This window comes from Vigna unguiculata, chromosome 2, assembly GCF_037176805.1.
Source record: "Vigna unguiculata cultivar grain cowpea cultivar isolate G323 ecotype 2 chromosome 2, ASM3717680v1, whole genome shotgun sequence".
Taxonomy (NCBI): Eukaryota; Viridiplantae; Streptophyta; class Magnoliopsida; order Fabales; family Fabaceae; genus Vigna; species Vigna unguiculata.
Window position 1 is genome coordinate 23,798,427 of NC_140793.1, and position 72,089 is coordinate 23,870,515.

A 72,089-nucleotide genomic window follows, 5' to 3' on the forward strand; every position below is an offset into this window, starting at 1 on the left:
CTTCGACCCTTCTTGATCAAGACCAAACCTTATGAATTGGACCAAATTAACATCTTTATTTTCTATATACATTATACACATATACATATTGAACAAAAATAAATTATTAAATAAGTAAATAGGATTTCGATTATGTACATATTTTCTACATGATCATATTATTATTTGTATTAATATTAACAATAATATTAGTAACATTATTATTATTATTATTAGTGGTAATGTTAGTACTATTATTATTAGCATTGACCTTAACATTATTATTATTATTATTATTATCATTATTAGCATTAACGTTGATATTAACATTATTATTATTATTATTATTATTAGTTTAAATACTTTTATAAGTCGTCAATCTGAATTGATATGAGAGTTAAACTTTTAATTTAAACTTTGTATTTGACTGTTACGTTCTAACATTAATTTCATGTTGTATTTTTTATGTTTGGTTATTACTTAAAACCGAACTATTATGATTGAAATTTAATTATGAATAAAATTTTGAAAATGTCGAGAACACCCTTCTAAACACATTTTTATGTAATTGTTAAAATTTATTTAAAATATCGAGACCATTTTATATTTTATCTTTTATCTATTATTATTTATTCAATATTAAAAACAAAATTAATTACTATAATACTTTTATATTTAGTGTATTATATTTAACTTTTATTATAAATTCAATGTCTGTGTTGATAACAACACCTGTATGTATTTTAAAATTTTAGCATCAATTTGAGGTTACTCTAACTTTTTTTAATAGGAACCATATCATCTTACAATATGTTTGCATTTTTTCATTTTTCTTTAAGTTGATTATTCATATGTGGATAATACTTTTGCACAGAATCAAAGTTCACAATATATCTACATTTTATTTTAACAACGATATATACATATTCAAGTTATTTTAATATAATATATAACAACTAACTCTATACATTGAACAATTAACTCACAATGTCTACATTGATAACAATATCTTATATATTTTTTAAAAACTTGAATTCATGTTAAATTTTTAATAAAATTACATTTCACAGCACTTTATTCATATTTATATGTTACTTTTTATTTAAAATAATTTAAGTTTAACTTTTTTTTCTTATTTCATAAGTCAATATTTTTCGATATTATTTCTCTTTTAATCTTACTAGATGTACTTCTATTTAAAATTTTAACATTAACTTCTATATACTCTTAATTAATTTTATTTTATTATTTAAATATCATATATATATATATATAATTATAATTATAAAATATAACAATATAAATAAATAATTTACTCCACTATAACAATAAAAATATTAGTTTTCTTAATCTAAATTATAAAAAAATAAAAAGAACCCGTGCGTAGACACGGGTCTCATAATAGTTTTAATAAAATCAACAAACTCAGAAGTCCAAAACTTGAATTAAGATAACATTTCTTTATAAGTGAAATTAAAATAAAATAAAATAAAAGAAAGAATGAAACATGTACCTGTTCCACATCTCAAGAAGATAAATATTCCGCATGGGCATGGCACATCAAATCATCAAACTTTACAGCGGTCAGCACGGTCAGAACGGTTAGCCTACCCCCTGCCCGAAACCTCAGATTCCAAAATTTCCCTTCCCACCACTCAAACCTCACTCCCTCAAACATCACCTACGTCCCCAAACCACGTTATCCAAACACAAACAATGTCCAGCTTCACCCACGCCACCACACTCCTCCACGCCCACATCAAAACCCACCGCAAAAAGTCCTCCTCCACCGCCGCCACCACCACCACCACAACCACCGCCACTTCCACCCCTCTCCCCCACACCGGCACCAACAGAAGGAACCTCATCTCCACATTCCTCGCCACTTCAACAGCCGTGGTAGCAGTGCATGGCGGCACCGAACAACAAGCCCTGGCCCAGAACTGGGGCACCCGCTCCTTCCTCTGGGAGCACTTCTTCGGGCCCGGGCTTTCCCCGGAAGACGCGGTGGCCCGCATAAAGCAGACCGCTGAAGGCCTCCACGACATGAGGGAGCCTCTGGAGACTCTGTCTTGGAGGTATATCATGTTCTACATACGCATCAAACAGGCCTACCTTGACCAGGATTTGAGAACTGCTTTCTCCACCTGTCCTCAGAATCGTCGCAAAGACTATGTCAGAACTGCTAATGAGTTGATCGACAACTTTGAAGAGGTACACTCTTGTTACTGTGTTACTGTGTCACTGTCAATGACTTGAAGAACTATGTCACTGTTAATGTTTTCTGTTTGAATTTTGTTCAGTTTGATCGCTATGTTCGGACGCCAAAGGTGTATGAATCGTACGTATACTACGAGAAGACATTGAAGTCAATAGATGAACTTGTGGCCATACTAACATAGCACAAGGACGAAGCTGCAGGGTATATATCAGTATTCGAAATTCTGATTTTTCTGGTATAAAACCTCTTGTTACTCTTTTTTTTTTTTTCTTTTTTAATATATATATTTTATGTACATGTTTCATTAAGAATAAATATGCAACTTCCAAGTATTTCAAATTTAACACAAAGGCAATGTCAATCATACTCTGCTGTTACACATATTACACCCAGAAACCACAACTTCAACAACATTTTCACACTTGGATATCAAACCACAAATGCACACTAGAAAATTGTTCATGAAGACGAATTTTCTTTCTTTCCTTCGAACTAAGTTATATGAAAAAAAGGGCATAAAACAATCAGTTTCGAGAAATTGCAACAACTGATAGGATGATTAGTATTGTGAAGAGAGCAACAGCAATGTAAGAGCCAATGAGAGAACCCGAAATGCGTTGACAGAAGTTGTTGTATTGTTGGCAGATCGCAAACCAATTGGCACCTGTGTTTCCATTGTGTGCTATGTACACTATCGATGTTGCTGCAGAGGCTGCGGCTGTGATCAGACCCAGCATTACCTTTTTACAACATTAACCAAAACATCATCAACAATGTTAAAGATAAGGACCAAGGAGCTATAACATCATTAAAAATGAAGCATCATAGGTTCGTGTAGCTAAGTTATCAGACATTATTTACTTTAACTAAGTGGAAAATGATCGATGACACTAGTTTATACATTAACTCGTTTTCTTGCAACGTGATGCAGACCAATTGCAAATACAAAAATATTACTTTTGGCAATTAACCACCATTTAATAAATATATATATCAGATAATATTGATACAGCATCAAGTGTCTTTGTTTTAAGGTTCTAATTATAGGATATGTTTTTATTGAGTTTAACTTTCACACGAGAAAATATATAACTTATAACTTGTATACTATAAAACCCATTTATAGTATGTTTAATACTATTTATTGGCTTTTTACCATAATCATTTTAAAAGCTATACTCATAATGATTTCTTGATGGTGTAAAACTTAGAGTAATGCATAATAACAAAATTAGGATATGTGTATAATACAAAAACTTTATACCATTAATCAATTAAAATTCAAGATAAGTATGATTTTTTCAGGATTTTTATTATAGATTAAAAATATGTTACATGTGAATTCGTGTTTGAATAATATTGTAAAAACTCTTTACACGGTTGACAATATATTAAAACTATTTTATATTTTAATTTGCCTTATTTTTTTAATCTACTTTAGAAACAAAATATAAAATAAAAAAGTATTTTAAATTTTAAATTTTATCATAAATTTAAGTATTTTAAATTATTTTTATTCAAGTATTCATTTTTTTAATATTTTTTAATTAAACTTTTATTATTTTTTCAGAATGACATAATTGTAATATTGTTTTCGTTATTTTTTTTTTACATCTCTTAACATGTAGAGAGAAGAAATACGATGATAAAATAAAATAATGTCACTTAGTTAACGAAAAAAATAAAAGTAAAAATTTATTTAAAAAATATAAAATTTTAAGTATTTAGTATAAAAGATATTAACAAAAATTTAATTAAAATACTAAAATTTATGAAACTTAAAATTTAATGAAACTAAAAAAATATCATAAACTTTGGATGATTATAAAGAAAAGATTTCCCTTGAAAAGAAAAAGTGAATTCAAACTAAACATGATGTATTAATTATGAAAAACTTCCAGCTATCACATCCAAAAATTTGCCTTGGTATTATAGGGAGAATCTGTTTGTTTACCGTGTCAAAAGCAACAAGGAGAATTCTACTTTTCACTGCAGTGCTCCTCACTATGTGGAAGATAGATGGAACAAGTGAAAGCACAAGATAGCCACAAACAACAGAGTTGCCCATCACAAAAAACCTGGATTTGCATGTTCACAAACATCCAATTTATTAGACACCCTTTTTCTAACAACTCAATCACATCATTTCAGATACACAAAAATCACTTCTGAAGATGAACATATAAAAAAGTAGTGATTTTAATTTAAAAGTAGTTTATATTATGGCCTAGTGACAGAAGATAAACTGATTTTATAAGATTAAATTTAAAGTTTATTTTTTAATATAATATTAAAGTTATGAGTTAAAGTTTATCATATTAAGATTGTTATTTTGTTTAACTTATTGTATCATCCATTATCGAAAAATTTGTTGTTTGTCAAGTATAACATGTCATCTGCTATCAAATTGTTATTGAACTATTCATTAATGTTTAGTTTCACGTTCTGTGTTGGAGATTCCACATGGAATAAAAATAAAACAGTTTCATAGTATATAACTGGATACAAATTCTACCTCATAAATCGATTTTGTGAAATTAAGTTAGGTTTAAAATTTATTTATTAAATTAAAAAAGGTAAAACATGTAAAGATTTGCTTAATATGTTATACAAGTTTCTTCAACTTGATTTAAATTAGTTGAAACTAAACACAAACTTACACAAGTGAGGGAAGGTCATCAAATTGAGCTCTGAATTTGATGAATTGTGTGGCAAATGGAAGGGTCTCATTGGTAGTTGCCATGGCCAATGCAGCACCTAGGGTTGCAACAGCTGCAACAATTCTCAAAACAAAGTCCATTATAGATAACCCTCTTCTCACCCCTTTTCTTGGGGATGCACCCTTTATGGCTTCTCCAACTTCAATTGAACTCCCCTTCATTTCTCTTCCAATTTAAAGTTTTCTCTCTTAGCACACACTTTGCCTCAAAACTATGGTGCTCCTTATTGAAACCACAGGTATCTAAAACAGGCATTTATATAGGAGTAGAACAGCCATGTCAAATTTGTATTAGGTTTGGGAAGTACCAGGTGTCGAAAGTATGGTGAATAATGTTGCATACGTGCAGTGGAATGAAATTATCCACTAATTCACCTGCTTCGTACTTGTTCCAAATAATAAAAGCTAAAGATGAACTGCTCCATTTACAAGCATAAAGCACTCATCGACTACAACAGTACGACATTTGATTGGTTATTGTTGATTGATGACATGTGGTTAGTGAGATTTAATTTGCCATCTTTGGGTATAACGAAAAAAGTGAGACAAAAGAAAAAGAGAGTCAAAATAAGAAATAAGTGAGGTTCTTGATTTGTGAAAATATGATGTTACATGATAAAAAGTGAAAATGTGTACAGAGAAGTATAACTTTAGTTGGTATTAATACAATTTTTTTATAATAATAAAAAATAATAAAACCATTGTTATTATTATTATTATTATATTATAATAAAATTAAATATAAATAATTAGTGGCTTGAGATTTACTCAAAGTTGATAAGAACTGAAAATTAAAAAAAAAAACTAGTTTAAAAGGATTAACTAACAAAATCTTCAAAAGTAACAACGGATCTTTAAAAACAATTGAAAATAAAATATGGAAAAAATAAACATTTGGTGGATTCAGTACACTGTGACTCATTCATATTAGTTTCTTCCAACTCTAATTTATAGGCAAATAGCTCGTTAAATAATGCCCTAAATCATTTATTGGGTGTTTACTTAGTAACATGCTATTGGATAGAATTATCATATATAAAACCATCAAGATCTATACTTAGGAATGTTTATATATATATATATATATATATCAACAACTCTAGCTTCATTAGACAAAGCTCTTAAACGGTTCATTTCATGTTTTGTTTCATAGTACTACATGTTGGATGTTTAAATAATATCATGTTATTGATGAAATTATTATACTCCATGTTGCTATCAACCAATACTTGCCTAATCTAAATTTATAACCAAACAATGCTTAAATGATCAATTTGTGTCATGCATTGCATGGTGACATGAAAAGGTTATAAATTGTAATGGCATTTTTCAACTGCTATTACTTAATTGTCATCTACAAATTTTTAACCCTACTTTATCCATATGAATAACCAAGAGTGATCCACAAAATTAATACATAAGAAAAAAAAATGGATGATATATATACATGATATTCAATGTACAAGACAGAAGAGGGAAACAATGTTTTGGGAGGTTTAATTTTGTTATATGTTGACACTCTCTCCTTTCTTTTTATCTGTCTTAATTTTAAGAAAAAAAATTATATGTTCCTTTAGAATTTCAGTAACAAATTAATTTTTTATTATTATGTTTATCATATTTTTAAATAATTTAGGTATATTTACTATATATCATATACATAAAAAAAAAGATAAAATAAAGGTTTGATTAGTGATTTAATTCTTTTGTTGGTTTGGTTCACTTTGGTCCTCTAATTATTTTCTAGTTCAATTTGGTCCTCTAATCTTTTAAAAATGTTTAATTTGATTTTTTTCGTTGAGTTCACATTAGCACTGTGTTCGTATATGTCACGTGTCATTTTGTGAAATTTTTAATTTTTTTTTCTATTTGTTTTTCTTTTTTTTTAATTTAAAAAAACATAAATAGTCAAGTTTTAAAAAAATATTTTAATATGTACACATAAGTTGTAATTAAGCTTTATTACTATAATTTGGTCTCAAATTAAATAGAATTGGATCGTTTTAAATAATATGGACACTAAAATGAATCAAAATTTTAAATAGAAAGATTAAACTGAAAATTATCATTGTTATGCTGACACATGACACGATCATGACTTGACATGTAACTGTTTATGTTTTTTAAAAAAATTAAAAAATTAAAAGTTCACTAATTGACATGTGGTCGATCAAGATCTGACACGTGGTAGCTTATGTTTTTTCTTAAATTAAAAATAAATTTAAAAATAAAAAAAATAAAAAAATGAAAATTCCACAAAAATGACATATGGCATGTATAGACATGATGTTAACGTCAACTTAACGAAAATAACTAAATTGAATCTTTTTAAAAATTGGAGGACCAAATTGAACCTAAGAATAATAAGAGGACAAAAATAAACCAAATTTACAAATTAGAGGACTAAATTACAGATTAAGCCTAAAATAAAAGACTATTCAACTATTTTATATTATATATATATATATATATATATATATATATATATATATATATATATATATATATGGTTTTGGAATAAATAAATATTCAAATTTTGGTAGTTTAATATTTTTTTATGAGCAAATTGAATTAAGAAGTCTCCAAAGTGACCTCTCTTGAGTAGATAGTTTGTGAAAATAATGTTAAGTGCTCGTGTTTGTGTTTATCCATGCGAGTATTCTTCGATCCAAAGGAAGATTAATATTTGATCGGATTGCATACACACCTGTGATGGTAAACATGTGATAATTGTAAGGTTTTACTTTGTCAATGATAAATCAATCCAAAGATGAATTTATTGTTGGACATGCTTTATTATCAAGATACCCCTAACAATTAATATTATTGTCCAAATACTTGATATTAATGGTGCATTAGGTGTCTTGAGATGGGTGAGACCATTATTTGAATTTTTTTTTATGATATGAGCTTAATGATATTTCTCTTGTTCTAATTCGGCTATAATTGCTTCTATATCTACCAATCTGAACATTTTTTAAAGGACTCAAATGAGAAATTGAAAATTGTTCTTGGCTGTAATTTTGTGTTTACACTAAAGATTGAGAATCCACTTTTCCTACATACTCTAGTATCTTTGAAGAGAGAAAAGAATATCAGAAGGGAGATCGCTCAAATCGCATGAGTCATTCTTTGGTTTGTTCTTTGGTCAATTTAGCTTCAGTACCTACAAACACTTAGTGGTTAGATTTTGGTGCAACTACTAACATCAGTGTTTCAATGAAGGGTTTCATAAGCTACCGAAAGCCAATTGATTCTGAAAGTGAATTTATGTTGGAGATGGCAAATCGGTAGAGGTGGAAGCTATATGAGATTTTAGATTATTAATGTGCACCGATTTTTTAATTTGGATTTGAAAGACACTTTTGTTGTGTCGTCATTTAGACAAAATTAGGTTTCAGTTTCCTATTTAAACAAATTAGGTTATTTGTGTTCGATTGGAAACAATGAATTTAGATTGCCTATAAATTCAAATGTTGTTGGAACTAGTTCACTTTTGACTAATGATAATCTATATATGCTTGATACGAGGCTTCCAATAGTGAATCCTTAAATACAAAGTCACATGGTACGACTTGTGTCAAATGAGATCTTGAATTCCATTGACTTCATAAACTTTGATGTTTGTGTTGAACGCGTTAAAGGTAAACAGACCAAGGGCTATAAATTCTATCATCCCAAATTAAATAATATTTTTAGATGAGAACTGCCACATTCTTTTATGATATTGAGTTTGGGGGAAGAATAAGGTGTGAAACTTCATCTCCGAGAAAGAATTTGTGACAATTCCATATATGAATCATATCGTTACTTTTTGGTGAAGCTAGTTAAGAACTATGAGAACAAACTCAAGATTCTCAAGAACCTATGCTTCATGATTTAATAACTTTGCAGAGATCCATGAGAGAAAGGAGAAGTGTTATTCAAGATGATTATGTGGTATTTCTCCAAGAAACTAAGGAAATTAATGGTATGATGGAAGATATCCTAGTCAACTTCCATCAAGCCATAGAAAATCCTAATTCTAAGAAATGGATTGAAGCAATGAATGAGTAGTATAAGTCCATGCTAGCTAATAAGGTTTAGGAACTTGTCCCATTACCATAAGGTGTGAAACCCATTGGTTGTAAGTGGATACTTAAGACCAAGATGGATTTCAAAGGTAATGTGGAAAGGTATTAGGTTTGTCTTGTGGCAAAGGGTTATACTCAAAAGGAAGGAATTGACTTTAAAGAAATTTTCTCTCCAGTTTCATTGAAAGACTCTTTTAGGACAAACATGATTTGTTTTGCACATTATGATTGGGAGCTTCATCAAATGGATGTCAAAACGACATTTCTCAATGACAACATTGATGAGACGAATTATATGGTGCAACCATAAAACTTTGTGTTAGGGGACTCAAAGAATATGTTTGCAATTTGAAAAAAATCCATTTATGGGCTAAAACAATTTGAAAAAATTCCACAAATTTCATCAAGTAATTCTCTCATTTGGTTTCGAGATGAATGTTATTGATGATTGTGTGTATCTTCAGTTTAGTCTCGATCAGTGCCCAAAAGGAAATTTGGAAATTCAGGAAATGTAGTTGTAAGGAGTTTGTTGTATGCCCAAGTATGTACATATCAGGATATCATATACATAGTTGGGGTATTAGGCAGATATTTAAGTTGTATCATTTGGAAAGCAACCAAAAGAGTTATGAGGTATTTACATAGAACAAGAGATTATATGCTCACATACAAGAAGTCAGATTAGTTAGAGATCATTGGGTATTTTGATTCGGATTTTGCAGGATGCTATGAGGCATTAAATCAAGGGATATGACTGAGGAATATTGCCACAGGGCAGCGCATTGTGAAGGAATTGAAAGACCACTTAAGTTATATTGTGACAACAAATTAGTTGTATTGTATTCTAACAACAATAGGGTACAAAGTAGACTATTTTCAATTGAACAATAAGGGACAAACTCCATGATGGCAGATCCTCTCACTAAGGTACTTTCACCCAAGGTCTTGCAAGAGCATGTTGCTTATAAAGGTGCTTTATATTTTTAGGAATCTTTGGTTTAGTAGGAGTTAGTCACTTTTATGTGTTTTGTGTTCTATGTTTGATTTTATGCATGGATGCATTGTCTTTGGACATAGTTTGGATATTATTTAGAAATTACACTCTGTATATTAAGGTTATTATATTGATCTCATTGGGAGAAAGTAAGAACCAATTGAAAATAGATGTGTATGGGTCACTTTCATGTAATTTTCATGCTACATATTTCATGTTGAGTTCATGTCATTTGGTTCTGTCAGTATTAATGATCATTGTCAAGTTTAGTTGTGATTAATGCAATTAAAATTGTTTTGGTTTTATATGTAGATGTAATCAATGAATGAGATCTTTTTAGTATGCACAAGGTATATAATGACAATTTTGAGCTTATAAAGTTTAACACATTTATAAGAATATATATATATATATGTTAAAATATTTTTTTATAATTTATACATTAAATCACTTCCCCAAAATACTCAAATTATTTTATACTTAGGCGGAATGATTTGATGTATAAATTTTTTAAAATTATTTTAACATGTATATATAAGTTGTAATTAAGCTTAATTACTAATTTAGTTTCAAATTGGAGAGAAAAAAAATTGAATCATTTTAAAAAAAAGGAGTACTAAATTGAATAAAAAATAATAAGAGGACTAGATTGATTCTTTTTAAAAAATTGGAGAACTAAATTAAACTAAAAAATAATAAGAGAAATAAAATAAACTAAAATAAAAAATTAGAGGATTAAATTAATAATTAAACCTAAATATGTATTTATATATATATATATATATATATATATATATTATGTGATAAATAATTATATGTGTTTATTAAAGCGATCTAATTAATTATATCTATTATTAAGGGTATATAAATGTCATAATGTCTTGAAAATATTAATGGTATAGATATCTGCGATATTCTGATTTGTTAAATAGGGCAAATTAAAAATATTGAATTTTAGAAAAAGTGACATAGGTTACATAAACAAATTATAATCCATATATCGAATTTCATCTATTGTTCAGTTCCCAATTATCACTCCAAGTACACTTCTGTATTCGGTGATTTGGCTATTAGGAACGGATCAATTCATTGTAGGTTTATTACTATCTTATCTTATGTTTTCATAATATAACAAATGTATCTTAGTCGGTATTAATATTCTTGCAATAATATATTTTTTTATTATTTTTTTAAGAAGCAAACTAAAAAGTAAATTAAAAGTATGATTTGATTTTTGTTTATAACAACCAATTTATGTGCTATTAAAAAAATATAAGAATCAATTTATGATATTTCACGTATTAATATTTTTTCACTGACTTTATTCTTAATTATGAGTCATTAGTGATGTCAAAGAACATTAAGTGAAATATATTAACATTTTAAACTTTTGAAAATCTTACTTTATTTTGAGAAAGAATATTTTGAAAATCTTATTTATATTATTCATATACACAATCAACGAAATTAAATATAAAAATATAAATGATTATAATGTTTTTAAAATAAACTGTTTCTCTTTAGTGGTGGAATAATTGAGAAAAAAAACATATAAGTTTATCATAAAATTAATTTTATAAATTTAATGAATTGATTAAATGTTATAAAATTTAAAAAACGCAGAATAAATTATTACAACAGTGTCCATTTCTAATGTGTGAATATACATATACAAAACAAACAAGTGTTCGTTAAAAACTTGTTTATATTTAATTGGATTAATAATTAAAACCGAATTAATATTACTACATCAATTAAATGAAAAAATATATATAATATGAAATGTTGGGAACGCAACCAAAGATGCTTGTGTTTGTATTGCGCAACTATTGCTAATTGTTTTGTTTCAGAGTTGCAGTTTGGCAGTTAAACGTCTTTTCTTCTCTTCTCTGCATCGATTTTCAGATCCAAAGTTTCTCGCGATACGGTACGATATGTTACGATATCTCGTTCCTTCCTTAGCGCTTCGCAATAATCTAATCGCTTTCCATGCTAATTTTGTTTGATTCGTTGCTGAATTGGGACTGGGGGTATTGATCCATGTTATTTGTATTGGAATCATCGGGATTCTTATGATTTTCTGCGAATAATAATCGGAAATTGTTGGTGTTTCGCTTTAGTGACAATATTGCAATTGTGTGTGGTGTGTAGAGGAAGCAATGTCAGAGGCTGAGGTTGGCGATGTGAAGCAAAAGGAGGAGGTTGGTGATGATTCTTCTAAGAACGAAGTTGACTGTGAAAAATCTGTGGATAATCAGAACGCTGACAACCCCATGCCCTCGTCCGAGGAGGAGGTAATTGTTATTCACTGAAATGGATTTGTAAGAAAAAAGTTAGCATTTGATAGAAGAAGGTTTTAGTTTGGGGATGTTAGTTTTGGGTAATTGGTGCGGAGTGGAGATACTGAAATAAATAAAATTGGAACACCCAATTAATTTGGGTCTGGCAGCCAAACATGATAACAATGTCTGAAAGGCTAAAATATATCTTTGTTTTATGATGATGCTGTGTTTTCCGATTCATGTAAAGTTTCATTGATATAGAAGTGTAAGGTTGTATTCTTCTATGCTCACAATCTTATCCTTGTCTCGTGATCTTTTCTTTCTGTTTTTGTGGACGAAATGATCAGTATATGTATGAGAAATTTTTTAGACCTATAGTGGGTTTTGTTATTATTGAATGTTGAAATCACTTGAGCATTTGAACATATATTATAATGCATTAATGATAGAGAGCTTATTAAATTTATTCCAATTTTTAAATCTTATAATATGGGCTTGTGTTGCTGTGTTCGGGTATCATTTGCTGTAAATTTGTTTTTGCAGGAACAAGCTATTAAGAAAAAGTATGGGGGGATGCTGCCAAAGAAGCCTCCACTAATATCCAAGGTTGCTAACCATTTCTTATCAGATCTTGCTTCTCCAATGCTTTTGTTCCTCCTGCCATCCGATCATCTGTGTGTTTGTTTGAAATGTTCTTTTGAAACTGATTTTTCTTCATGACCAATCTTCATTTTGCAGGACCATGAACGTGCTTACTTTGATTCTGCTGATTGGGCTTTGGGGAAGGTATTTTCGGACCTTAAGCATAATTAATCATCATTATAACATGAACACTTATAATTTACCATCAGTACATTTTTAAACGTCTGATGCCTAATATCTCTCTGTCTTTTCTTCTTGATTTTTCAAATAGCAAGGAGCACAAAAGCCTAAAGGACCACTTGAAGCACTCCGCCCAAAGTTGCAGGTAAAATGCGTTGTGAATGTTTTCTGTTCTCCGTTTATATGAACAGTTAGTGACTTTAGTTTTCTATATTGAGGGTGCTTTACATAACTAAGGTAATTTCATCTTTGTTTAACGCCTCTCTTTATGTCATTTTTAAGTTCTTTTCCAATGATTATTCAAACCTCCAAATAGATTCAGATTAAATTGCAGAACCATTATGTTGAAGAATCAGTTTTGCTGTTCGGAGTACATCTTTACAATGCTGCAAATGTGCTAAGTGCTTGTGCAATTAACTTCGATGGGAGATAGTGTAATAGTCATTCTAGTTCCTTGTATTTGCCGTGAAGGTTTTTGTCGAAAATTTTGGGCTGAACAGGGATCAGGATTCATTATTCTTACATGTTTATAAAATAATCATTGATCCTCTACATGACTACGTATGCATTGCAGTAAATGTGTTCCTATTTTTATAGTTGAAATTTTAATGAATTTTATTGACATTGTTTTTACTGTTTTCTTATCTTGTTGGGGTCGTACCTGTACTGGTAATCAGCCAACACAACAGCACGCTCGTTCAAGACGCTCAGCTTATGCTCCAGCAGATGATAGTGAAGGTACTTTCTTTTTGTTCCAAAAGTTCAAATCTGTGTTAAAACTTGAAAATGCTTTAAGGTATCTCTGTTTTGACAGGTGAGGGCGGCCACAGTAATGCATCAGCTGAAGAAGAGAGTGCCACTGAAGATGGTGGTGCTGATACTCCTCAGGACCAAAGCCGCCGTTAGTAGCATAGGTTTGACCTATAATTTTCCATTTTGACACAGTGATTAGAGTTGCTTGTGCTAAAAAACTAGAAGTTGAGGTTTTGAAGAAGTCGTAATTATGAATTAGATATAACTCTTCGCAAGTATGGGATTATATTATATGCCGTGCTAGAATTGCACTGAGAGATCTTGATCTCTACATTCATTTGCGAAGGCACGATTGTGCCATTTGTAACATTTGACATCTTACAACATCTGCAATAAGATTGGATGTGAAACTTGACAATAATTAGTTTGTTAACTATCAACATGTAATATCCAAGACATATATTAGTAACTAATAAACAGGCCAGTAAAGTTATGTTGAAATCAACAGTAAACTGCTAATTATGTTGGTTTCGTGTCAGAAGGATTACCAAAAGACAACAGTGTCATTTCTATAACACCTACTTACACCCCCATGTTCTCCATGATCTCTGATTCATACTGATGCACTCATGCTTCAATTTCTCATTGCGTTGTTTTTAATGGTCCATCTTCACACGCTGACACTGTGTTGTTGCGACTGACATGTGTAGGTAGTAGTTAAAAGTAGTCAAGAGACCTTGGTTTATGATTAGGTATCATGAGTGAGCTGCACCTGCATTTTATAAATGCATTGCATGGGTTCGTTTACCCAACAATATTTTGCTAGGTTTAGTTTACGACAAAGGCTAAGAGGTGGAAAAACATGGTATCTTCTTTACCGTGAATCCCTTTCTTACTTATACTTAGATTCATCTTATGAATATGCAATTATCGTACACCATTTTCAAAAGAGTTTTTTTTTTTTTTTGTTCTCCTTCTCCCTTTTCCCTCCTTTCTCTTCCTTCCTTCCTTCCGAACCATCCTCCTTGCTTCTCCCACTGCTGTTGGAGGTTATTTGTAGCAAGGGTGAACTTCCCTTTCTCATATTTTGCATTCATTTTATCTCTTTTTTGTTGGTTGTAGTAAGATATGATACATTGGGTAGGGTGTCTCTAGAATCTTACCCTCAAATCATGCTACAGGAGTCGATGATGAGAAGAATGCCTTCGTGGATGAGGAAAGAGCATTCAATGATGATAACCTAATAGCTTTTTGAGTTTCTTACTACATTTGGTTTCTTTATTTCGGTTTTGGAAGTAGAGCTTCTTCCTTTTTTTTTCGTTATTGCTATTTTTGAAAATACATATCAACCATTATGTCAAACATAAAAAGAAAAGGTTAAAATACTCGATTGGTTCTCGTTTTTGTAGCAAAATCTCAATTTGGTCCTCATATTTTTATTAGTCTCAATTAGGTCCTCATTTTTGTAAATTAGTATCAATTAGGTCATTTCCGTTAGTAGAGAACTAACACCGTTAAGTAGGTGTCACGACGTGTCAGCTCTTCATTTTTTTGAATTTTTTGAATTTTTAATTTTTTTTAAAAAAAATATTTATGCCATGTGTTAGGTTTGTTAGTGCGCCACGTGTCAATCTAATATGGTGACATATGTCAAATTATTGTATGAATCTCAATTTGGTCCTGATTTATAAAAATATATAAAGGAATTCTCTTTTTTGTGTCCACTTTTTAAAATACCGATTTTACCCTTTAAATATAATAATTTATTAAATTTTTAAAAATTGACTGTTATTTTTACAAATTTTTTATAAAATCAGATGTTTCTGCTTCTTCTCTTTTTCTTTATTTATCAATGGTTATTCTTTTATCTGTTCTGATATATTTCACTTTATTTTTAATAAATGTAATTTTAATATATATATATATATATATTAACTTAATAATATCATAATATTATCACCTACTAATATAATATCATGCATATTTAAAAAATGCATACACACATCGCACCTGTGTTACGCTAATATTTGTTAATTTGATTTAATTGCAGTCCCAAATTTTTTTAAAAATTTTTAATTTCATGTGCTCCAAATTTAGAACAAATTTAATTTTTTTTATAAATGTAATGATGATACTTTTATTACAAGTGATATTTCTATTACATATTTTTAACAATATTTAATTTATATTTTACATTAAATTTTATTTAAATTTTATTTTAAAATTATAAATATATAGATTCATAAATTTATATTTGAAATATTTGTATAATATTCAATATCAACAATATTTTAGAGTTGACTTAAAAATAACAATTTTATAAGTTCAAATGTAAAATTTTAAAATAATTTTATAACAAATTAAAATAAATTTATTTAAAATTTTAATATTAAATACAATTAATATTATTAAAATATTTAATAAAAATATCAATTTTAATAAAAATAATCATAACAATATATAAAAGTAAAATTTGGTCTAAATTTGGAGTGTCTGAAATTGAAAATTTAAAAAAAAATTGGGACTCAAATCAAATCAAATTAACAAATATGAGGATCAAATTACAATAATTTGACACATGTCACCATATTAGATTGACACATGTCACCATATTAGATTGACACGTGGCACACTACAGACGTGATACGTGACATAAATATTTAAAAAAAATTCAAAAAATTCAAAAAAATTCAAAAAATCGAGGAATTGATACGTGGCATCTACTTAACTGTGTTAGTTCTCTATAACCTAATTGATACTAATTTACAAAAATGAGGACCTAATTGAGATAAAAATACGATGACCAAATTAAAATTTTGCGACAAAAACGAGAACCAACATAGTATTTTAACCAAAAGAAAATATATGAATGTGTCGGTAGAGTAGGTGAAAGATAGATTTTGAGGATATGTTTTCTCCATATTAAACCTAATTTGAAAAAATATCAAAAAGAACCTATTTTTACATGATTATAACATTTTATGTATGAGAATAAAATCATGTTATTAAAACCCCATTTGAATTCAAATATTTTTTTTTATCTCCATTAATATATTGTACTAAATAATTGCTTAAATAATATAAGTTAATTTAATAATTTAATAATTTAGAATTTGATTTTTGAAAAATTGAATTTTAAACTTTGATCGAGTGTAATTTTTATATAAAAAAAGTTTAGAATTTGGTTTCAAGAAAATGTAATTTATAAAATTTAAATTTTTAAAAAGTAATTATTTTAAAAAATGGTTTGAAAATTATTTTTATTATAACATTATTTAAAAAATAATTATATAGAATATAATAATTAAAAAAAAACAATTTGAAAAAATGGATTATATAGAAAAAAAATATATTTTAAGAAACCTTTATTTTGAAAAGCGTATAAATAAGAAAAATTTATTAACAAAATTAACATCTATAAGGTTTTGAAATAATTTACTTTTAATTTGCAAATTTTCATAAAAGAATATTTCATAAACTAAATCTGAGGTTTTACATTGTCTTTATGCATGTGGTGTTGCTACTGTTACACAATTTGTAAGTAAAAAACTTTTCTCAAGATGTTTCCCTTTTTGTGATGTCTTTCTCTTTAGGTTATTAATTCACCATGGATCAATGTTAATCAAAGGTGGTTAATGTATTCACCATATTTAACATGCAAATAAGGTGTCAAAGGCATTGTAGTTTAATTCTCGCCCGTCCGTTTCGATTTGATCCGTTTTTTACCTAGATCAGAACGGATAAGTTCATTTACAAAATACGAGCCAAAAATTTTAACCGTCCCGTTCTGTGACGGGTTAACAGATTTTAAAAATGATTTCTCTTTTACACAGTTTGGATTATATTATTTTGTTATCAAGTGAGATAGATGTCCCTTTATAATATGTTATAAATAATTTTGTATAATTTTTAATTCCAAATGTATAAATTTAAAAGATTTCAAAATATATAAAATAAGAAAAAATCATTCATAATTAAAAAATTAATAAAATTAATTAGTCAATTAATAAAAAAAATTAAAAACAAATCATATAATTATTGATCGTTTAAATTAATTACAGTTTACACCTACATACCCAAGTCAATACTAAATTGAATTTTGTATTTATTTAGATTTGAATATTTATCATTAAAAAAGTATTTTTTATAAGTCTTTTTATAAAAATATTATTTAAACTAACAGTATTTAATATATTTATCTATATAAATTTAAGAATAATCATGATATCTTTTATGAGATATAAATTATAAAATTATGTTAACATGAATATTATTTAATAATAATATATATAAACATGAAATTTAGATTTAGTAGTTAAATATATCAATTTAAGACAATAATTGTAATATGAACTTATGATGGTGAGTATCTTTTAGATTGTAAATATATATTATATTTATTTGATTTTTATAATTATAAACAACCTTTCAGTCTTGTATTAAACTTTTTAGTTTACAAAATGAATATTAAAAAATTTAATTTTTTAATATACGTGTGGCGGTTATTTTACTCTTTTTAATTTACTCTACAAATACCAAAAATGTCTATAGAAACTAAAAAAAGAATTTAAATACAAATTTTAAAATGTATATAAATATACAATTATTTTTTATTTGAATATGTTTTTTATTATTATCTAAAACAAATTTTCGTTTAATATTTAATTAATAAATACAAATTCTGACAATTAAAATACTTTCCTCTTCGGTAAAAATAAATATATGAATTAACTTTTCTAATTTATTATATTATATATGAATTAAATTTCAGTGTTTTTAGTATTGAAGTACGAAAAATGAGTGCTCATTGTGCTGCAATATCCTTGCTTTCCCTCTCACTCAAAGCTTCCATTTGCTCCATCAATGAAACCACCAATAAGCCTAAGCTTCAGAAACGGGTCAACTCGGGCGCACCAAGCAAACTCAACACCGAGTTTCTCTCCCATGACTCGCCGGAACCCACCAACAAACCATGCTTTTGTGGAAGAAGACACCTCATTGAAGCTGCAACATTGGGAACTACCTTGTTTCCAATTCAACCTTCCGTAGCCACCGGCCCATTTTCTGATTACACGGTATGTGGTCTTTTGCCACCTACCCAGATAACAGAAAAGAGAAAAAGATTACAACTTGTGTTCAAATTCCAGCAAAGACTACGCTTTTCTTGACGTAATTTGAAAAAAAAAAACTTTTCTTCTTTTTTAATTTTCCTTTGTTTTTTGTGTTTGTAGGCTGTACTTAAAAAGTTTCACCCACCAAGACCTGATTGGTACGAGGAGTTCTATGCTGGGGTTATGAATTCAGCCACCGAGTCTTATGAAGCTGAGGTGTTTTGTTCATTCTTCATTTTTATAGGATTTGTTTGGAGTTTTATTCATATAGTTTTGTTTTGGGGGTGCTATGATTTTTGTTGTTGTTGTTATTGTTATTGCTATTGCATTGAGTTTAAGTTTGAGGCGATTGGTTGTAAGGTTGCAACATACAAGTCTGAAATCTTCAGTAACTTGAAGGGGAAGGGTCTAAGAATCTTGGAGATTGGCATTGGAACTGGTCCCAACCTCAGTTATTACGCAAGTGGTTCTGATGTAGAAGTCGTTGGCATTGATCCAAACCCAAAGATGGAAAAGTATGCTCGATCCTCTGCTTCCTCAGCTGGACTGCCTCCTTCAAATTTTGAGTTTATACAAGCTGTATGTATGATATTCTCACTAGTTTGAAGCCTCCCTTTTAAATGGGAATAGAAACCATGCCATGCTTATACTAGTCAAAACCTTTAATTTGTAGAATCCAGTGCAGAGGAACGTTCTTAGAGATGTTTTCATTGCTTGTGGTGAATAGGGTCTATTTGGTTTAAGCTAAATGTTGATGATGATGTAATATCATTATTCTGTGTCAGAATATTGTAATTTCAAAATCCTAGTAGATACTTGCATTTGCTTTGTGTATCTGATCACAGATACATATCAGTATACATATCTAAGAAGTATCTAAGCCTTTAAAAAAGTTTTGAAAATCTAATACAATTTTATGAGACATATGAGCATGTACAAATAGAAACGTAGAAGCCTTATCTCTAGATCAACTAGAAATGGAATTTATACCTTTATGGATTGTGCTGAAGAAGGGCTTGAGAATGATACTATTTCTGTTTGTAGGTATTTGGGCAGTAATGTATGATAGTAATTTTTATTTGGTTTCAGTACTTTGAAAAGTAGGCGCTTAATTTACATTTACAGAATTGTAATTAGATTTACATATTTTAATATATTCTGCATGTATTGAATCTCATATTTTAAAACTGGCCGTATGGTTATTATTAGATATGACTATTGTATCTGTGCATCATAAACCTAATGTAATAATCAGTAGAATATGCACTGTGCCAATTTGAAGTTATTCTTAGAAGCATCACCTTTCACTAGTTTGTTGTTTTATTCAATCTAGTGTCTGTTTCTGCTTGTGTTAATTGATCTTCAAGTTTTAAAGTTTGTTATGTTTAGGTGGGGGAGGCCATACCTTTGAGTGATGCTTCTGTTGATGCAGTTGTTGGAACACTGGTATTGTGTTCTGTAAAAGATGTTGATATGACACTGAAAGGTAATGAAACTTTTAGAGTCTTTAGTGCTTTTCGTTCATATATTTTTTTCTTCCCTTGGGATTTGGTACTGCAGTGTAGTTTGTTTCCATATTGAAACACTTTACTCTTTGATAATTGAATGCTTTGTTAGAAAGTTGGAATTACAAATCATGCAGTTTCTGAATGTAAAAGGTGATTAGAATCGTAATTTCTACATTCCTTCACATTTGAAGATACTCATTCATCATCCTGTAGTCTATAATCAATCCCAGAAACCTACAATTATGCTGACTGATAAAGATATTGACATTGTTCACTACGTAGGTATATTATAGTACTTCTAATGCTATATAGATAACTACAAAATGAATGTCCATCACTTTCTAGTTAAATGTATATTAATCCGTATGATGAAATATTATGTTCATTTTATTATAATTAATAGGGTAAATAATTGGTTCAATACAACAAATATTGACATATTTCTTTTTTAGTATAATATGAAAAAAATTACAATCATAGTACAAAAACTTTAATTTTGTTTGAACTCTGTTAATATTTAAGGTAATTGAATAGATGTCTGATCCTTACTAATTGTCACTTGTGTTTATTAAATAGAAAATTATGCAACTAACCTTGAAGGAACGTTTGTTGTTGTTTGGCTTGTAAATTTAAAATTCGTAATAGTTCTTTCAAGGTTAATTGTCTATCACTAACTAAGTTCAAACAAAGTTAACAAAATTAAAGTTTTTTACCAAGACTGTAATCTTTTTTATTGTACTAAAAAGAAAATATCTCAATAGTTGTTGAATTCAAAATATTCTAAAACAATCCTCTATTAACCAAAAACTCAAATAACATTCTCATTCAATTTCAACATTAAAATTGTGTTCAAACAAACTACAATCCTTGCATAGAAATCAATATATTTTGACCAAGTCACCACCCTAAAATCATCTATCCTAAGGTGCTATAAAAAACATAAATAACTTCTGGTACTTGTAATTCCTTGCTCTCAATTAATTTTTAGTTCAAGCAAAAGAATCACTCAAAATCTAGAGACCTAGAGCACAGTATTCAAACATTACAAAAATTTCAATATAAGCTTAACTAAATTTAGAAGATCACTTTTCTTAACTAATCCCATCGTAATCCTTGCATAGAAATCAATATATTGTGACCAAGTCACTACCTCCAAATAATCTACCCTAACGTGCTATAAAAAACATAAATAACTTCTCTTGTAATTCTTTGCTCTCAAGTAATTTTCAATTTTAGCAAGAGAATCACTCAAAATCTAGAGACATAGAACAAAGTATCCAAACATAATAAAAATTCAATATAAGCTTAACCAAATTTAGATCACTTTTGTCAACTAACTACCATCAAGATTGATGACAATTCCAAAAGAAAAGAAAAAAAAACCTTTAGAACAAACAAATACTTTAATTGAAAAACTAATCGATTGAAAATGACCCTCAGCTCCTCAGCTACTGTAAGGTGTGATCAGATTTTGAAAAGATGAGATTTGGAGGAAAAAGAGCAGAAGTTAGAGGAGAACTTGGAAAGAGGAAGGAAAGTTTGTTTTGTTCCATGCATGAGAGAGAAGAATGAAAAAAAAAAGGGAGTGCGTTTTACGTGATGGTGATAGTACATGATGGTTTTAATTAACATCTTTAAGAACTCTTTAGGCATGAAGCATGGTAAATTTGCAGGTCCACCCATCCTATTCTGTAATTCAACCTTTTTTTATCATAAGAATGTGGACGATGAGGATCAAAACTCTAGATCACTTGGTTGTAGAGTAATACCATATGCCAGAGCTTAAGCTATTAGGTAAAGAACCATGGATGGTTGTATATGTTGCAAATAACAGTTATAAATATCATGAAAACTTTAGTTACATGATAAAACAGTCATAATACGTAGATTACAAAATTATACTGTACGATGGGAAATTCATCTTGTCAACTCAACAAGATCTAGAATTTTCACATTAAACCTGTCTATCATGTTGCTTTCAGTTTTTTAACTAGTCTTTACAGGGCATACAGAGAGATTCCAAATGTGCTACTGTTTTTATGATTCCATATGTACATACCTGTTGGAAATAGTCTAAGTGTGAGTCAAAAGTCTCACATTGGATAGAATAGACAAAATTAAACACTATATAAGAATAAAGACCCATAACGCCATTGCCTTAAGGTTTTGGGATAAAATTGGGGTCAAATACCTTATATGTGTAAGACTAATGTCATATAACCATATGAAACCACAATCTCTTAATGATGGGTCACCATATACCTGAGGGAAAATTTCTAGTTCATTTTAGTTTTAATTGTAATAATTTGTTAAGAAGTGGCTTAACCTTACAAAATCAGCTTGTAAGGTGAGATTTGCATCCTCATATATACTGTAAATTAGTCTTATCTCTAGTCGATGTTGGACTTTCAAAACACTCCCCTCACCGATACACACACATTTCGAGTGTGCGACTAGATATGACTGGATGGTTCGATAATGGCCTGATAGCGGGTGAAATAATAAACTTAACAAAAAACAAATTTTGTTAGAATAGACTCTAATCCATGACTTTGATACCTTGTTAAGAAGTGAACTTTAAGTCTAACTCAATCTTATAAAACTGACTTGTAAGGTGAAATTTGCACCCATTAATTATAAAGTAGTCTTATCTTTAGTCGATGTAAGACTTAAACATAAGATTAATTTTTGTAAAGAACTTTTAAAATTCAAGTTTGTCATCTAAATCATTGGCACTTTTGCATGCAGAAGTAGTGAGGGTGCTGCGACCTGGTGGTCTTTATGTGTTTGTGGAACATGTGGCTGCGAAAGGTGTAAACATAACTTTTAAATGGACTAATAAACTTAGTATATAGCTTAATTTTGGTTAATTTTTATGTTCCCATGGACATATGCAGATGGAACTTTTCTCAAATTTATACAGAGAGTTCTTGATCCTCTGCAACAGACACTTGCAGATGGGTGTCACCTTTCTAGGAACACCGGAAACAATATATCCAGGGCTGGATTTTCAGATGTTGAGCTTAACATGACATTCTTGTCTAGTGCTACATTCATAAATCCCCATGCATATGGAGTAGCTTACAAGTAGAATCAATCGCAGTGTGTCTTTGATCCTCTTAGCCTACTAACTGTGAAGCTTTGCTGTGTAGAATCTATCTACAGACATGTGTGTCCTTACCAAATCAGTGTGAAGTTCAACCTGCATTGATCATCTGTATTGCAAAAATGGTTGAGTTGGAGGCTATGCATGCTTTGATCATCATGTAAAGTGTCCTTTATATTCTCGAAGCTTACATTGAAACAGGTAATTCTGATATTCGAATTTGTTTATAACTTAAATTAAACAACTGTTCCTAAAGGTTGTCTTTTACTTTTATACTCATTATCCTGTTTCTGAATTAGTGTATTAATATATATGACGTTTAAGGATTAGTTTCACAAACCAATAAAAGCATTAGCTTACATAATGTGTTTAAACAGAAAATCACGTACTATAACGACGTCTTCTCTATCTGCAACAAAAGTGTCAATTTTAAACTTTTCTTCTATTTTTGCAATAAAATATCAATTGTTTCTCTCTGTATCAAAGAGCAGTCTTTGTGAAATTGAGTATCCAAAAGCTTTTTTTTTTCTTTCGATGAAAATAAGTTTCTGTTAAGAGTTTTTAATCTTAAAATTTTTATCACTAATCATTTTTGTGTGCTACCAAAAAGTCTTCATCTATCTGTGATCCAAGTGCCACCATTTTTTTTTTGTGAGACACTATCACAGTTTTTTAGTTGATTTATTTTAGAGTACTTACATTTTTTTTTTCTTTTTTCTTTGAAATTTTACTTTAGCATATTTTTCTTTAATTAAACTTAATGCTATTATGATACATTTTATTTTTTGAGAATAAAGTAAATGAGAAGTTAAATGAAAAGGTGAAAAACAATAAATTATCCACCAAATAATTAGTAGATAAAACTATACTACTATTGTATTAATGAACTCAGATGCAAATTCTAATTCATCTACTCTCCATTCTACTTCTGTATGGTACAATTGATCAAGGGAGAATTTATATGGTCTTGAACTTCCAAACTGTTAAATATAAACAAAATTTGAAGCAACGATGAACAGTTAAAAAGGAAAAGAGAGGATTGGCATCTAAAAGAAAGAAAAGGAAAGAAAAAGGACTTTCTTGTATAATGTGCTCATTTGATGTGAACATGACTGAACAAGAACTTGGTTAGTTTGGTGTTGCACTCATTTGTTTTTATATATCTGAATGGTGTGTTGGAGTCTCAGATAATTGGTTTACCTTGTTACCTTTCCCTTTGTTATGATCCGTGTCTCTGCTTGTCTTCATGTGTACAAGTACCAACTGCTATAAACATTATCATCAAATAATCACTGGCACGATCATTTTGCACTCATGGTTAACCAACTTGTATCAAATAAACATCACCAAATAATTGCACACTCATCAACCTATACATCTATAATTTGTATTTAATGTATGCTTCTATGATTAACCAGCTAATGGGGTTTTGCTGTGGTTTGATCACACATTGGACCCACCTTATGGTGTGGTAGGTGAAATTTCTATTTCGTTGGGTGCTAATTATAAGATGCTAATTATAAGAACAATTGCTTAATGTTTATGACTAATTATAATAGAAAACGACAAAAAAGCCAAATGTTGGTTGCTTTTGCTTACTTCCTTTAACTAATTTTTTCACACATTTATAAATTTCATAATACAAAGTATATTAATATTCATCCAAATAAGAGAATGGGAATATTTAAAAAATAATTTATCCTTTTATTTAAAATTTACCATTATCAATGAATAAGAAATTACCCTCTCATTACAAAAAATAAATTTAATAATAATTGAAACTCATTGTAGGTGAAAACATGACAGTAAAAAGCATAAGATTCCTTTGGTAAAGTTAAAGCTTTAACCAAAAGTCAAGAGGTCTCTATATATATTATATTATATCAGCAACACCTAACTTTTGATTTAAAAATTATATGTCATGTTTCACTTAAACAAATAAGAGCTTTGACAAGTTTTTTAATTATAAAAAGATGACTTTATTTTTAATTTTTCATAAATTTGGAAAAAATAATTAATTTATGATTTTCATATTTCATAAAAATAATTTCTACATAAAATTAAATATAAATATATTCCTTTTCAAAGTGAACATGTCCTTGAATTTACATAATTGAATTTTTGTTTCATTTTTAGAATTATTGAGTGACATGCTGAGAAACATTTAAAACTAGTGACATTGCACTAAAACAACAAAACTTTGTAATTATAAAAAAAAAATCCATCAATACATATGATCATGGACAAATTAATAATGATTAGAAAAGAGAGTGCAGAAAGAGGAAACGGCGCGTTTAAAGTTCAAACAGTTCATTACAAACAAACACAAAGAGAAGATGCGGTGCCAGCTGTTCAACCAGCTTGCTTTCATATTCTTCTTCTTCCTCTGTTCGGTTAGTTAGGGTTTCTACAATTCCGCTCTCTTCGTTTCGCTTTACAATCAAACTATACAACAATGCAATTCCTCCAAAAATTGAAAACTTAAAACGCAATTTCTCTCACTTAGGACTCGCACGTGCCGTTACTGTCCAGTCACGTGTGCGGTAAGAGGTTCGGTTTGTCCCGTATTTTTTCTTGCTTTTTCACATGCTCTATTGTGTTCTAGTTTCTACTAGTTTTTGTTTCTGTTTTAAAACGAAGTTCACTATATATTTTTTGTTTGCATTAACTCTATATTTGGTAAAGTAGCATTTGAAAATTTTTAGATGTGGTTTATGTGTAGGTGTTAGTTGGTATTCTTTGTGTGAATGTTTGGTTTAACTTTAGTAACCGCGTTTATAATATTTTTAATATTATGTTTCTTTGATTGATGTCAGTTTTTGAATTTATTTGGTTACTGATACACTATATGATGTTTATCGCTGTGCTTGGTTTTTGCTTTAGTGTTTTTTTTAGTATAGTGTTTCTGTGATTAGATGTCATCTTTTGAATTTATTGCATTTTTCCAACTAATTTGATGTTTATGGCTTAATGTGACTTCGGAGACTAGCTTTACTTGTTTACTGTATTTTACCTCTTTCTTTTTGGTGGTTGAAATAATAACTTTCTCTATATTTTATCTAAATGGTTAATGCGGTTCTTTTCTTTTTCTGATTGTAGAGTTTTCAGGGTGATGCTCTTGCTGGAGGTGGAATTTAGTTTCTATTAGACATGTAGGTTGAAGGTGGAAGGTACTGAGTGGTGAATTATTTGGCTCGAGGAGTTGGAACTTATTTTTGGAAGTGTCCCTCTTCTGTTATCGATTACGAAGTTGAGCAGTGACTGAAATAGATTGGATTGGAGGCGTTCAGAATTGGGTTTATTGTGATATTCTGAGAAAATAGCTAAAACGGGGTCTCTTTGTTGTGTGGCTTCAAGGCCACATGGATCAAATGCAGGCAGTAGGGACTGGTCCATGGGTCCAAATGAGCCCTTCTGGCGAACAAATTCAAGTTTTTCACCACCTCCAACAAGGTGGGATTTCAGATTCCAGTCTGAAGGGATGCAGTATACTGTGAATGACAGCATTCAACTCTATGGGTCTTCTACATCATCAAATGATAAAGAGAGTGGGAGCTGGGTCAGAGGCAACCACCTATATGATCTTCACTATTCTGCTTCAGATGGTACTGGTATTCTCCTTAGCAGTCCATCTGACCTTTCTCAGGCTCCTCAATGGACGCCTCCTGCAATACAAGAAATCAGTATTGACAATTATGAAAATTCAGCTAGGAAAGGTAAATCCTTATATATGAATTTTTCAAAGTAGTATAATTTAGATGTATATAAACCACAATAGCAAGATGGTTGTAAAAGATGGCTTGCATATAAGATAATGAAGCCTTAATGCTCTTAGGGTTGTTAGTCTCTAAAGAGGTTGCTTCCAGAAAGGTCTTTTTAATAATCAAAAAGGTAAAAAATTTCATTTACATGGGATCCTATTTGACTACAGCCTAGTGAAACAGAAACGAAGCATAAGTAGTTAATTGTATGAGTGGTAAGTTAACTGTATTGTATTGTCTATATAATAGTTTTTGCGTAGTATAAGTTATTGTATTGTATGAGTGGTAGTTAAATGTTTGTGTTTATTTTCTGTCATCACCATTTAATATGGAAGCCACTTTGTTTTGCACCTTCTTTCATAATTTAAAAAAGTTATAGAATAAAAGGAAAAGCTGAAGTGACACTTTTGTAATCAAAAGTGAAAATAGAAAATGAAAACAGAACATTTTCTTAATCTACCTCTTAAGTTGCTTCTAAGTTCCGTCCTATTGAAAAGTGTTTGGGAAAAAAAGACGTTCTCAACAATCTTGTTGGTTATTATCAAAACAGTTTTGCTCTACTCATTATGTTCTTGCTATGGTTATGCCTTTGACATTTTGTTTGAAGCAATGAAACAGTAAACAGTAAACATGTTTTTGGTCATTTTTTGTTTGTAGAGTTAGGCTTACATCAAATGGTAGAGAGCTGAACTAGTATTTCTATAAATTGTCAGGTCTTCTGTAGCATGACAAGAGGAAACCCATACATTGATAAATCTGGTCTCATTGCATAATTGAGTCATGATTTCTTATAATTCTGCCTCTAAATTATACAGCTTTAACTTTTTCATTTTTTAATTATTGAAACTCAATTTAATAATTTTCCTTTTCTTGTGAATCATGACATCATTCGATTCCTTGAGGATGTTGAGTTTTGGATCATAATTTGTCTGTTTGTTAATGTGTCTCAATAGGGTAGCAATTGATGGTACTGTTAAGTCGTTCTGATATTAGTAACAATAAAACTGAAGCACTCAATTTTGTCTGTGGTTTATTCTTTCAGTATAAACTTGTTTGTTGTTACTTCTGCGTATTGAACTTCTCCCAACTCATTTGTACTTTTGGTAGATCCTCATCCTTCTGCGGGCAGGGTATCTTTTACTCCCACTAAGGAGGTAAGTTTCTGGTTAAGCACTACTAAAAGATACTTTAGTTGGGCAATTATTTCTCATGTGTTTGTCTTAAGAAATAAACTAACAGGTAAGACATATATATGCAGGGAACATCTGTAAATCCCAACAGTGGGGGATCAACATCATCTCTGTCAGAAAGTAGTGAATCTGAGTCTACTACAAAATCACATTTATCCTGTCAGAGGAATTTCTCTAATCTTCGTTCTTTCATCTCTAAACCCATTCATCCTATGTCTTTTAATGACCTAACAACTACTAGAGATGCCTTTGGTCCTGCAGTTACAGATTTTACAGAGTTTGATACTTCTACTCCACTCCGAGACGGCCAGCGTTGGAGTAGCGCCAGCAGCAGTCAGGAGTTTGCTGATGTTACTGAGTCATTTGAATTAGAAACGCCTGGTCAATCACATTTTCCTTCCAATGGATTTAGGTGTGGCTTGTGTGAAAGGTTTCTCTCGCAGAGATCACCTTGGAGTTCCCGTCGCATTGTGAGAAGTGGAGACATGCCTACGATTGGTGTTCTTCCTTGTTGTCACGCATTTCATGCTGAATGCTTGGAGCAAACAACACCAAAGACACGGAAAAGCGATCCTCCTTGTCCTGTTTGTGTAAAAATGGAGGAGGAAAATTCCCCTGATTACCGGGGCTTTTTGAGATTGACGAATGGTTTTCCTAGGCTTAAATCATCTCGTGGCGATGGACCTTCCAGACCTTGGGGCTGTGTACAGGTGGGTGATTGTGTTGAAGGTGCTCTGCATGCACCCCCACGCAATGCTATGTTCATGCTTAATCGAAATCGTGTTAAGAAGAACCTGTCCCTGAAAGGTAGCTTAAGCAAGGAATTTCCAGGTAAGGTTAGGAAAAATGGGACATTTTCTTCGCAGCTGTTAAGTGGAGGAAGTTCAGCTGATGGGAAGGAAGTTGGTTGCTCCAAGGCAACTGCAGGTTCAAGTGTGTGGAGGTAATAGCAAATGTTGGTAGGTTCTAACTTACACCTACAGATTTGCAGAAGCTGATTTTTGCTAAGCAAAATTTGGTGACACTGATCCTAACCTATTCCACATTTTGTATAGATTCATTTGTTGTATGTGTTTTGGAGTTCACGCCTGAAACTTGATCTTATTTTGCCTGATTTTATGTATTTAGTTTGTTTTATCTTATGGTTTTAAAGCATCTACTTTTGTTGATGAAGTGCAGATTGAAAAAGATCCAAGGAGAAAGTTTTATGAAAATTTTCCGTAGAAACTAATATTGCATGTATAACGAACTACGTTGAGCCTTGTTATAGGAATATGCCATGCTGAGAAGTTTTGTTTAGGATAATAATGCTCGGTGGTCGTTTTGTCTGAAAATGATCTGATTTTGTTTTTATTTTATTTTATTTTATTTTCAAGAGTTTCTAAAAGCAGGAAATTTAAGTAGAGAAAGTTTTCTTAAAACAAATATTATTTTTCTGCTGAGAGAAACTACCTAAGTTCAATGTTAAGTTAATTGAGCTATCTCACGAGTTAAATATTCGCGAAGATAAAAACAATAAATTTGGAACTAAAATTATTAAATTTTAGTAGAGATATAACATTTTGAAATATTATAACTCCCTTTGTCCTTTATGTTCTTATTTTCATTCCATTTTAACAATTAATGTTTATCTTGTGGCTCAAATTACAACAAGCCCATTGTTTTCCCCTTTCTGAAGATTTAAACCTCGGGGACTTCTTTCTGCATCTCATAAACTTCTTCTGTACCCTAAACATTTTAAATTCCAATTTTTTTTTTTATTATTTGACGAGTAATGCAGATTTCACCTCTAAGTGAACTTCTGGTAAAGGACATCACTGGATGATAAAGTTTGTGCAATTCTAAATGTAAATATATATATATATATATATATATATATATATTTGTTTTTACGTTTTTAAAATTAAAGTTTAATTATTTTTTAATATATTATACAAAAACAAAATTAAATATATATATATATATATATATTATTTTATTTTTAAAATATATATTAAAAAATATTAAAAATTCTAAAATATATAAACTTAAAAACAATTACATTTAAAAAATAAAAAAAGATAACAAACTAAAAAAATAATTAAAATTCAAAAAATTAAACCTTAAACAAAAATGAAAAAAGTTGAAGCAGAATAAATATATTTTTTAATTTAAAGTTTAATTATTTTTTTAATTTAATTTATTTTTTAACTTTATTTATAGTTTAAAGCATATATATAATTAATCTATATATATATATATATATATATATATATATATATATATATATCCGAAAATTTAAACTTTTCATCGGATATCTACGTCCGAAAACAATTTGAAGATGTGATCTGCGTTATCCTAATTAAATTATCAAAGGGTATTTTTAAAATTTAAAATTTGTTTGAAGGTGTAGAAGAAATCTTTTCTTTTTGAGGTTAAGAAAACCCCTAAATTTCTTTTTGTATAATGTTATTGGACTCCAATATAGAGTAATAGGCCAGACTCGATTATGGGCCACAAATAAGCTATTCGAATGTACATATCCGTGAAAAAGGCCCTCATCGTCGGAGGTTTAAATTTTAGCTTGAAATCCTCTTTTTTAAGTAGGAATTTTATTTTGCACCCTACATATTTCCTTCTGCACAACTACAAATATTGAAATTCTCATTTTTGTCATTTTATCTAAAGTTTTTTTTTTTTTAAGATTGTACAACGTCATAATATCGGATATTGCTTAATCTAAAACTTAGACAACGTATATTAGATTACACAATCTAAAATATTAATTTCGAATTTAATTGTCATTTCTTAATTGTGTAATAAAAATCAATATTGTATTTGGATTACGTAATTCAAAAACAAATTTATAAAAGGAATGATTTTAATTATATATATAAGATTATTATAAGATTTGTATTAAAAATTTACTTCTAAAAAGTAATAATTGATATATAAATTCACATAATAAATCATGCATGTATCCAATATTACTCGTTAATTTTCTTATGAAATACTAAAACAAGTAATTCTTTTCAGGAGCCAATAAATGAAAATAAGATGTGTGTAAAGTGAGAAAGTAAAAATGTATTTTTGGTTAGTTTAAAGTGGGTGAAATAAAATTGAAAAGACATTCTAATATTAAAATGAAGCGTAGGTATATTGTTATTGTTTTACTTGATACATTTGTTGAGTTTGAAAGAATGATTGGCACAAAATGAAAAGAAGAACACTAAGGTACACCGCATGATCCATGGAAATTATCTATTTTTCTATTAATTATGATTTCAATTAACTATTTAGAAGTGTAATTATGTTGTTTTATATTAGTTTTGGTGATTAAAGAGCATTATGTTTGCAAAATCTGGGTTTCGACGTACAATGCTCTCGTCCAGCAAACATCAATTCCCTCAGCAAGAAAAGTCAAATTGTTTGACTCCTCAACAAGACTAAGCTCGCCAAGCGAGAGAAGTTAGTGTGATACTCTTGCCCCACGAGATTAGGCTCGCTGAACGATATAAGCTTTTTGTGTTTGTATGTTTGAATTACAAAATTGAAAAGGAAAGAAAGAATAGTGGATCCAAATTTATATAAACAAATATTTGTTAAAAGAAAGAAAGAAAAGTATACAAAAGAAATATAAAAAGTAAGGATCCAAAAGCAAAAATAAAATTGAAGAGTTCAACAAATTTTTTGCTACATTTTTGTTTAAAGTTGTTTTATATGTGAATTGCATTTAGTCATTTAATTTAAGTCTCCATGATGTTAAGATAACTCTTTTCGGTAGTCCTATTTCTTTCTAGCTTTATTGTTTCTATATCTTTTAAAATTTCTTGAAGTTTTATGTAGATTTTTTTTTTAAACTTTGACCTCTTGAGTCAAGTTTTAGATCTCGTAATGTTTTTCACATTGATTGTTCACTCTATGCTTAAGCTACAGGAGTTCTTTGCCAAGTGCTAAAAGGAATTTGAGTGAAAAGGGGCAAGAGAGTACTTTCGAAAAAGGGCTTACAAGTGTGATACACAAGTGAACTTTTTGAGTGAAATATGAGTGATTAAATAGGATGTTTCATCCTAGTGTTCAAAACAAATAAAACAGTATATAAAGTATATTAATACAGTCTTACAAAAGATAGGACTATAAAAATATAACATTTATACATATCAACTAAAAACTAATTCTAGCTCTATACACAAATTGACCACTTATAAAAGCTCCCAAGCAAAACCTTCCACCAACCTAACTAATGGCTCCTCATCCTCCAGATGTGCCTTTGAAACTGCAACCAATCTGCTCCCACCGAATAGATGATCATCGCAAAAGAAAGACAAACAACACAAGACAGAAACACTAAAGAAGGGTAAGCTAATGTATATAAAAAAAATCTAATAATTCAAGAAACCAAAAACATAAATCATACAAATTAATCATCCTATTTCATGCAAAGACCTAAAGTTATGACTCAATTATCCAGATACTTGCATTGATATCAGATCCTGGTAAGTTGTGCACTTGTAGTGACATTTCATTCTTTGTAGAGCGATAGACAAAGAGTTATACTCTACCATACACAAGGTTAGTTTGTAACGCCTTTGGTCAAGGTAAAACCCTAGGCTAGGACTTCTTGATCCTCTCACCACATACCTCATTCCTCTCTACTTGAGAATTTGAATGGTCAATAGAGCATCGAGATAACTTCCAACTAGATCCTTACATCAATGTATACACTACACAATCCACTACTAATTCTCCTTAAATTAGTATCCACAAATTCTAATTTATCAATTATCTCTCAATCAATCATTCATAAAAGTTACAGAACTTCTAAAATAAATCAGTCAACAACTACTCAAGTCATGAACCATTGCTCAACGAACACATCTTACTGGGTGAAAAGTGCATTTTTGATATACGACCAGAATGCTTGCCCAAAGAGTGTATCACTAGGACTCCAAAGGAAAACATCCTTCAATAAGTCGTCCAACAAATAAATGCTCGCCCAACGACTCCCAAGTCATGAGTCTTTGACTTTGGATTCGTCTAACGAGTAAATGCTCGTCTAGCGACTCCTAAGTCAGAGAGCCTCTGATTTAGAATTCGTCCAACAAGTAAATACTCGCTCAGCAAGTCTGTCGAATTTTGTAGAACATGATTCTACATGATTGTGCATTCCCCAAACAAGTTTAAGTAACCCACGAACCTTCACTTATGTCAAGCACATACCAAACTCAAATTTATCATATACATCAATGCCAATTGATGTCAAATGCAATACTAAAACATCAAACATTTCTAAACAAGCAGAATTAAACATAAATCCCATAGTTTCACATATCACATATCATTCCACAACTCATATGTAACGACAATCACAATATAATCATACAAATAATAATTATAAAATGTTTGTAACTTAAAAACAGTGTAATACCAATTAGCCTATTTATACGACTCTATAAAGGCCAAACACTTCTTACTCCATAGAATGTTCTATCTACACATAGAAACATCACAATAACAATAAGGACATATCATTATGATCACCGATCAGTAGAAATACATATTGATGATTAAAAAGACGCTTACGTGGAATAAGGTTCACATGCAACAGAAAATAGGAATAAACCAAAACGAGAGGTTGAAACTCAACTTACACGACCGGAGAAACTGATTGATCCAAATTGAAGAGTTCGTCGAGACGATCAATCTTACGGTCTCGGTTTTTCAATCAGACGACCAAAAAGAAAAAACTCTTAGATAGAAGTTAGAGAACTTTAGAAAAATAATTTCTAGAGAGATGATATATTTTAAACTAGTAAAACTCTTTTATAACAATTTTATTTATATTAAAACTTTTTAATATTAAAATAATTGAATCTCGATCTTCTTAAACAACTATCACTCCTAAAAAGTCATTTTCTAACTCTTTATATATATATATATATATATATATATATAATCTCAAAATAATTATTACTTTAGTTTTCAAAAAAAAAAATTTATTGAGATTTTTACTTTTTATTAAATAATACTTTTTATTTATAACTTGTATTGTCCTACCAAGCATTTAGAGACAATATTTGCATTTGTTATATATAATAACTTCACCAAACCTTTTCGGCCTTTTGCCTATAGGTTTTTCTGTTTTAAAAAGGGTTGGTTTGCAGAACAAATGCCTCTGAAGGAAGATAAACCGTTTCACCAATTATTCTCCAGTGTTATTAATGGAAACTTCTCTCCACACCGATGCAGTTATGAGAATTTTCAACATTAACATAAGCTTTCCAAACAATTTACTCTATCCCTTTTATTATTTATTTATTTATTTATTTATTTATTTATTATTACTATTATAAACACATTTATCTGCATATTCTTATTAAAATAATATAATTTGAAAATATTCAAGAATAAATATATTTATAAAGAAACTATAAAATTAAATGACTATTTTTTAGTTAATATTACTAACTAGGAATTATACAATTATGTGTCTGATTGTATATTTTTTATTAATAAAGGGTAAGATAATCTTATTAAAAAAAATTACAAAAACATATATCTGGTCTACACAAAGGTGTAAATTACTATCTCATTCCCACATGTAAAAACCATTCTATTATATTTCTAAATTCGCTGGATTAACCTTGCTACATTTTTTACGTGATATTTTTATATTTTTTATTTTAATTAGAGTATTATAAAATTTTAATTTTAATTGATATTTTATTTAGCTATTAATATATATATATATATATATATATATATATATATATATATATATATGTATAATATTTTTATTCGTATGATATAGAAATTTCATTTAAAATTTAATATGTTAAATTTTATATTATAATACCGTAAAATAAAAGTTGTAAAAAAATGTTAGAAAACAACCAACGTTATTAATTGTTATAAATTATTTATTAAAAAATTTCTATCAGATAAAACATATTACCGAAATGAAATTATTTTTTTCATAAAATAAATTAAAAATAATAATTTAGAATTTTTAAAAAATTTCTGCATCATAATTTATACACAAGTGAATTTTAACTTAATTTTTTTTAGAAAACAAAAAAAAATTAATAATACTTTTCTTATCTCAATAAATTTAGTTATGACAATTTCTATTTTCTCACATCTTATTTTAAACATCATACTAAAAAGAGTTTAATTAGTATGATGGTATTCACTTTCCTGATATGTCAATTTGATCTCTGTTCTTGAAAATGTGTAAATTACATACCAAATTTTGAAAAATTGTTGGTCTCAATTAGGTCTCTTTTAAACAAAAATTATTAAATTATTAACCGCGTTTCACTTGTCAATCTCTCATTTTTTTCACTATTTTTAATTTTTTTAATTTAAAAAAAATTTGAATTTTGTTTTGCCACAAGTTAAGTCCTTAGTATGTGTCACATGGCAATACCTTGCCACGTGTCAATGTCACTACCAATATCATTTTCTTGATTTTAATTTAGTTCTCACATATATCTATTTGTTTCAATTTAGTCCTCACATATCTTTATATGTTTCAATTTTGTTTTCAATATGTCCATTTAATTTAATTTAATTTAGTTCCAAATTTTTTTAAATAGAGAGATATTGTCTTTCTTTTAAGATGAAATTTATTATTTATATAAATATTATATTGGTATTTATTATTAAAAATGACTTACAAAATTAAATATTTATATTAAAATTAAAATTTAGTAGTAAAAGTCATGAATAACAAAATATAGATTAATCATTAAAAAAAGTGTAATATTACTTATGTTTTTATTTTCCTGCTCTTTTCATTTCATTTCATGCTACTCTTCAATTTATATTGTTTTTCGACATTATTAAAGCTATAAATTATACAAATATGTATATATATAATTAAAATTAATATAAATATTAAATGTAGACTCATTAAAATAAGATAGCACAAAAAATAAAAACGCCGGTTTAAGCTTTTTAACCATATATTATGCCAGTAGTTTATGATAAGAGCAAATTTGAAACTTCCTCTATTACTAAATTCTTGATTTTTAACCTGTCAAATTTAAGTCATAGCTTCATGCATATTCTGAAGTCTCATGTAATGGATTTGGTCAGAGACACATAATTGTTGTCCGTTTATTTATTCGTTTAAAAAATATTTATGTGTATTTTAAAATTCGTGGATGTCCATTAATAAATAAAATATTTTATAAATTTTTAAAATTAAATAACAACAAAATATAAAAATTTGAATTAAATAGGAATTAAGTAAAATTAATTAATTAATTAATATATCCAGATATATTGTGCATAGAAAGCATTGGTTAAACACTTAATAGGCTATATTGGGTTGATTGGATGAATGGATTGAAGTGGGCTTTTTGAATTTACAATTACTCACTCGAAAGGGAAAGCCCAAATACGAGACATGGACAAATAAATTCCTGGCTGTTTCTTTCTTCCACAATAAAAAAATGTTATTATCCTGTGTACGTTTTGCACATTCTAAAGTCCAATACTTTTTATGTTTATATTTATGCCACTTATTTGTACTTTTTCAATTCTAGAAAATACTTTTTGAAAATAATTTTTCAGAAGAAAAAAAAAATTAGGACGCCAATTTAGAAATTGTTTGAATGAAGAGATGGAAAATTGAGAAAGCAAAAAATTAGAAAAAGAAATGGAGTAAAAAGTGAAATCATTTGTATTTAATGAAAAAAAGAAAAACAAAATAACTTTGTAAAAAATTTGTAATTGAATTGATTAGTTTGAAGAAGTAAAAACGAGTATATGTATTACAACTAAATAATAATAATAAAAAAACATATAAGAGCATTAGAGGACTTTTCTTCTTAACTTAAAAAACACCTTTTAACACTTGTCAAAGGCAAATTCTCATTAAATTAATAGATTCAAAATATTTAAAAAATATATAAAAAATAAAATTTTATTAATTTATTTATGAGATATAAATATCAATCTTCTTTGCTTACAAAATCTAACCGAGAAGCATAAGGCTACAACATTGTATTGTTTGTGTAATGAAACGCAATGTTTCTGAAACTGTGTAAACCTCCAATTGAAATAAGTATCTGTGTCTCGAGATTCAATCTAGATATTTTATAAACAAAAATGAAAAATAATACATAAAAGTCAAGGTTTTCCTTTATTCCCATCCCAGTATTATTTCATTAAAATTAAACTTAGAGTTTTCATGCATGTTTTTATTATATGAATTATTGAAGTAAAACTTCAATTTTAATGGGAGAAAAAATAACAGTATCAAAAAGTAGTTGTATATGCGTTTTGTTCTATATTATTTTCCTTTTTCTTTCCTCTTAATTTTGTGTATTGAAATTATTTGTAAATAAGTTTGGGTGAGAATGTTACTAGACAGAAGTTTCGAACTTTGTAATATTAATATTTATTTAATTAATTAATCAATTGGCACTACGTACTTGTGATAACATATCATATTATTAGTAACACTTTTAGCGTACATATGTTCTTTCAATGATTAAATTTTTGTATGGATCGTGAAATAACGTGGTTCTCATTGATTTTCTTTTAATAGTTCATGCACATACCAAAATGAGTTTCATTAAATTATAAACAATAATGGTCTATAATTAGAATTTTAGTCTCACCGAATAATTTAACAATTATTCAAAATAGAGTGCAAAAAATATCTTTCTAGTTTTTCTTTTTTATAAGAACTTCTTGAGGGCCCAAAAATAATATACAATAAAAAAAAATCCTTTTGGTGATGGATAATTGGTATTACTAGTCTCTTATGTAATTGGTAATAAGCTATTTAAAAAAGAATGGTTTTGCATCTTGGATCCCCATAAGTAATACATCCACTACCATAATTTTTGAAAATGATCATTGTATATCTTGTATGTATATTTAAATAGTGATTTCTAAATTACTTATTCTGAAAATTTTCTGGAACAAGTTGTTTAGGATCAGAGGAACATATGAGATGCATTGAGATCTTCCAAAAAAACTGTTGCGAGTAAAATTTAGTAGGATTATGCTTTAATACGGATGTCTATTATTGGTGGTTAGAGTTAAACTTAGTTTTTGGTGTTTCAAAACTTTAATTCGCATGATTTTTATTTGGTTTCACCTTCAGAGTTAGTTGAACATTTATATAGAAATCTCATTTTAGTTTTCATCTCATGAGTTAGTTTCGGCCCAATAAGGTGTTAAGCCCAATTTTTGTGGCCCACATAATTGGGGGCCTTTTTCAAAGTCTACAATCCCTAAACTCCCAATGAATTGGGTTGGGACCCTTCATCACTTTTTTTCAAAAATTCTACGAATGAGAAATTTTTATTCTCTTCCACTCAACTTCAAACGAAATCTCTACTTTTCCAACTGTCATCATCTTCGGTGAAGCTTCACAGCAACATAGAGTGATACAAGGCGACAATGATAACGAGTAACGACGACGATCGAGAGATAGAAGAGGAGAATCGTCGAGAAGGTTAACCTTTCTTTCAACTACTTTATGCAATATTTGTTTCTATTATCGATTCGACAACAACAATTCTTTGTTTCACATTGAATTTTTTCATTTCTTAGAAGCAATTCAGCTACTTCTACGTAACTCTTTGTCTCAATGCTTGATTTGGTTGATGGGATATATGGATTGGGTTCACTTATGTTTTGGGTCTGATTTTTATTTTTGCGTTTGCGGGGTTATGGTTTTAGGGGAACAAGTATTGTGGTGCACTAGTTTGGGAATTTCTTCCTACACCTTCAAGATTTCTTCTGCATTTTCAAAACTTTTTTAAAACTCAAAACTACTCTTTAAGTATTTGAGAAAAGATACACGGATCGCATCCCCAAATTCAATTCCAAATATTGACTTCCGGTAAAAATGTTTCTGAAAGTCGACGTCCAGTGAAGAATTTGAACTTCTGAATGTAATATATATATATATATATATACATATATATATATATATATATATATATATATATATATATATATACACACCGAAAGTCGACTTCTGAAATATTAGTGAAATATTAAGGATGACAATATGGGCCTGGCCCATCAAGCCGGTCCACAGGACCGTGAAAAAAAATACGGGACGGGTCAAGGTAGTGAATACGCAGGCCCACAGTCGCCCAGCCTGCATAAACCCGCGCAGGCTGGCCCCGACCCACAAGCCCACATAAAAAAACTTCCATTTCTGTATAAAAGTTACTTTTTTATAGACTCTTGCATTCCAAATTCTCGTATAACTGGAAAAAACAAGTATTATGTATTTTTTAATGTGTTAAAATTTAAAGAATACATTGTGTATGTAATAGTATGAATATGAATATGATGAAAATGTAAAATTATCAATTTATCCCCAAAGTCTTTACTTAATTTTGTGAACTTCTTAAGTTTCCCAATTTTTAAATATTGAAAATTTTATCATAAGAATTAAAAAAAATTAAAAAGAAAAAAAAAGGGCCATCCCGCGAGCCCACTAGCCATCCAGCAGGCCAAGTATTGTTCTCTATCGCTAATTGTGCTTAGTTGAGCTACGTGCTTATTTACCTTTCGTATATGTTGTTCACATAGAAGTCTAACCACCTTGGTGTGGGTCAGGAGAAGTTGTAACCATTAACACTCAAACAATCTTTTAGGGTTTTCATATGTACCACTTATCCTTCGTAACCTTGTTGTTCAAAAGCGTCTTAGTCTATACACTCTAGGAACAACACCTTCTCGTATTTCCTTCTACTCAATTTTTTATTAGATTATGATAAATTATTTTTTAATATTATTTAAAAAAGGTACATTGATGAAGAATAAAGAATAAATTCATTGTTTAAAAGTGATAAAAGAAAAACTATTCGTGAAAATGAAAACAAGATAGATTCTACTTCTTCACAGCATTATACTGATGATTCAATTATTCGATTAGGAAAACTAATTTTTGAAACATTATACTAATGATCCAATCTAATGATTAAATAATTATGTTATTTTGGTTAATTTTTTTTATTAAGATATATCATACTAATAATATTGTGTTTCAATGTTATATCTTAAAATTGAAATGTTAATAATTAAATGATTTTATCGTTGTTAAATGAGTTAATTAATAAATAATATAGTATTTGTTTTATTAAATCAATCAATATTAATATAAAAGTGTATTACTATTTATATGTATTTTTTAAATAATTATTTATTATTTATTATTAAAATTTTAATTATTCAACATTTAAAATTAAATTCTTAAATATTATTTAAATATTTAAAGTTGATTAATATATTTTTCTAAATTTTAATTGTTAAAATATTTTTTTAGAGTAAAATCATATCTCACAAAAGAAATTCAATTACGTTACCTCATGAACCGATGACTCCTTAGGAGGATGGAAGGGTTTTTTTCCAAGAGCATTATTAGGAGCATGACTATAAAAGAAAATCTTCTCCTTACTTCTTTTAGTTTGCTTAGCATTTTTCCTTGGCTTTAGTTTCTCTTGGCTCATGTCATTTCCTTCTTTTGTGCATGTTGCTTTTGGGACCCCTAGTTTGATATTGAAACCTTTTGGAGGGATGAGAGTGTTAGGACAAATTTAATTTAGCTCCAGACCTACTTTGTGGTCCTTAAGAAGGTCTTATTGATGATGTCATCACTTTTTTGATAGATTATGCAACACCTTTCAATTTTCACTTTATTTGATAACTGAAGTCCTCAATTGACGATAATTGCACATAAACTTTAAATTTATGTTATACCTAACAAAAGAACTCTTTAAACATATTAGTTTGTTGCATGGACTATCTTCATATTCCACCCACCTAAATGATTCTCACAAAGCACAAGTCTACATCAAGATTTCTTAGGATACAATTTAAAGCTATTTTTATTTCAACAACCATTTTGACACAAACTTAATTTGACTAAACTGTGTTGTACCTTATACGATCCCTACTTTTACTACATTTTAAGTAAAGTTATTTGACCTAACTTTGATAAGTACATTGAAATGTTACTTGAAGAAAAGGATGGTATTTAATGTTGCATGGAATTTTTTAATGTACCTTTAGGTTCACACTAGACAAATGAAGAAGATAAAGCTAGTTGAGTTCAAAAGTTCTTAAGAACTATACAAGAATATGCAACAACTAGTTCTTTCAAATGCTATACAATGCTATTTTGTGAAGAAGAAAAGTGATGTGATCAAGTGAGAAGTGCCAAAACATTGTCAAATTATTTTTATAACCCTAAAAGTTTTGTAAAAAGAACATTGTTGTGTTTGTTTAGAAAACTAGAAAAGAGTACTTACATTTGCATTCGTCATAAGATGTTAACATTCTATACTAAGCACAACTTTGTATCTTTATACTTTCACATTTATACAAACTTTGTTTAATTAAGAGTGTCTAAGCTCCAAAGAATAATCTAGCTTAACCAAGAGCGGCTATTATCTAAACAAAACACAACTTTTAGCCAAAGGTAGTTGTGTTTCAAAGAATACTCTATTGGTTAGTCAAAAGTTCTTGAGGTTCTAATAATTCTTAATTTTTAGTTAAAAGTGTCTATCTTCCAAATGATACTGGAGTTTTTTAGTCAAAGATAATTGTTTTTCAAAGTATACATGATTTGTAACTTGTAAAAGTATGTAGAGTGAAAGTCAAACAGTTATTAATTGATAGATAATTTGATATAATTTGTGTATTATACAAATTAGTATAAAAATTAAAAAATAAATCTTTTGTAATTATCTATTACATATTATTGCATCACATTATTAAAAGAAGAATAGATTTACAAACTATTTCTAGAACATTTGATTTTATAAATTGTGTCAACCTAAAACCATCATTTAATATCAAATGATACCTCGCAAAAATCTTAAAAAAAATTAAAATTGAATTTAACCTTCCCTTCTTACATATTTTGATATGTTATTTACACTTTTTTTCTTCTCTTACAAAGATTTCTACACATGTTCATTGGTTACACACCATTTGGACACTTGTTTGGAATTTGCTTCCTATAAAGATACTATTTAAAAAAGATTTAGTATATAACTTTGGTTTTTACATTTGACACTACCAACCCATGCAATCCAAAAGGAATCATAAGAGACTCATCAATTAATAATAATAATAATAATAATAATAATAATAATAATAATAATAATAATAATAATAATAATAATAATAATAATAATAATAATAATAATAATAATAATAATATCTGTATTTTTCGGTTTGCTTGAATGTTTATTTTTATCAATATGATAATTTGAGACCAATGAATTTTTAAGTGCTAAAATAAAAGGTAAAAGGTAAATATGTACTTAGAATTGACAAAAAAAAAAAACTCAATCTATGTTTTAGTTTAGACTTTGTATGGATGATTTTTAAGTTTATTTAAAAAGGTTATCATTCCTAATTTCTTATTAAGAGTATTTAAAATTATTTGTGATGTCGTTAAAAAAAATAAATGCTGAAAATGAATGGGATAAGTTCTGGAGCCCTTCATCTCTTGTTACGAATAGAGAAAATAAACATTAATTAGATAACAAAAAAATAGTATAAAATTATAAAAGAAATATATAGTGAAATTCTCCTGTTTGATTTGGTATACATAATTTTTTAAAAGTTATTCTTTAGTTTGACTATTTGTTTTATGTATGAATTAGTTAACAACTAATTTTCCTGTGATCACTCTTTACATGGTGGGGAAAAAGATACCTTGAACCACCGAATAGGCTCCAACTTGGAAGACCGAATTTAATCCAGCTTAGTAAGTAAGAAGTGCGAAGACCTTAGACCTCCTGACATATAGGTTAGTCCGAATACACTCCAGCCTAGGAGCCTTTTCATGGTGCACGTAATAGTTAAAAGCAAATGAGCAATGTTGAAACAAGCAAAGATACCCAGTGACAGAAAATGCTACGATGTCGTGATTACTAGGGAGAAAGTCGAAGTGACTTCGACACAGGAGCAGAGAATGTCTCTGCTGATAAATAGTAATGAAGATTATATAAATCTATGCTGGAAGATGGAACGGTAAGAAGAGAATTAAACTAATTAAACACAGTTAAGAAAACCTAAAATCAACCAAACACCGCAAACCCTAGGCTCATAGGGTTAGGTCCATTAAAGTACTATAAAATGCACTATTCACGAGGTAAAGATACTATGCTATATTTTACTATTCTTGTCATTTATTGCTATGACATTGACTTGAGCGTCGAAATGACTTTACAGGCTCCACCACTGATAGGATCCTTCATCGGGAGAGGATATTTCGGCTTATAGACTTAGACCTTGAAGTGAAGGAAGTGGACATGTACATCCAGAGATTCGTTGGGTTCGATAAAACTTGTGTTTGCGAGTATATCTTTACTTTGCAGGAACACACTATTTAATTTTTTTATTTTGTAATATTATATATATTGTTAATTTCTTTACAATTGCACTATTAAAACTTCATTTTCCAATATTTCATATATTGAACAGCAGATAAAGAAGAACAATTAAAATATATTTTAAGATTTTTTTTATTTTATAAATTTTTAATTATACTATTTAATAATCAACCAAAATGTTTTCTAAGATTTTAAATATGCAAATACATGGGTGCGACATAGGTAGTACTAATAATGTCACAAATAAATGGTATTTTTTTTGAAAGTGTGAATTAGTTGAAAGAGTTTTAAACTATATTTTGTTTAAAAAGTAGTATGAATATCAACAAAGTTCATGTTATTCACGATTTCTTTTCAAAGTTATGAATTAGTTAAAAGAAGAGTTTTATACACAAGTATGATTAAACATCTAAACTTGGGCCGAGAAAAAAAACTTCAGCCCAAATAACTTAACCCTTGAACAAGAAAGGCTCTTTCTAATTCCCGCACTTTCCGATTCTTCTTCTGCACTCCTATAAAACGAAAATTTCCACATTGCTCTTGAAAATTAATTTCCAAATTCTGCAAGGCCATAAAACAAAGTTTTAAGTTGGTAGAATTTGTGTTTTTCTAAATTCCGTATTGTACGGTTCAAAAGCTTTTCTGACTTTTAAATTATTTAATTTGACAGTTTTTTTTATTAACCTTTAGATTGTTTAATTTAAAAGTTTTTTTTACATACAAATATCTTAATGTTAATTTTTGCTTGAAAAATAAGTTTTAATTGAGTTTTTTTTTTTCATGAATATGCTTCTAGATTACGTATTCCGTAAGTTTCTTTCCAGATTGTACGATGAGAAAGATTTTTCTAAATTACACAATTCAAAATATTTTCTTTTTCTCGAGTCCATCCAGGGGGAAGAGGGGAAGTTTATTCTTTTAACCAATCCCATGAGGGGTGCACATGGAATGTACGGGACTGCAGAAATAAATGGCTCCCGTTCTAACGAACTAGTTCAACCTAGCCCAGTAACGAAACGACATCGTCTCTTAATAAATAAACGACCAGTGTTTCAGTACGCGTCATGTCACGAACAACATCATCCTCTTCCACGCGACATGTCGATAGTGCAACTCTCTCCAACGGCACACTCCCAATTTTCTTCCCACCCCAATCCTCCGACAACCTCGGACCGCGGCATTTTATTCCACGAAAAGGTGCGCTACCTTAAAGCCCTCAAAGTGAACCCGGAGAAGGCTTTCCACTTGAACCCCACACTCCGCTCCTCCCCTCTGGTCGCCCTGGAATCTGTGACGCGCTGTCTCTACTCTCTCGGAGTTCCACGCGCCGCCTTGGGGCGCATCCTCGACATGCACCCCGTGCTCCTCACGTGCGACCCCTATTCCCAACTCTATCCCCTCCTTGACTTCCTCCTCCATGAGGTCCCAATCCCCTTCCCCGACGTGCACCTCTGCATCCTCCGCTGCCCCAGATTGCTCGTTTCCAGCATCGATGATCAATTGCGTCCCACGCTGTTCTTTCTCAGGGAATTAGGGTTCTGTGGGCCACACTCCCTCACGTGCCAGACCACCCTGCTTCTCGTGTCCAGCTTGGAGGACACCCTTTTGCCCAAGATTGAGTTTTTGAAGAGTTTGGGATTCACCCACATCGAGGTTTCCAACATGGTCGTCAGGTCCCCTGGGTTATTGACTTTAAGCGTGAAGAAGAATTTAATGCCCAAGCTGGAATTTTTCTTGAAGGAGATGAATGGGGATGTTGCTGAGCTCAAGAGGTTTCCTCAGTACTTTTCTTTTAGCTTGGAACGGAGGATTAGGTCCAGATTTGGGATGCTTAGGCAGCTTGGCGTGTCGATGCCGTTGGAAGATATGTTGAAGGTTAGTGATGGCGAGTTTAATGCTAGGTTGCTTGAATTAAGGTTTAAGACTCTCGAGTTTGGAGTAGGACAATAGTTGTATTAGTTTGCTGTTGTTGGGAAGTTTAAACCATTTTAGTCCAAACATCAAGGATTTTAGGATCACCCACATTTGTCTGCGATTTTCCTCAATTTGAGTGTGATGAAACTGAAATCATGATGGTGAACGCAATTTAAAACCTGAATGTTGGTTTTGCTAAAGACTAAGTATAGTGGTTGATACTGATAAACATTTGTGCAAATCTGTTAAACTAATGTAGAGAAAGGGGTGCTTGTGATTCAGAGAAAAGGAGATTTTGGTAATGGAAAATAAGTATAAGAATTTAGGTTCTTGAATTGAGATTTGGAGTTTAGTAAGTGGTTGTTGTTGACAAGATTAAAAACAATGGTCCGGTCCGCTGTCATGATTGCAGCTACAACATCAAGTTTTTTTGGATTACCATGACTGCATAGCACTATTGCAGTCCCGTTTGTCTATGATTTACTAATTTACTAATATAAAGGATCACAACTGCTAGTTAAAACATTAATCGGTTGTAACTGCAGTTGCATTTGTCTGCAATTTCTAACCATGTTTAGGAGAGTGAAGTTGGTTTTGCTGAACTATAGTGACTGATATCCTAAGTGAAATGTATAGTGGTCTGTGTCGTTTAAATAGCCGCCAAAGCTATACTCTAAATATCAAGGATCCGATATTGCGTCCACAGTAATTGTTGTGGTTGCACCTCCCATCCTGCATCTTTCATCTTTGGCTAGCCTCCAACCAATTGAACTTTTAGTTAACATTATGCCAATATTCATGTATATTTTCATACAATTTAACTTTTTATACATATATTATGATATGTTGGTATAATAGTATATTTCAACTGTATTATATGTCTTACTCTATATGATATAACATATTATTGGCTTTCCGCAATATATGATATAGCAGGTTATTGGTTTTCTGACGTGCAATCCTCAATTAATGTCACTGATTGCGGTTGATAAGTATATGTGTGTTTCTTTCTCTGTTTCTCTGTTCCGACTGGGTTTGTACAGTGTTCTATTGGGTGTGCTGTTGATTTTCGTGATTGAAATTGTAGAAGATGTTGTATGATACTGAACTGGGCTATAATCTATGAAGCCCGGATATGAACTCGGATACAGACACGGAGATACGGCTAAATCGAAAAAACACGGAGATACAGCTAAATCGAAAAAACATAACACATTGAACACGACATACATACATATATATGCATATATATATATATATATATATATATATATATATATATATATATATATATATATTAGTTTTAAACTTTTAACTAATTCATTTCATTGTCAACTAATACAAAAATGAATCCAGTCTATCTATCTAATATCCAGAAAAGAGAAAAATAGTGATTATATCAGATTTTTTCTTATTTTTATAATCATAATAGATACAAGTTTTTGATTTTTTAGAAAATCATTAAATTTGTAGTCATTAACATTGTGATGAAGTTATGTCAAAATCATGTCAAAGACAAAAAAAAAATATTTCAAATTGAACATTTTACAGACACGTGTGTTGAACAAATATGTATGTGTGTCGGTGTCCGATACGTGTCAGACACGGGGCACGCCATATTAATATGGCATGTCTGGGCTTCATAGGCTAGAATGATAGGGTGGTGATGAAAATACAACAGGGGCGTGGGTGAAGATGGTGGAAAATGAAGTTGTGAAGCGAAAAAGTGAGTGATAGAAATTGTTAAGGAATGGAGAGAGTGGAATGAGGGGAGAAAACAACAGTCGAAAGAAGAAATGAAGAAGTGTGAAAATGGAGAAGATGCGAGCAGAGGAGAATATGTGTTTAATGATTTTTTGGAGCAGAAAGACTTAACAATTCCCTGAACTAGAAGTGTGCGTGATTTCACTGAGTACTTTTCATTTTATTTTTTTTTTGGCTTTTGGATCTATGTATCAGTACTGTGAGATTGGATTACATAATGAAGATGAGAATATTTTGGTCTTGGACAAGAAAGACTTTGATGGGGTGCACTTTAGTCAGTAAAGTATGAAATTGGGATTGTGGAATTGATTTTGATGATGGAACATGCTTTATGAACTATAGAATTTCCAGAATGCAATCAGTCAACTTTCTAAAGAATTGGCTTCAAAAGGAGGAGTCAAAGACATCAACAATTTGGCTTAGTCTTGTTAATTTCGAAATTTCTTTCAAACCCATAAACAATTTAGGCTCTATTTTTCCACGAGATTATGCATATTTCATGTGGAATCTTCCTACCATTTTTGTGTGCTTGCGTGATAATTTGAGATTTCTGAATGTTACTATGCCCTGTTTAATATGTTTTCAAATTTACCAAGCTTGAATTTCTTTGATGCATATGTGAAATTATATTGATACTAGCTCATGTTCTATCTCATTATTAAGCACTAGATTGTGTCAATGAATGTGTTAGATGAACAAGGTGTTATCAATACCAATGCGCAAGAACAGTCTGCAATTTTTTGAGTATAATTTCCATAGTTGATCTACAACGAGTAGCATTGACGAGCATACAAGGTTGAATCAAGTTTCGTGTTTGAAGTTGTGTAATGAACTATTGTTCAAAGAAGTGAAGAACCAAAAAAGGGGTTGCATAGTCTTTTTATCCCAAAAGAAAAAGAGAATCGATAGTGTATTTGTATACAAACAAAAATCAAGTATATATCCCACAAAATCACAGTATTTTTACAATAAAGATTATAACAGAAGTAACTATTTATTACTTACCTTCACTCTTCAAATAATAGATTCTGCTTTGAGGTAAGAGCATTCTCTCTGAACAAGAGAAAGTAAAAATAAATTTAATTCATGTTCCCCTCTTAAATCACTGAAATGGATATTACCCTGTAATATATCACTGTTATGTTATGAAAGATAAAATATGCTATATTGGGCCTAATTGTAAGAATGAGTTGGGCCGTTTCATTCTCCGTGAAAAGAATAAGGCTGGTACTTCCTGCATGCACCCCTATCAAACTCCTTCCTGCACTCCATCATTTCAGATTTTATTTTCCGGAAGACACTCACCCACTCCTTTTCTGGAAAATTTTTTCCGGAAACGTTGTTGGAGTGTAAGAAAAAATTGATAGGTTGCAGGAAGTAACGCCGAAGAATAATTGTTTTTTTTATTCCATGAAGCCCAGGATTGTATCATGGCCTGATATTGGAAAGAAGTAACCACATTCCCCTCAGCCTTTTTACAAACCAGAATGAAAATGTGATGTAATGTTACATGTGTTGAAACTTAATTTAAAGTAAAGACAAAAGAAAATGCATCCAAATAATAGATATATAATTCAGAAGATTGTCACATAAACTGAGAATAGTTTGACATGGTTTAGAGAAGTTTTTTTTTTTGTTATTATTTTGAGTTATATATTCCAACCTGTATCCATGTGGTCTTGCTTCTCACTATAATCTTCAGGTGTCGGTCATGATTCTTTCTTTAACCATCATCAAAGCAACGGCTTTCATTAATGTGAGGAAGAGAATGTTTTTGTCTTCATTTTTTTGCCTGCCCAGAAGGTTTATTATTATTGCATACTATGAAGTACCTACTACACAAGCTTCTTAATTTCATCTTCCATTAAGTTAGGTGTACTGGGTTGGTCCATTTGTATAACTACTAAAGAGGACTAAGTGGGGAATTGATTGCAATAATATAATTGATGCTTTGTGACAACACAATTAATATAAACAACATAATAGTAGTTTAAGATGTTGTCGTTGATGGAAGCATCTGGGTCACAAGTGGACTAGGTTACTGACAGGTTGGTGCCAAGTTTTAACAACTATTAATGGGTTTGTATCCAGTTAGATGAAATTGCAGGAGTACTATCTCCAAGCAAAGTAGCAATAATTCTCATGCCAGTCCGTAGAGTAAGTTAAATTCAGACCCTGTTTCTTTTTCACCCATGAGATGAAATTTCCGCGCACAAAATCATCTTTCTCCATTTCAAATTAACTTTATGCACCATACAGATAAGGTAAATTATTAATTTTGTTTTCAGTTTCAGTCTCTCTGCATGCAGGGATCCGATCAGATCAGACACCAGTTTTTGTTTTATGACAATTTATCACAGTTTTCAGTTCTCGAAAGCTTATCTCAGTTTTGTACTTTTGTTTAGTTTGATGCATTTCAAAGCATTATCTCACAATAATCACTGTTACATTATACTAATTGGTATGCAGTGATTAGGCTGAGAAATGTATGTGGAACGAACATTATGATAATGATGGGAATTATTATTTACTGTCGGTTCCCTGTTTGGCAGGGAAGACAGAAAAATTGAAGTAGGGTAAAGTATTTTTATGATTGTTCTGATATCTGATGCTATTCTTGAAGCATTTGATGGAAGTTGGCACTAGTAACTGCGAGAAGCCATGGTGCCCCTCATCTCATTACCAATTATAACGACATGTCACATCACTGGCGCGGAATACTGTGCCAAAATGCAGTGTAATTGCTTCAATGATGCAGCTGGATCAACAACTAGCTTTGGACGTACTAGGATTTTTTTTCTTTCATTTTCTGTTCCCACAATTGTATTATATGTTCAGGACCCTTTTTAAGTTGATTGCTAGAACAACTCTCAAGTACCTGAATATTTTCATGAATTACAACATCTATGAATAGTGATTCTTGTTGTGCATGTGTTGTGTTATAGGGTATTGGGGTCCTCTTGGTACTACAAAGAGAATGAGAAAGAAAGATATCAGAAAAGGTGATCGCAGCGCTTACTTAAGCACCATTTTTTCTCTTGTAGCAAAGCAAAAAGCTTTTACACAAATCATAGGGTTCTCAAAGGGTTACAGATACTAGTCGGTGTCAGATCCTCATGCCTTACGAGAATAATAAAATAACATGTTTGTGGCACGTTGGATTATAGCCCAGTTCAGTATCATACAACATCTTCTACAATTTCAATCACGAAAATCAACAGCACACCCAATAGAACACTGTACAAACCCAGTCGGAACAGAGAAACAGAGAAAGAAACACACATATACTTATCAACCGCAATCAGTGACATTAATTGAGGATTGCACGTCAGAAAACCAATAACCTGCTATATCATATATTGCGGAAAGCCAATAATATGTTATATCATATAGAGTAAGACATATAATACAGTTGAAATATACTATTATACCAACATATCATAATATATGTATAAAAAGTTAAATTGTATGAAAATATACATGAACATTGGCATAATGTTAACTAAAAGTTCAATTGGTTGGAGGCTAGCCAAAGATGAAAGATGCAGGATGGGAGGTGCAACCACAACAATTACTGTGGACGCAATATCGGATCCTTAATATTCAGAGTATAGCTTTGGCGGCTATTTAAACGACACAGACCACTATACATTTCACTTAGGATATCAGTCACTATAGTTCAGCAAAACCAACTTCACTCTCCTAAACATGGTTAGAAATTGCAGACAAATGCAACTGCAGTTACAACCGATTAATGTTTTAGCTAGCAGTTGTGATCCTTTATATTAGTAAATTAGTAAATCATAGACAAACGGGACTGCAATAGTGCTATGCAGTCATGGTAATCCAAAAAAACTTGATGTTGTAGCTGCAATCATGACAGCGGACCGGACCATTGTTTTTAATCTTGTCAACAACAACCACTTACTAAACTCCAAATCTCAATTCAAGAACCTAAATTCTTATACTTATTTTCCATTATCAAAATCTCCTTTTCTCTGAATCACAAGCACCCCTTTCTCTACATTAGTATAACAGATTTGCACAAATGTTTATCAGTATCAACCACTATACTTAGTCTTTAGCAAAACCAACATTCAGGTTTTAAATTGCGGTCACCATCATGATTTCAGTTTCATCACACTCAAATTGAGGAAAATCGCAGACAAATGTGGGTGATCCTAAAATCCTTGATGTTTGGACTAAAATGGTTTAAACTTCCCAACAACAGCAAACTAATACAACTATTGTCCTACTCCAAACTCGAGAGTCTTAAACCTTAATTCAAGCAACCTAGCATTAAACTCGCCATCACTAACCTTCAACATATCTTCCAACGGCATCGACACGCCAAGCTGCCTAAGCATCCCAAATCTGGGCCTAATCCTCCGTTCCAAGCTAAAAGAAAAGTACTGAGGAAACCTCTTGAGCTCAGCAACATCCCCATTCATCTCCTTCAAGAAAAATTCCAGCTTGGGCATTAAATTCTTCTTCACGCTTAAAGTCAATAACCCAGGGGACCTGACGACCATGTTGGAAACCTCGATGTGGGTGAATCCCAAACTCTTCAAAAACTCAATCTTGGGCAAAAGGGTGTCCTCCAAGCTGGACACGAGAAGCAGGGTGGTCTGGCACGTGAGGGAGTGTGGCCCACAGAACCCTAATTCCCTGAGAAAGAACAGCGTGGGACGCAATTGATCATCGATGCTGGAAACGAGCAATCTGGGGCAGCGGAGGATGCAGAGGTGCACGTCGGGGAAGGGGATTGGGACCTCATGGAGGAGGAAGTCGAGGAGGGGATAGAGTTGGGAATAGGGGTCGCACGTGAGGAGCACGGGGTGCATGTCGAGGATGCGCCCCAAGGCGGCGCGTGGAACTCCGAGAGAGTAGAGACAGCGCGTCACGGATTCCAGGGCGGCCAGAGGGGAGGAGCGGAGTGTGGGGTTCAAGTGGAAAGCCTTCTCCGGGTTCACTTTGAGGGCTTTAAGGTAGCGCACCTTTTCGTGGAATAAAATGCCGCGGTCCGAGGTTGTCGGAGGATTGGGGTGGGAAGAAAATTGGGAGTGTGCCGTTGGAGAGAGTTGCACTATCGACATGTCGCGTGGAAGAGGATGATGCTGTTCGTGACATGGCGCGTACCGAAACACTGGTCGTTTATTTATTAAGAGACGATGTCGTTTCGTTACTGGGCTAGGTTGGCACCAACCTGTCAGTATGCGGTGCCAGCTGTTCAACCAGCTTGCTTTCATATTCTTCTTCTTCCTCTGTTCGGTTAGTTAGGGTTTCTACAATTCCGCTCTCTTCGCTTCGCTTTACAATCAAACTATACAACAATGCAATTCCTCCAAAAATTGAAAACTTAAAACGCAATTTCTCTCACTTAGGACTCGCACGTGCCGTTACTGTCCAGTCACGTGTGCGGTAAGAGGTTCGGTTTGTCCCGTATTTTTTCTTGCTTTTTCACATGCTCTATTGTGTTCTAGTTTCTACTAGTTTTTGTTTCTGTTTTAAAACGAAGTTCACTATATATTTTTTGTTTGCATTAACTCTATATTTGGTAAAGTAGCATTTGAAAATTTTTAGATGTGGTTTATGTGTAGGTGTTAGTTGGTATTCTTTGTGTGAATGTTTGGTTTAACTTTAGTAACCGCGTTTATAATATTTTTAATATTATGTTTCTTTGATTGATGTCAGTTTTTGAATTTATTTGGTTACTGATACACTATATGATGTTTATCGCTGTGCTTGGTTTTTGCTTTAGTGTTTTTTTTAGTATAGTGTTTCTGTGATTAGATGTCATCTTTTGAATTTATTGCATTTTTCCAACTAATTTGATGTTTATGGCTTAATGTGACTTCGGAGACTAGCTTTACTTGTTTACTGTATTTTACCTCTTTCTTTTTGGTGGTTGAAATAATAACTTTCTCTATATTTTATCTAAATGGTTAATGCGGTTCTTTTCTTTTTCTGATTGTAGAGTTTTCAGGGTGATGCTCTTGCTGGAGGTGGAATTTAGTTTCTATTAGACATGTAGGTTGAAGGTGGAAGGTACTGAGTGGTGAATTATTTGGCTCGAGGAGTTGGAACTTATTTTTGGAAGTGTCCCTCTTCTGTTATCGATTACGAAGTTGAGCAGTGACTGAAATAGATTGGATTGGAGGCGTTCAGAATTGGGTTTATTGTGATATTCTGAGAAAATAGCTAAAACGGGGTCTCTTTGTTGTGTGGCTTCAAGGCCACATGGATCAAATGCAGGCAGTAGGGACTGGTCCATGGGTCCAAATGAGCCCTTCTGGCGAACAAATTCAAGTTTTTCACCACCTCCAACAAGGTGGGATTTCAGATTCCAGTCTGAAGGGATGCAGTATACTGTGAATGACAGCATTCAACTCTATGGGTCTTCTACATCATCAAATGATAAAGAGAGTGGGAGCTGGGTCAGAGGCAACCACCTATATGATCTTCACTATTCTGCTTCAGATGGTACTGGTATTCTCCTTAGCAGTCCATCTGACCTTTCTCAGGCTCCTCAATGGACGCCTCCTGCAATACAAGAAATCAGTATTGACAATTATGAAAATTCAGCTAGGAAAGGTAAATCCTTATATATGAATTTTTCAAAGTAGTATAATTTAGATGTATATAAACCACAATAGCAAGATGGTTGTAAAAGATGGCTTGCATATAAGATAATGAAGCCTTAATGCTCTTAGGGTTGTTAGTCTCTAAAGAGGTTGCTTCCAGAAAGGTCTTTTTAATAATCAAAAAGGTAAAAAATTTCATTTACATGGGATCCTATTTGACTACAGCCTAGTGAAACAGAAACGAAGCATAAGTAGTTAATTGTATGAGTGGTAAGTTAACTGTATTGTATTGTCTATATAATAGTTTTTGCGTAGTATAAGTTATTGTATTGTATGAGTGGTAGTTAAATGTTTGTGTTTATTTTCTGTCATCACCATTTAATATGGAAGCCACTTTGTTTTGCACCTTCTTTCATAATTTAAAAAAGTTATAGAATAAAAGGAAAAGCTGAAGTGACACTTTTGTAATCAAAAGTGAAAATAGAAAATGAAAACAGAACATTTTCTTAATCTACCTCTTAAGTTGCTTCTAAGTTCCGTCCTATTGAAAAGTGTTTGGGAAAAAAAGACGTTCTCAACAATCTTGTTGGTTATTATCAAAACAGTTTTGCTCTACTCATTATGTTCTTGCTATGGTTATGCCTTTGACATTTTGTTTGAAGCAATGAAACAGTAAACAGTAAACATGTTTTTGGTCATTTTTTGTTTGTAGAGTTAGGCTTACATCAAATGGTAGAGAGCTGAACTAGTATTTCTATAAATTGTCAGGTCTTCTGTAGCATGACAAGAGGAAACCCATACATTGATAAATCTGGTCTCATTGCATAATTGAGTCATGATTTCTTATAATTCTGCCTCTAAATTATACAGCTTTAACTTTTTCATTTTTTAATTATTGAAACTCAATTTAATAATTTTCCTTTTCTTGTGAATCATGACATCATTCGATTCCTTGAGGATGTTGAGTTTTGGATCATAATTTGTCTGTTTGTTAATGTGTCTCAATAGGGTAGCAATTGATGGTACTGTTAAGTCGTTCTGATATTAGTAACAATAAAACTGAAGCACTCAATTTTGTCTGTGGTTTATTCTTTCAGTATAAACTTGTTTGTTGTTACTTCTGCGTATTGAACTTCTCCCAACTCATTTGTACTTTTGGTAGATCCTCATCCTTCTGCGGGCAGGGTATCTTTTACTCCCACTAAGGAGGTAAGTTTCTGGTTAAGCACTACTAAAAGATACTTTAGTTGGGCAATTATTTCTCATGTGTTTGTCTTAAGAAATAAACTAACAGGTAAGACATATATATGCAGGGAACATCTGTAAATCCCAACAGTGGGGGATCAACATCATCTCTGTCAGAAAGTAGTGAATCTGAGTCTACTACAAAATCACATTTATCCTGTCAGAGGAATTTCTCTAATCTTCGTTCTTTCATCTCTAAACCCATTCATCCTATGTCTTTTAATGACCTAACAACTACTAGAGATGCCTTTGGTCCTGCAGTTACAGATTTTACAGAGTTTGATACTTCTACTCCACTCCGAGACGGCCAGCGTTGGAGTAGCGCCAGCAGCAGTCAGGAGTTTGCTGATGTTACTGAGTCATTTGAATTAGAAACGCCTGGTCAATCACATTTTCCTTCCAATGGATTTAGGTGTGGCTTGTGTGAAAGGTTTCTCTCGCAGAGATCACCTTGGAGTTCCCGTCGCATTGTGAGAAGTGGAGACATGCCTACGATTGGTGTTCTTCCTTGTTGTCACGCATTTCATGCTGAATGCTTGGAGCAAACAACACCAAAGACACGGAAAAGCGATCCTCCTTGTCCTGTTTGTGTAAAAATGGAGGAGGAAAATTCCCCTGATTACCGGGGCTTTTTGAGATTGACGAATGGTTTTCCTAGGCTTAAATCATCTCGTGGCGATGGACCTTCCAGACCTTGGGGCTGTGTACAGGTGGGTGATTGTGTTGAAGGTGCTCTGCATGCACCCCCACGCAATGCTATGTTCATGCTTAATCGAAATCGTGTTAAGAAGAACCTGTCCCTGAAAGGTAGCTTAAGCAAGGAATTTCCAGGTAAGGTTAGGAAAAATGGGACATTTTCTTCGCAGCTGTTAAGTGGAGGAAGTTCAGCTGATGGGAAGGAAGTTGGTTGCTCCAAGGCAACTGCAGGTTCAAGTGTGTGGAGGTAATAGCAAATGTTGGTAGGTTCTAACTTACACCTACAGATTTGCAGAAGCTGATTTTTGCTAAGCAAAATTTGGTGACACTGATCCTAACCTATTCCACATTTTGTATAGATTCATTTGTTGTATGTGTTTTGGAGTTCACGCCTGAAACTTGATCTTATTTTGCCTGATTTTATGTATTTAGTTTGTTTTATCTTATGGTTTTAAAGCATCTACTTTTGTTGATGAAGTGCAGATTGAAAAAGATCCAAGGAGAAAGTTTTATGAAAATTTTCCGTAGAAACTAATATTGCATGTATAACGAACTACGTTGAGCCTTGTTATAGGAATATGCCATGCTGAGAAGTTTTGTTTAGGATAATAATGCTCGGTGGTCGTTTTGTCTGAAAATGATCTGATTTTGTTTTTATTTTATTTTATTTTATTTTCAAGAGTTTCTAAAAGCAGGAAATTTAAGTAGAGAAAGTTTTCTTAAAACAAATATTATTTTTCTGCTGAGAGAAACTACCTAAGTTCAATGTTAAGTTAATTGAGCTATCTCACGAGTTAAATATTCGCGAAGATAAAAACAATAAATTTGGAACTAAAATTATTAAATTTTAGTAGAGATATAACATTTTGAAATATTATAACTCCCTTTGTCCTTTATGTTCTTATTTTCATTCCATTTTAACAATTAATGTTTATCTTGTGGCTCAAATTACAACAAGCCCATTGTTTTCCCCTTTCTGAAGATTTAAACCTCGGGGACTTCTTTCTGCATCTCATAAACTTCTTCTGTACCCTAAACATTTTAAATTCCAATTTTTTTTTTTATTATTTGACGAGTAATGCAGATTTCACCTCTAAGTGAACTTCTGGTAAAGGACATCACTGGATGATAAAGTTTGTGCAATTCTAAATGTAAATATATATATATATATATATATATATATTTGTTTTTACGTTTTTAAAATTAAAGTTTAATTATTTTTTAATATATTATACAAAAACAAAATTAAATATATATATATATATATATATATATTATTTTATTTTTAAAATATATATTAAAAAATATTAAAAATTCTAAAATATATAAACTTAAAAACAATTACATTTAAAAAATAAAAAAAGATAACAAACTAAAAAAATAATTAAAATTCAAAAAATTAAACCTTAAACAAAAATGAAAAAAGTTGAAGCAGAATAAATATATTTTTTAATTTAAAGTTTAATTATTTTTTTAATTTAATTTATTTTTTAACTTTATTTATAGTTTAAAGCATATATATAATTAATCTATATATATATATATATATATATATATATATCCGAAAATTTAAACTTTTCATCGGATATCTACGTCCGAAAACAATTTGAAGATGTGATCTGCGTTATCCTAATTAAATTATCAAAGGGTATTTTTAAAATTTAAAATTTGTTTGAAGGTGTAGAAGAAATCTTTTCTTTTTGAGGTTAAGAAAACCCCTAAATTTCTTTTTGTATAATGTTATTGGACTCCAATATAGAGTAATAGGCCAGACTCGATTATGGGCCACAAATAAGCTATTCGAATGTACATATCCGTGAAAAAGGCCCTCATCGTCGGAGGTTTAAATTTTAGCTTGAAATCCTCTTTTTTAAGTAGGAATTTTATTTTGCACCCTACATATTTCCTTCTGCACAACTACAAATATTGAAATTCTCATTTTTGTCATTTTATCTAAAGTTTTTTTTTTTTTAAGATTGTACAACGTCATAATATCGGATATTGCTTAATCTAAAACTTAGACAACGTATATTAGATTACACAATCTAAAATATTAATTTCGAATTTAATTGTCATTTCTTAATTGTGTAATAAAAATCAATATTGTATTTGGATTACGTAATTCAAAAACAAATTTATAAAAGGAATGATTTTAATTATATATATAAGATTATTATAAGATTTGTATTAAAAATTTACTTCTAAAAAGTAATAATTGATATATAAATTCACATAATAAATCATGCATGTATCCAATATTACTCGTTAATTTTCTTATGAAATACTAAAACAAGTAATTCTTTTCAGGAGCCAATAAATGAAAATAAGATGTGTGTAAAGTGAGAAAGTAAAAATGTATTTTTGGTTAGTTTAAAGTGGGTGAAATAAAATTGAAAAGACAGTCTAATATTAAAATGAAGCGTAGGTATATTGTTATTGTTTTACTTGATACATTTGTTGAGTTTGAAAGAATGATTGGCACAAAATGAAAAGAAGAACACTAAGGTACACCGCATGATTGCATGTTGCATTTAAGCATCGAAGAAAGACAAAAAACCTCAAAATATCTCATAACTCATGCATTGTACCTTAGACAAAGACGAAGATGCTACATCTCCGCCTGCACAAGAAAGATCTCACTCAACACTACGTCGACCTAACCCATTTCTAGTACACATTATTTATGTAATATGCTTGCTACAGACAAATCAAGATTCATATATAAAGTTAGAAAGTATAAAGGAAAAAAATGTGATTAAATACGCTCTCTCTTTTTATCTCACTATTACAACAATTTCTTTTTTTACTTTGTCCTATTACTCATTGTTTATGTCAAAGTCATTCTTGTAGCATCATTACTATCAATTTCTCAAAAGATTATATTCATTTATCTTTTAAAAAAATGAGACCAAACTAAAACAATTAAAAAAAGATAGGAACAAAATAAAAAAAAAAAATCATTATTATATTACATAAAAATTAGGTGAAATTGAGTGGAATTTTGTATGATTACGCACGGAAAAAGAAAGTCCAAAAACAAAAACAAAGTGATGATTTTTTTCATAAAAAAATCTTGTGCTTTGGGGCAGTACTTTAATATGTTTGAGAAAAAAGGGAGTGAATGGAGGAGGTATAGTGTGTTAGCATTCCCCCACAATGAAGTACTGATAGGACCCCATGGCCAAGTTTAGTTTCTCTTGGCATTAAAATTTTGAAGAGTTTTGAATTTTGATAAGTACTTGAAGGGACCATTCTCAGTTGTTTCTAATGTCATGTGCTTCTGCCTACTTAGCTCCAGACAATTGCACATTCTGTATTCACAAACGTGATTCATAAATAGGGTTCTTGAATTGCCTCTTCTATATGCCATGTCCAATCATCACCACACATTGCTATTAATACTTCTTCTCATTCTCACTGTCATTTTCAACATCACACACCTTTAAGTTCAAAACCTAAATAGGATGGTAAATTGATAAGACAAAGACATACTAAGGCAAGAGTTTTAGTTTTTCAAATCACTTTGTGCTTCTCTGGTTCCCATGTTTCAAAGAAAGCTTTTTATATATTCAGATGCATGAGTGTGTAGGAGTGATAAGGTGATTTAGTGGTTAAAAGAAAGGGGATGGAGAAGAAAGTCGGGTTTGATCCCTCCTGTTAACAATTTAGAGAAATAAAATTGATTTGTTGGGCTTTGAAAGAGAGGGTGAGATTCAACTCCTCCACTAATAAAAACTAACAACTAATAATTGCCGATAAAAAAACATGCATGAGTGGATGTTTGTTCAAACACTAAGTTTCATCATTTTTACATGACCTTAGTTGTGAGAACCTAGAAAATAGTAATTTATAATTGATAGAGTGTTTAAAATAATGATACTCGATTATTTTAATATTAAAAATAAAAAGTATAAATAGAAATTTTATAAACGAGTTTCATTAGTTATAAACATTCTATCTCTCTCAAAACTCTAACTCTAGAGCTCTCTTCCATCTCTGTAGAATTCTCACATCTATACACTAAGTTAATTTTCTACCCTTTTGTCTTGTTTGGTTTCATTTCGACGCATGTGGAAAAATCTAGACTGCGTGTGTTATTTGAGTTCTCTTTGTGATTTCTCATTGATTAATGGTTCTGATTATGCTCCTTGATCGTGATTGTGATGTTTTGTAGGTTTATTTGTAAACTTCGTTAGCTCGAAGCATGGTTTAGTACACTTTTGGGTCGGCAAAGTTATCTTTTTAAGTAAGGGAAACTAATAGCTTTTAGAGTGAGTGAATTGTATGTTTGATGTTTGTGGTGTAATAGACTGATACTTTGAATTGTTCTGTTGAACTGATTTGTGGATGATTGTGTTGGTAATATGCTAAATTGTGTTTGCCAAATTGAAATTTATGTTCATTTTTGAATTTGGGGATAATTAGGAAATTAGAACTAGGGTCATGAATCTAATTGGTACCACTTGCTACAAATTTAAAACCTTTTCTACTAGTGTTTGAAGTAGGAGTACCAAATAGAGTCATGAAATAGGTCCACAATTCTCAAGAATCCAAAAGATGAAAACGTTGATATCTAGTATGAGGCTAAGCGCCACTTTCACCATTGATCGCTCAAATTTACAAGGCGATCAACGCTAAGCATTGACCTAGCGACGCTGAGCACTGGGAACCTCTACAAGTCTGGAGGTATTTTAATTTCTTGGCGCTAAGCACCAGTTTTACCACTTAGCGTCCAAATTTACGAGACGAATGACGCTTAACACTAGTTTGGGGCGCTTAGCACTGAAATCCTATTTTATTTGTTTTGTTGGTTTTGTATATTTTATATCTGATATGAGGCATGTTTATGAAATTCATTAAGGTATGAATTGAATATATTGTAATTATGATGAGTGTGCATGTTGAAAATGGGGAATTTCATGGGAAATCCCTAGTGTTAATTAATAATAGTGTATGTCTTCATATGGGAGAATGACGGGTAAGAAATATCCTAAACTCTAGTAATCATTCACACTCATATAGAGGAGAATGAATTACGTTGTGAGAGTGACAGGAGGTCCTAACCTATGGACTTGTTCTTATGTCATAGGTTTGAAAGGATTAACCTTGTATGGTTGGGTGATGACCTCTTGTGTTTGGTACTCTACAGAGTCTAGAAACCATCACAAGTGCACGCCTCTTGTGTACCCTATATCAAAGACATGAATCTGGATTTGGAGTTTTTGTATGAGTAGAATGTTAACAATTCAAAATTGTTTGTGTGATCTTTTAAATCTATAATTCTATATGATTAATTCTAATATATATTAGCTTACCCTTTCCTTTGTGTCTTGTATTCTTATGTTTCCTTTCCCTTATGATGATCACTTAAATGGTGTGAGCAGTTAAAGATTTTGTGGCTAGACCAGTACATTGGAGAGATAATGAAATTGTATTAGATGACTCTTTAGATACTTGTGGTATATATATATATATATATATATATATATATATATATATATATATATATATATATATATATATATATATATATATATATATATATATATATATATATATATATATATATATATATATATATATATATATATATATATATATATATATATATATATATATATATTTATTTATTTATTTAATGGAATGACTCTAATATTACATTTTTGTGTTGGTATTTTCAATGTTTTATGATTATCAATATCCGGTGTTTTATTTAATAGTTTTATATTATTAAATAGGATGTTACATTGATTAATAGATGATTTTGATGAAATTAATGGGTGATTTCGTTTGTACTAAAATAATACAATTATTAAAATTTGATTTATTTTTAAGAGATTCTTATATGTGTTTGTTTATAAAAATATATATTTGTAACATTGTTTTTTCACAAGTAAGTATATTTTATTGCAAATTCCATAAAAATATCTTTATAAACACTTTTAAAGAAATATGTTTGTTTAGACTAAAAAAACTTTTAATAAAATAACTTTTTAATTTAAAATTTTAATTTATTAAATTATATTGATTATATTGAACTATTTTTAATTGAAAGATTAATAATAAAAAACAAATTAATATTTGTACTATATATTAATACCAATTTATTATAACCCTGGCTAATGTAACATTCAAACAACAAAAAGGTGTTCCGACAGTAGTATTATTAGTTAGTTAAATAATGGTATCAGTTGCATGGTAATGTAAGTGGAATCGACAAAGTTTATTTTAATTTGAATTTTTCAAATAAAAAATTTGTAAAACTTAATTTATTAAAATTAAAATTAAATTGACTAATATTAATCTTATTTAATTTTAATATCTATATTTAGTAATGTTAATGTGAGTTTAATTTATATTAATGTAATTTGATTTTTAATATCTATTTAAGTTAATATATATAGTTAAATGTTAATTTCATATATTTTTAATATTTTGTAAAGTTAGTATTGATTATGTTAACACTAGTCTAATAATTTATTTTTATTTAAGTGTTAATTCTAGTTTAAAATATTTTTAATATTTATTTAAATTTACATTAAATAAATTTATATTAATATAATTGTTTTAGTATTTAGTTTAATTAGTGTAAGCTTAATAGTGACTAATATTATTTATTTTATATTTATATTTGTTAAGTTAGTGTTACTTAAAAAGACATTAATCTAATTTATTTTTTATATTTACTTAAATTACTTTAGATCTCACTAACACTAGTATAAATTTTTAATACATATTTAAATTAGAGTAGACTTAATTTACATTAATCTTACAATCTCCAACTAAGAGTTATGGTTAATCTTGATTTGCATGTCTTCTCCACAAAGGAGATCACATAATATATATATGATGTGTTCCAATGCAACATATATACTAATGCTATCAAAATAATTTAATATTTGGAACACTTATAAATTACTTAATATACTATTTTATCTTATCCTATAACTTCAAATTATGAGGTCACAAAGGATGGTTCTAAGAATTATAAGATGAACAATAAATCTGAGTTTCACTCAATATCAATTCCTCACACAAACTTAAAACATTGCTCTTCTAGCTTCTATTATGCTTTATTTGCTATGTGTTGCAATTTGGGAAAGAAACCCAAAATCATACATAAAAAAAAATATGCACTTAAAGAGAAGAAAATGGAAGAGGAGTAACCCAACTTCTAGAATTGGTGCAACAACGACAAAGATGATGCTTCTGTCATTTACAACGTTAAGGAAAGACTTCGTGTGATACTCAACAACAAAACATGAGAGACAAAGAAAAATATTGTGAATTCACGAACAATTTACGAGATTATTTTGTCCAATAAACATCATAAACACATATTTGTGTTCTTTTAAATAATTAGCATCCTTCCACCTCATACACTTTTTATGAAAATATACTCCATGCCATTTTTAGAAGAAAGAAAAACATTATTCTTTTTCTATTTCAAATTTCTTAAATAAGTTTCCCTAATCACGCTAAAAATCAAAAGCAATTATTTTATTTAAAACACATTAAAAAATAGTTTAAGCAAACAGACCTAATATCACTAAATGTAATTAATTGTAACTTTTACTCAATATAACACTACAAGAAAATAATTAAATAACAATAAAATTTAGAGACAAAAAATCAAAAAATAATTAGTTTTTATATTGACAAAATTAAACATCCTTTTATCAACTAAAAATTTTAGATATCTAAAATAATTTCTATTATTTATAAAATATTATAATTAATTTATGAATGAAAGTTTAAATTGATCTCTAATATTAGTTACCAAAATTTTTGTTATTTATTATTATTGATTCTAAATTAATCTCTACTTGGATACTTGGATGTTGGAGACTATTTTATCCCACTTTAATAAAGTTAACTATGTTTTATTTATTCATTTTTTTAATGTGTAATTTTTTTTTCAGAATTTTCCTTTTTTAAACTCAAACTTGAAATTGTGCTTAGATGAGAAATTTTATAATTTCAATAAATTAAAATGTATAATATTTAAATTTCTTGTCATTAAATTGTTTTTTACATATTTTGTTGGGATACAATAATTAAAGTACTTTTTATATTTTAAATTTTTTGTTTGAATAAAGTAATTGAAGTATTCTTTTAAGATAAAATTTTATTCTAAAAATATTTATTTTAAAATATAAAATTTTAAAATTAAACTTTAATGAAATATATTAAATATAAATATTTAAAAAATTAGTTTTTGTAACATAGGGAAAAAGTGACTAGAGTTTAATTTCAAATTTTATTATTTTAGTTATTTAAATAATGTATAAAAGAATTTAATTTTAAATTTGATTTAACTTTTTTTATCCAACCAAATCATTATATTTTAAAACAAATTTAAATTCATTAAATAAATGAATTATTTTTTTAAATTACTTCATCAAAACATAAAGTCAAATTTTATTTAGAAAATCAAAATGCAATCTCACACTTAATTTAAAACTAAAATATCTAGAAAATCGAAAATAGAAGAAAATGAAGTGACAAAAAACAAGGGAGAAACTTCCCACTCCCCTCTTGCATGTGAGTAAATGTGTAATCTCTAGTTGAATCCCACAAATCAACAATGAAGGTAATTTGAAAAACGAACTTGGTCTAGTAATGTATATTAAATCCATATAGAGAGCATGTGAGGTCCATGTGAAGTTTATCATTACTATCTTTTTAGTTGTAAAGAGGTTCTCTATATTCTCTCCTTAAACATCTTTCTCTTTACTTCTTGCATTCTTCAAACCTACCTATAAATTCTACTACTTAGGGATCCTAGGCTTCCTTCATTTTTAACTCATCAACAATAGTTTCTATTATAAAATAATAATAATAAATCATTTTTAAATCAGAAATTTAGCAAATAAAAAGATTCACTTTCAATTCATTGAGGCTAGTATTTTGCTTTTACATTATACTAAGTGGGATTCAACTATTTTCTTAGTGGTTATAGGTCTCATATGTTTTCAACTAGCTAGTTTCTCATGCATCCACTATAAATATATGTGGTCCTTATTATCATTATTGATATATACTGTTCTTATTGTGGTTCAAAGCTGTATCCAATTAGCCATGAAAAGTGTGTTTTCCTATATTTTTCTCTCTCTAATTAATTGGCAAACTTTATCCACTCATGTGGGTTAATGTCATTGTTTGCAAATGGTGACGTATAGATTCTTCATGTTAGGGTTAGTAGAAATTTGCCACATGGAAGAAAGCTAACACTGCTCGTAGAACCCTAATACCATACGTAACAAACATTTCAAGCTGTTAACCATGCGAATAAAAACATTTATTAATTGTTAAAAAATTTTAAAAAAAATTATATTCTTTTTTTATTTTTCTTGATAGTAATATTCTTGTTTTGACGTTTGACAAGATGTTTTATTGAGATTAATAAATGCCTGGTTTGGTATAGGTGAAGATGCTTTGTTTTCTAGTTGGTTAATTATGAGTTACTGGCTTTTTTGTGTTTTTCTTTCAACTGTTTCTTGAGATGGAAGAATATTGACCGACACAATTGCTTCAAAAGTTGTCATGCGCATGAATCAATTAGGTTTACCACAAAAGAGATAGTAAAATATTTTAGCAATTTATTTTTTATTTTTGTAAATTGAATTTTAATAGAAATTTGGAATTTTAAGGTTTTTGTGTTATTTAGTGAGTTTTAAATTTTTAATAAAATTTAACTGATAATAATAATAATAATAATAATAATAATAATAATAATAATATTTTGTAAAAGAGAAAAAGGTCTTTCAGGTTTCTTGCCTTTTTAACATGCTTGATTAGAAAAGACTACTTTTCTCCACCGAGAGGGGGAGCTTTAAATATAATATATAAAAAATGTAGAGCGTATATATTAATAAAAAAATTATTTTGCAAAATAAGTGATCCAACTTTTCTTCACATGAGTGGATCTGGATTCCACGTTTTCTATATACCTCTGAAAATTGTTGTATATATTTTGTTATGTTTAAAAGAAATATCTGTGATTTTTTATTTTATTAATTAAATTAATTTGATTAATTTTTAAAATAAATATCGTTTTAGAAGTTATTAAAATAAATTTTTGATTTTACTTATTCAATTAGATTTAGTTTATCCTTATATCCTCGATTGTTTTTAAAACTACTTTTTGTTATAAAGTAGTAGACAGATCCGTGTAAGGATATTATTTTATTTTGTATATTAAAATAATAAAATAGTGAAAATATTATCTAATGAAACATTATTAAAATTAAGTTATATAGTTGTAAATGTAAGATTTTAGAAAATGACGTTTAAAAAGTGATAATGTTTTGAAAATAGTGAGAGTCGATTATTTTAATATTAAAATGTTTTAGTATAAATAGAATTGTTATAAATGAGTTTCATTATTTTAAAACACATCATCTCTCTATAAACCATATCACTTTTCTAGAGTTCTTTGACTTCTCTCTAGAGGTTTTGTCTCTTTGGTCGTTTGATTGAAGAACCGAGACCGTAAGATTGATCCTCTCGGCAAGCTCTTCAAATTGGACCGATCAGTTTCTCCATTCGCGTAAGTTGAGTTTCCACTCTCTTTTTAGTCTTTTTCTGTTTTCTGTTGCATGCGAGCCCTCTTCTGGTTGCATGCGAAGTTTTAATTTTTAGTATGAGTCTTTGCTGATAGTGATCATAATGGTATGTCCTGATTGTTCTTGTGATGTTTCTATGTGTAGATAGAGCATCCTGTGGAGTTAGAGACGTTGATGTTTTTAAGGCGTTGACGTTTATAAAGTTGTCTAAGTAGGATAACAGGTAAGGAAAACTGATAATTGAATTTAATTAGAGGATATAATGAATGTAATTGTGTGTAATCAAAATTGATTGTTTGAAGTGTGATGCAATGTGAATTATTTGATGTTTGGTATAAGTGAAATTGTGATTGCATTGTGTGAATTGAGGTTGAATTGGAAAATGAACACTTGAATCATGGCTCTAATTGGTATCATCTCACTTTGCTTGAAAACCATTTTGAAAACTAGACAACACTGCCATGGAGGTGCCAATTTGGGTCATTAAATCAAGTGAAACATCTCCCAACGAACACTAGAATTTGTGTTGTTTCTGGTGTGAGGCTGAGCCTTGAAAAATGCAAAAGGATCAGCATTGAGCGCTAGCCCAGCGGTGCCTAGCGTTGAAAAATGCGAGAAGAATAAGGCTGAGCGCCAACTGAGCAGTGCCCCAACGCTGGGACCCCTGTGGGTTTGGAACAAAATTTTAATGTTGAGGCTGAGCGTTGGATTTGAGGCTGCGCGCTGAGCTGCCAGATTTTATGTGTTTACTGTTTTGATGTGTTTCATTGCATTAGCTGGTCTGAAATGGATTATTTTGACTATCTTGGTATGCTTTGAATGAGATTGGGTGAATATGGACATGTACGTGAATTATGGAGGAATTTCGTGGAGAAATTCTAAGTGTGGATGAGGTAGGGTATGTAAAGACATAAGGACTCAGTTTTGGTTGGTATCCTGACGCTCCAATAACCATTAAGACTCATATAGAGTATAATGAGTTATGTCGTGAGGAGTAACAGGAAGTCTTAGCCATTGGACTCGATCAAGTCTTTGGTGCGAAGGAGACTTACTTGGTGTGATGATTGGGTGATAACCCCATGAGGCCAAACTCTGCAGAGTTTGGGAATCATACATCGGTGCAAGCCACCAAGAGTTCCGATGTTAATTGCATATATCCGGATAATTGAGTCTAGAGTTGAATGACGTGTGAGTATTGGAATGTTCCTATGTGAATTTGTGATAATTGATTGTTATTATGCTCTCACTCTAATGTAACCTTCTTTAAATCATTATTAGGTTACCCTACGTGTTTTATGTTTGTCTACCCTTTGTTTTATTCTTTGCAATGATCACTTAATTGTGTAAGCAGAGGAGGCTACAGTTGGAGAGTTTTCGCGTGGTGTTGACAGTAGGATTGAGCAGTAGTATCCAGAGGTCTTGTAGATAAGTGTGTTTTGTAGTAAGTGGTTAGAATTTACCTTCCCTTTCTTCTAGAGGTCTTGTACATATAGTATTGTCATTACTCAGTTTTGGATGATTGTATAAGATTATACTTAACCTCCATGCTATCTGCTTTGGGTTATCATTATATAATGCTTTATTTAGTAGTTTAAAAGCTATTAAATGAGATGTTACATTTTGCGAGGAGCCATCATTTAGGTTGAGAAAGAGCTTTCCAGGGGGAGCTTTAGCATGGGTCAGTTTAAGCATAGAGTTTACTAGTTTAGTTAAGTGTATAATTGATATATTTTTATAGTCATATCTTTTGTAAGATTGTATTAATATATTGCGTACACTGAATTATCTGGTTTAGAACTATGATGAAACTTCTTATTTTTATTAGTTTCAAGCTGCTTAAAATTGGGATGTTATAGTAAATATTGTTATTAAAGTAATGAAGTAGCAAATCTAAGTTGTGCAATAATGATTTCAGTTTTAAATGTAATAAATATAATTGATATTAGAATATAGTTTTGTTAATTAATTTTATGAAATCATTATAATGATATGTGACTTATGTGTGTACGCACTTTTTTCTTATTTTTTTTATTTGAATTTTTTTAGAATAATAATATAATTGCTATTATATTTATTTCACCATTAAAAGTACTACTACTAATAATAATATTAATATAATTTAAAAATTTAAAAATATTAAAAATATATTTAGCAAAGTATTTAGTATAAAATTATTATAATAACACCCCTATGAATAGTAATAGTAATAATAATAAAAATGTTTATGCTATAGATATTAATATCAATGTTAATACTAAGGCTAATGTTAATTATAATAATCTATAATTATATATAAAGATATACATAAAAATGAAACAGATAAAAATGAAAAGTAATTGAAATACGATCCTATAGTAAATTAAATGGTTAAATATGATTTTGATCTCTTAAATTTCAGTGAATTTTGGAATTAGTCCATTTCGAAACTTTGGACTAATTTAGTTCTTCATCTTTCGAAATACGTGGATTTAGTCTTTTTAATCAAAATTTATTAAGTTTATTTGACATTTCAAATGTGCTTCATAATAGTATTTGACTTAACATTAAAGCAAAAATGTGTTAAACAATATAAACAACTCAAATACAATCCTAAAATGCATACGATACATCAAATAAACCTAACAATATTTGATTAAAAGGACTAAATCCACGTATTTCAAAAGATGAATGACGAAATTGGTCCAAAGTTTCGAAATTGACGAATTTCAAATTTTACTGCAAGTTAAGGGTCCAAAAACATATTTAATCTTAAATTAAATTAAGATGTGTATCTAACTATAATAATAATACCATTATAATAATATCTCATAGGGATAAAAAATAATAATAATACAAAACTACATATATAAAGATACACATTTTTTATGTCCTTTTTTGTTTTTACTATTTTATTCTCTTAATTATTACTAGGGTATACACAGGTATTGTCACGCCTGTGTGTACACGTTTTTTAAATATACGTGATATTATATTAGTAGGTGATGATCACTACAAGAAAAAATGGTATTATCTATTGAAAAAATCCGTAGGAAACACACAAAATGCGTAGATAAAACTGATTTACCTACAGATTATCTACGGACAAAATTTTGTAGGTAATTACCTGCAGATATATCCATAGATAATTACATACGAATTTATCTGCAAGTAATTACCTACAAATTTATCCGTAAGTAATTTAGCTAAAACGTTTTTACCTACAAATTTTTGTTCGTACATAATCTGTAGATAAATCAGTTTTATCTACGAATTTTGTGTTTCCTATGAATTTTTGTAGTAGATAATACAATTTTTTCTTGTAGTATAAAAGAATATGGATTTAACTTATTAAGCATTCTTAAATATTAGTTTTTATCTTCATTCCTGCTATCAATGTCAATAATGGTTATTTTGCTTTTCATGTTTGTAGTCTATGATAAGTGGACCAACTTTTAACCAAATACATTACTAAAGAGTGCATTCAACTTTGGTTATATTAGGCTGCATAACCTTGGACGGAAAACAAGTATAAATATCACAAAATTTATATACATTAAATTGATAAAAGAGAGTTAATATACAATTTTACGGTAAGGTACATAAAATTATTTTTCTAAATTTAAACAAAAATATATGTGCAAACAAAACATATAAAATGTATTTAAAGAAAGAGTTACTCAAGTTAACATGAAGAGTCTTTCAAGTGATTTAGGTGCTTATACAATAACTTGAAAGGGTGGCAAGAATAATTTAAATTGTACATAATGAGTAGTTAAAATAAAAAATTTATTATAAACATTTAAAAATGTCACATAACTTTATTTTATAATTTTAATATTTTATGATTTTAGATTATAGTTAAGATTCACTATTATTATTCCCTCGCAATAAAAGTCTTTTCATTTGACATGTCATGTGTGATCATATTTATTATTGTAATTTTTTAGTATGTAAGTATTCATACAAACGTATCTTGTTGATGGTTGATATGTTGTCACGTACTTATAGAATCATCACAAATATTATGAGAAATGACAAAAGTCGAAAGGTACATAAAACATTGTCCTATTCGAAAAGTGTTCTCTTTTTTTTCTTTGAATTTAATGTTGACATAAAGTACGTGTAAATTTCTTTGCAACACTAACGAATTTTCTTTATTGATATATTTCAATCACCTTTCTAATGAATGAATTCGCGGTGGTGGGAAATTATCAATATTATTATATTATATATACTTATATATGAATAATTTTTTTATCCACATTTTTTCCAATTAATAAAATCTATTGACAACCAGAATTATTAAAATTATTTATATTTCATTTAATAATTATAATAATAAAAATATAATAATTTTATTAATTTTATCTATACCTATATTATATATAAGGAGATTCATATTTTTTTGTGTTAACATTTGTTTTTCAATTTTATTTTTATTTATACCTATATATAAAACTATTTATATTTAATTTTATAATTACAATAATAACAATTTATTTTATATATATATATATATATATATATATATATTTCTATTTTGTATTTATAATTATTATTCCTATTTTACCATTTGCAATAAAATTATTTATTCATTTTTTAAAGACTAACTGTTATTTTTATATGTTCCTAACTGATATTTTTTTTTCTTCATTTCTAGTTATTTTTACTTTTTTATTCCATTCAATTCACCTTGCTCTTATATAAACTTCTTTTATATATCATCACCTACAAATATAATATTATACATATTTAAAAAAAAAAATACATATACATAAACGCGATACAATAATAATTATAAAGAAATTCTTCTCTTTGGCGTCCGATTTTCAATTTTACCCTTTATATACACAACTATACACAATAAATAAAAACCATTTACAATAATAATTATAACAAGGACAATAATATTATAGGTTTTAATTTTTTTTTTAAATAATGCTTTTGAAATTATGTTAGAAGTGGATTTTGAGTCTAATTCAATCTCACAAAACTGGCTTGTAAGGTTAAGTTTGTGGATTAACCTGATTTCTAATCGACGTGAAACTTTCAAAATATATATATATATATATATATATATATATATATATATATATATATATATATATATATAACTTGATTTACTCTTTTATGTCTACAATTTATATTTTAATTTTACCCATATAATTATCATTAATTAAATTATTGAATTAGGAGAACTATATCAATTTCTTTTCATAGTTTAAAAAAAAATAATTGTATCAGTTTAAAACATATTTATAGACTAAATACATATTTAGTCCCGCATAAAATCACAAACTAAGTATAAAAATTATTTAGTATACTCTCTTATAATCTCTAATAAAAAATTGTAATTATTAATTAATGTGACCAAACTAATAATTGTGTTTCTTGTTATTTTAAGTAACAGTGACATTCAACAAAGAAAAATGGACAATCATACCTCTCAATT

At 29.7% G+C, this 72,089-nt stretch overlaps 6 protein-coding genes and 2 pseudogenes across 13 annotated transcripts; 6 read left to right on the forward strand and 2 right to left on the reverse strand.

Annotated features, from left to right (window-relative positions):
* Positions 1–1,661: 1,661 nt before the first annotated feature.
* PNSL2 (PsbQ-like 2) lies at positions 1,662–2,550 on the forward strand. The gene is made up of 2 exons (XM_028057242.2): positions 1,662–2,193; positions 2,283–2,550. The coding sequence occupies exons 1-2, from the start codon at positions 1,696–1,698 to the stop codon at positions 2,379–2,381; spliced, it is 597 nt and encodes a 198-aa protein (XP_027913043.1). The 5' UTR covers positions 1,662–1,695; the 3' UTR covers positions 2,382–2,550.
* On the reverse strand, positions 2,500–5,162 carry LOC114173047 (CASP-like protein 7). Its single transcript, XM_028057243.2, has 3 exons — positions 4,861–5,162; positions 4,155–4,278; positions 2,500–2,940 (listed from the first exon to the last, which is right to left on the reverse strand). The coding sequence occupies exons 1-3, from the start codon at positions 5,079–5,081 to the stop codon at positions 2,725–2,727; spliced, it is 561 nt and encodes a 186-aa protein (XP_027913044.1). The 5' UTR covers positions 5,082–5,162; the 3' UTR covers positions 2,500–2,724.
* A 6,537-nt stretch (positions 5,163–11,699) lies between these two features.
* On the forward strand, positions 11,700–14,264 carry LOC114170276 (uncharacterized). Its single transcript, XM_028055761.1, has 7 exons — positions 11,700–11,913; positions 12,138–12,280; positions 12,812–12,874; positions 13,007–13,054; positions 13,182–13,235; positions 13,768–13,828; positions 13,905–14,264. The coding sequence occupies exons 2-7, from the start codon at positions 12,146–12,148 to the stop codon at positions 13,994–13,996; spliced, it is 453 nt and encodes a 150-aa protein (XP_027911562.1). The 5' UTR covers positions 11,700–11,913; positions 12,138–12,145; the 3' UTR covers positions 13,997–14,264.
* Positions 14,265–18,639: 4,375 nt separating this feature from the next.
* On the forward strand, positions 18,640–23,769 carry LOC114173368 (uncharacterized). 4 transcript variants are annotated; one of them, XM_028057709.2, is made up of 6 exons: positions 18,640–18,918; positions 19,075–19,170; positions 19,315–19,533; positions 20,344–20,440; positions 23,211–23,273; positions 23,360–23,769. In XM_028057709.2, exons 1-6 carry the CDS (start codon positions 18,640–18,642, stop codon positions 23,551–23,553), a joined length of 948 nt encoding a protein of 315 aa, XP_027913510.1. In that variant the 3' UTR covers positions 23,554–23,769. The 4 variants fall into 4 exon arrangements, with proteins under 4 accessions (XP_027913510.1, XP_027913511.1, XP_085526021.1 ...); XM_028057710.2 differs by having other exon boundaries at positions 19,354–19,533; XM_085669895.1 differs by having other exon boundaries at positions 19,075–19,533.
* Positions 23,770–25,822: 2,053 nt separating this feature from the next.
* Positions 25,823–29,656, forward strand: LOC114173367 (uncharacterized). Of its 2 annotated transcripts, none has more exons than XM_028057703.2 (4): positions 25,823–26,111; positions 26,668–27,284; positions 28,437–28,483; positions 28,588–29,656. In XM_028057703.2, the coding sequence occupies exons 2-4, from the start codon at positions 26,963–26,965 to the stop codon at positions 29,464–29,466; spliced, it is 1,248 nt and encodes a 415-aa protein (XP_027913504.1). In that variant the 5' UTR covers positions 25,823–26,111; positions 26,668–26,962; the 3' UTR covers positions 29,467–29,656. The 2 variants fall into 2 exon arrangements, with proteins under 2 accessions (XP_027913504.1, XP_027913505.1); XM_028057704.2 differs by having other exon boundaries at positions 25,884–26,118.
* Positions 29,657–44,945: 15,289 nt separating this feature from the next.
* On the forward strand, positions 44,946–46,140 carry LOC146888461 (transcription termination factor MTEF1, chloroplastic pseudogene; annotated as a pseudogene).
* A 5,366-nt stretch (positions 46,141–51,506) lies between these two features.
* LOC114168553 (transcription termination factor MTEF1, chloroplastic pseudogene) lies at positions 51,507–52,814 on the reverse strand (annotated as a pseudogene).
* Positions 52,754–56,531, forward strand: LOC114168528 (uncharacterized). Of its 4 annotated transcripts, none has more exons than XM_028053390.2 (4): positions 52,754–52,986; positions 53,543–54,159; positions 55,312–55,358; positions 55,463–56,531. In XM_028053390.2, the coding sequence occupies exons 2-4, from the start codon at positions 53,838–53,840 to the stop codon at positions 56,339–56,341; spliced, it is 1,248 nt and encodes a 415-aa protein (XP_027909191.1). In that variant the 5' UTR covers positions 52,754–52,986; positions 53,543–53,837; the 3' UTR covers positions 56,342–56,531. The 4 variants fall into 4 exon arrangements, with proteins under 4 accessions (XP_027909191.1, XP_027909199.1, XP_027909205.1 ...); XM_028053398.2 differs by having other exon boundaries at positions 52,816–52,993; XM_028053404.2 differs by having other exon boundaries at positions 52,847–52,986; positions 53,552–54,159.
* The last annotated feature ends 15,558 nt before the right edge of the window (positions 56,532–72,089 follow it).

Excerpts from the sequence above, each read along its gene's own strand:
- PNSL2 (XM_028057242.2), top strand. The coding sequence starts at position 1,696 with ATGTCCAGCTTCACCCACGCCACCACACTCCTCCACGCCCACATCAAA. Across the intron at positions 2,194-2,282 it reads TGATCGACAACTTTGAAGAG|TTTGATCGCTATGTTCGGAC; the intron begins GTACACTCTTGT and ends AATTTTGTTCAG.
- LOC114173047 (XM_028057243.2), bottom strand. The coding sequence starts at position 5,081 with ATGAAGGGGAGTTCAATTGAAGTTGGAGAAGCCATAAAGGGTGCATCC. Across the intron at positions 4,279-4,860 it reads GATGACCTTCCCTCACTTGT|GTTTTTTGTGATGGGCAACT; the intron begins GTAAGTTTGTGT and ends ATGCAAATCCAG. Across the intron at positions 2,941-4,154 it reads TCCTTGTTGCTTTTGACACG|GTAATGCTGGGTCTGATCAC; the intron begins GTAAACAAACAG and ends TGTTGTAAAAAG.
- LOC114170276 (XM_028055761.1), top strand. The coding sequence starts at position 12,146 with ATGTCAGAGGCTGAGGTTGGCGATGTGAAGCAAAAGGAGGAGGTTGGT. Across the intron at positions 13,055-13,181 it reads CTGATTGGGCTTTGGGGAAG|CAAGGAGCACAAAAGCCTAA; the intron begins GTATTTTCGGAC and ends TTTTTCAAATAG. Across the intron at positions 13,236-13,767 it reads CACTCCGCCCAAAGTTGCAG|CCAACACAACAGCACGCTCG; the intron begins GTAAAATGCGTT and ends ACTGGTAATCAG.
- LOC114173368 (XM_085669895.1), top strand. The coding sequence starts at position 18,640 with ATGAGTGCTCATTGTGCTGCAATATCCTTGCTTTCCCTCTCACTCAAA. Across the intron at positions 20,441-23,210 it reads TGTTGATATGACACTGAAAG|AAGTAGTGAGGGTGCTGCGA; the intron begins GTAATGAAACTT and ends TTTTGCATGCAG. Across the intron at positions 23,274-23,359 it reads GGAACATGTGGCTGCGAAAG|ATGGAACTTTTCTCAAATTT; the intron begins GTGTAAACATAA and ends GGACATATGCAG.
- LOC114173367 (XM_028057703.2), top strand. The coding sequence starts at position 26,963 with ATGGGTCCAAATGAGCCCTTCTGGCGAACAAATTCAAGTTTTTCACCA. Across the intron at positions 27,285-28,436 it reads TGAAAATTCAGCTAGGAAAG|ATCCTCATCCTTCTGCGGGC; the intron begins GTAAATCCTTAT and ends TACTTTTGGTAG. Across the intron at positions 28,484-28,587 it reads CTTTTACTCCCACTAAGGAG|GGAACATCTGTAAATCCCAA; the intron begins GTAAGTTTCTGG and ends ATATATATGCAG.
- LOC114168528 (XM_028053390.2), top strand. The coding sequence starts at position 53,838 with ATGGGTCCAAATGAGCCCTTCTGGCGAACAAATTCAAGTTTTTCACCA. Across the intron at positions 54,160-55,311 it reads TGAAAATTCAGCTAGGAAAG|ATCCTCATCCTTCTGCGGGC; the intron begins GTAAATCCTTAT and ends TACTTTTGGTAG. Across the intron at positions 55,359-55,462 it reads CTTTTACTCCCACTAAGGAG|GGAACATCTGTAAATCCCAA; the intron begins GTAAGTTTCTGG and ends ATATATATGCAG.